Here is a 72,089-nt window from a genome sequence, read left to right as displayed (position 1 = left end):
GGCGGGAGTTGGCTTGAATATTTTTTAATTTAATCGAAAAGCAATGTTTATTTCTGAAATACACATTTTTTTCTATTTACGGGCAACTGTAAAATGTATTCTGGGTTGAATAAATTACATACATTCTTCTTTTTTGTCAAATAATTTAATTAAAAATTATTTTTGGACACCTGTACAAATAATTATATAAATTTTTATATTACTGAATAAAGAATTGAATGACCTTTCAAATGAGCTATCGCATGTCCCTATTCTCATTTAAAAAATCATCCATTACGTCATCGCGCCCAGATGGATGACGTCACTAGTATGGAATATATGCCAAAATATCGTAATTTAAAATAAAAATCGACCTCTTTCGGGATTTTTCCTTAAAGTCGCCTTTTTACGAAATAACGAATTTATTCTTTTCATTTGCATCGTACTGTATAAACAAATATATGAGTGTTCAAAATTTAAAACTTTATTGTTTATTTATGACGCATAACGAAAACAATTAACGTAAAAAGTGAAATTATGTATAGGTTATATCATTACCTACAATCCGTAAAAGTTTCAAGTTTCTACATTGTAAAAAACAAGAGAATTTAAGCCTTTTTCCATTAAAATCGTTTTTTTTATTTAAACAATTAATAAACATAAACAAAATTTTTTGTTGTCTATTCGTGTATTGTTCCCGCGAATGCATATGTCTGCAAATTTTCATTCATTTGCATGGAAGAAAAGGTAGTCAAATTAACATCCAAAGATTTGACGCAATCTATTGAACTAAATAAAAGCGTTTAATAAATTACATATATTCTTCTTTTTTGTCAAATAATTTAATTAAAAAATTGTTTTTGGACACCCTGTACAAATAATTATATAAATTTTTATATTACTGAATAAAGAATTGAATAACCTTTAAAATGAGCTATCGCATGTCCCCTATTCTCATTTAAAAAATCATCGATTACGTCATCGCGCCCAGAAGGATGACGTCACTAGTATGACATATATGCCAAAATATCGTAATTTAAAAATAAAATCGACCTCTTTCGGGATTTTTCCTTAACCCTGGATTGCTACACTTATTTTCTAAACTCAATCTGCTACATCGAGGTACAGTGGTACCCCAAATAAAATCGACCTAAAATATTTATATATGTATGTTTTAAGAACTTATGACAAAAACAATCTTAAGATAACATGCTAAGAATTTATTTTGTATACAAAAATATTTTATTATATTATTATTCACAAGTTTATTTTCATATTTTCTACACCCACTACTGCAAATTGGTGTAACTTACAAACAAGGTTGGGGTACAAGTGTACCCCAGGTAGCATTCCAGGGTTCAAGTCGCCTTTTTACGAAATAACGAATTTATTCCTTTCACTTGCATCGTACTGTATAAACAAATATATGAGTGTTCAAAATTTAAAACTTTATTGTTTATTTATGACGCATAACGTAAACAATTAACTTAAAAAGTGAAATTATGTATAGGTTATATCATTAGCTACCATCCGTAAAAGTTTCAAGTTTCTACATTGTAAAAAACAAGAGAATTTAGGCCTTTTTCCATTAAAATCGTTTTTTTTTATTTAAACAATTAATAAACATAAACAAAAATTTTTTGTTTTCTATTCGTGTATTGTCACCGCGAATGCATATGTCTGCAAATTTTCATTCATTTGCATGCAAGAAAAGGTAGTCAAATTAACATCCAAAAATTTGACGCAATCTATTGAACTAAATAAAAGCGTTTAATAAAAAAGGTTATTTTTGAAATTTGTTTAGAAAATTGTTAAAAATTTCTGCCATAAAATTTTGCCTAGCACTTATCAGGTATGTTTAAAGGAGATATTTTTGAACCATAATTAGCAATTAAAAAACAACGGTTTATATTGAAACAAGAATAAAAAGCCGCTAAGCGCCTTAAAAATGAGTGGCGTATACAATATTCCAGCTACAAAAGATCTGACATGAATATTACGTGGCGCGAAAGTGTATTTTCATTTTGATGCAAAACAAAATTATAGTTTTATTTCAAAAGATTTTTCCATAATATTTGCTAAATTTGAAGTAAAACGCGCCACAAAACAGTAACTTTGCTCCAGCTTGCGTTTTGATGCTGTTTTGTGGCGCGTTTTCCTTCAAATTTAGCAAATATTACAGAGAAAATCTTTTAAAATAAAACTAGAATTTTATTTTCCATCAAAATGAAAATACATTTTCGCGCCACGTAATATTCATATCGGCTCTTTTGTAGCTGGAATATTGTATGCACCACTCATTTTTACGGCGTTTAGCGTTTTTATTCTTGTATCAGGAGTTTTTCAAAGTTTTTTATAAATTAAATGTATGAAGTTGAATATAATGTTTCTTCATTACACGTTAAGCGTTATAAATGGTCGCCTTTTTCGCATTCTCTCCCAAATGATCTAGTAGTTACGCCACCAGACTTGTGATAAGACAATCCGAGTTCATATCTCAGTTATTCTAATAATTCTGGCCGGCAAATGAACTCGGATTGCCCGATCAAACTTGGCGTCGTAACCACTACAACCACAAAAACCATTTCGGCGATACTGGTTAAATGGATTATACTTTTGGAGCTCGATAACTTCTGAAAGACTAAACCAATTTTGATCGTTAACCTTCGGAGTACGAAGACTGGGTCAAGCGTGACCCGAAATTCAGTTATTTCTTAATATTTTATGAAATAATGTTTTTACAAATCCGATTGATCGTAAGTTCTCCTTATTTGTTTCAATCTATTTTTTCGTATATAATTCGTGAACATGCAAATTACAGTTTTTCCTCTACGTAACATCTATGATGCCGGGGTCAGTCCTGACCCGGTCTTCGGATTTCGAAGAATATTTTCAATATGTTTGTAGGTACACGTAAATCGCAGCCGTCTCTGTTTACGGGTATACGTACAGTGGAACCCCGATAAGTCGGCCTCCGATAACCGGAAGTCCGGCTAACCCGAACCGATTTTCATCAGACAAAACAAACATTTTTTCACTTTGACCAAGTTTTTTACCAAGAAATAAACAATACTGTATACAACTGTACTTAATTTAGATGTACATATTGTGCATATTTTATGTACTTCATGTTTTTGCAATTATAATGGAGTTTATCTGTAAGTATATTGTGTTTTATTAATTTTTACTATATTCTCCGGTTAACTCGGATTTTCGATTACTCGGATCGGCCGTTGTCTCGATTAATCCGACTTATCGAGGTTCCACTGTATTAAAATATATGGCCGGAGCAAATTTACCTATGCCCGTTTTCTGTAAGGTATTAAAATCTGGCCGCCGGAGCGAACTAGTATATGCCCATGAGTAACCATCTTAAAAAATTTAAATACAATAATTTAGGATTTTCTTTGTTTTTTGTTGAATTAAAGATATTGTTTAATAATACTGACTATTTAAAACATCCTTATAAATAAAATGAGAATGGGTCACGCTTGACCCATCTTCGTAATCTAAGTAAGTCAAATAATCTCCGTACTCCGAAGGTTAAACATGAGTTTGAAACGTATTGAGAGGTAGTATCTGATGCATCCAAGGTCAAGTATGATAACTGAAGGTATTACAGGAATTATTGAGCTGGAAAAACCGTTTTCTCACAAGAAATAGATTTGATCATAGTTATGAAGCCTATAACTTAAAAATTCGAATTTTGTCAGATATTAGATATACACCGTTAAACGCGCCTAGAGTCCTACTACAAATCGTCAGTTATTGGCGCAATTCGTAGGTTGAAATTTTGAGTAATTGTCGAAAAACCAAAATTCAAAGTTTTATTTTTCAGTTTTTCGGAAACTGATATACTATACTGAGCCGTGTGTAGGTATGATCTTGACCGCTTGTGAACCATTTGAAAGCTTTACTCAACGCTATTGATTCAGTGTATATACGGTTTTTCTGTCTCTCCTGGAACCTAAGATATATTTTTTTTATTTAATAAAACTCCAACAGGAATCTTATGATTATTGCTATCTGATCATTACTATGATTAATAAGCAAGTTAGTTCTATATACAAAATATTAGAAAAAACTTATCTAAGGTCATATTCAACAATATTCCTTAGGCTCTAATACATTACAGTACTACTAGCTAACGAGTATACTTTAGCCGCACTTTGCTCTGCTTTTTCACTTTCACGCACTTGAACTTATTGCACTAACTCGAATGGCTTCGTTCTCTTAAGTCTTCTTATCTGGTTGGCTTTGTCTAGGAGATTGATGGCCTCGACATTCACATGGTTGGAGAGCCTTTGTTCATGACTCTCGGCAAACTTACTTACTGTCTGGATAACCGTATCCATCTGGAGGTCTCGATGAAGATCACAGTTTCTGAAGTACCATGGAGCTTTGACGATGTTCCTTAATGCTTTATTCTGATATCGTTGTATAATTTGGATGTTACTTTCTTTTGTACAGCCCCATAGCTGTATCCCATATGTCCATATCGGTTTAAGGACTTGCTTATAAAATAAGAATTTGTTATAAGTAGACAGAGTGGATTTTTTTCCCATCAACCAGTACATCTTTCTGAACTTGATTTCTAATTCTTCCTTTTTTTTCTTAATATGCGCTTTCCAACGTAGCTTGGAATCTAATGTCATACCCAAATATTTTGCCGTATTTGCATAAGGTATTTGGTTTCTATTTATACTAACTGGGATATGTTGTTCTCTGTTGTTAGTAAAAATGACATGAACAGATTTTGTTTCATTTAATTTGATACGCCATCGCCTGGTCCAGATGTTAATTTGTTTAACAGAATTCTGTAGCATGGTTGCTGCTTCCTCGTGGTTTTGTCCGACTGCTAGAATGCATGTGTCGTCTGCAAATGTCGCAATTGTGTTAGGTTCTAATGATGGAATATCACTGGTATAGAGCAGGTATAGCACTGGCCCCAGGACACTTCCTTGTGGAACTCCAGCTTTAATTTCTCTTAATTCAGAATATGCTTCCTCATTTTTAACTCGAAAGTATCTGTCGGATATATATGATTCTAGTAGTTCAGAATATTGTTTTGGTAAATAGCATCTCATTTTATGATATAATCCGTCATGCCACACTTTGTCAAAAGCCTGCGCTACATCGAGGAAAATTGCAGAACAGACTTTTCCTTCTTCTAAAGCTTTTTCTACTATATCTATTATTCTATGCACCTGATCTATCGTTGAGTGGTTTTCTCTAAACCCAAACTGATGATTAGGAATTAGATTTTTTTCCTTTATAATCGGATTTATTCTCTTCAAGAGTAGTTTTTCATATAATTTAGACATGACAGGTAACAGTGAAATAGGCCTATACCTAAGATATATACGCCCAAAAAATGCCATTTTGTATCTACCCAGCTCTATAGCTGGCTTATGAGTGGTCAAAAGTCACAAAATACACCGGTTCTGAATCTACCCTGACAACATCTTTTGAAACACACAAAAAAAATTCAGATCAGATACTATTCTACGCACATACATACATATCCACAAACATTTTCCTCTTTTTAAATAAAAATTGAGTCATGCTTCTGAGCTCCATAACTTTTGATTGGTACAACCGATTTTCAAGCATACTAGAATACAGATTTTATTTCCAAACTACTTTTCATAATAGCAATTTTCAATATTGTGGAAAATAAAGTTACTTTCAAACTTTTTGACGTAACTCGTATATTATCCAAAAAAAATTTGATATTTGACGGTTAAACCTTAGGTTTTGGACAATGCAGACCTTTTAATGAAGAATAACTTTTTTTCGTAAAATTAATAATAAAAAAGTTTCCCATATGGATACAATAGGTCTGGATCCCGCGTATAAAAAAAAAGTTGATTAATATCAAGCTGAAAATTTGTTAATAGCTTAAGGGTGTCTAGTCGGACAAACTTTGATGTATGGGAACACCGGAATAGGAGAAGTTTTAATTGTGGAACAATTTAAAAATTTGGAACATCAGACCATGAAAACCTCCCATGTATTTTGTCGGACAGAACTTCCAATTAGTTTGTTACCCTTTCATTAAGCTCTCATGCAAAAATCAGACTGCTATTATTTGTCACCTGTCATTTGACATGTTCTACGTGTTCCACTCATTAAAGTGCCCAGTTGGTGATAAATAGCAGTCTGATTTTAGCAGGACAGTTTAATGAAAGGGTAACAAATTAATTGAAAGTTCCGTCCGACAAAAAACATAGGACGTTTTCGTAGTCTGAAGTTCCAAATTTTTAACCTGTTCCACAATTAAAACTTACCCTGTTCCTCTGTTCTCATACATCAAAGTTTGTCCGACTAGACACCCTTAAGCTATTAAAAAATTTTCAGATTGCTATTAATCAACTTTTTTTTCATACGCGGGATCCAGACCTACAACTTACAGGGACAAACTCTATAAATAATAATAAAATAATATAAATTATTTTTTCTCATTTGATATAAAACGAGAGTTAACTGAGTGCATGTAAGAAAGTAACTGGATTAAATCAAATGAAATTATTTAAATAAAATAAATTTAAATAGAATTTGATAAATTTAAATATAGTTTAAAAAAGTATAATATAATCGAATCTTTTAGAAGTACATAATATTCACTTCTGTCGGCATTCATCAATTACCGCGCTATTTTTAAAATCCTATAGTGTAGATGTTAAAATGTTTAAATTGGAGGAAGTAAACAACAATAATAGAAGTCGTTTATTAAGGACACTAAACAGTTAATAATTGGAAAAATAATTAACTCCAAAGAAAGTAATAAATAACCGTAGCCGCCTTTAGTTTACAAGCCATGAAGAGAAAAAGGCAACGTCGCAATTGATGACGTCGGTAGTCTGACTTTCGGACTACCGCTTTCGAAACCACGATTGTAAATTACAAATTCAAGTAAAATTTATAGCATTTTTTGAGTCGAACAGGAAAATATATTAACTAGAATCTTTTAAAAAATCAAATTAAAAGTAATTCCTTGTAAGTAACGTTTATTATACAAAAAAAGGAACAATGAAAAGAAAATGTGTAAAATACTTTATTTTAAATAAATAATATCTTATTTTAAATTATATGCAAAATATCGCTAGAAATAACTATAAAAACAATTGCTGACAACGTTTGATGTGCATTGTGGGGTTTTGAGTAGATAACTTTCTCTTTTGTTATCGCCCTTATCGTTATTTTTCTTTTTATACTTTTTTGAAGATTCGTTACCTACTTTGATGGCTGCTATTTTTGTATAATTATTTAAAACAATATTACACATAATTTTTATAACAGCAGAATAAACTTTGAAGGCATTTTCCCTACATTCACAATAAAATTCAAAATTTAAGTGAAATCCTTCATGCTGTTTTGAACTGTTTTGAACTTTTTATTACCAAAGATTATAATAACATCAAACGCACAATAATTGTTTTGCAAAAATAATTTTTTAAGATTGGGATTGTTAATAATAAATTTAAATGTTAAACAAAGGTGATAATAAATACATTTTACTGAATGCGTTGCTAAGCACAAACCATCCCTTTGCAAATAATCATAGTAATCTGCTCCAGTTGTCTCTCCTTTACTGCAAAAAACAAGCCGTTTGAACTAGAATCATCTTAATAACATAACTTTTAGAGCTCTTTATAATTTGTAGCACGAAACATTGTAAAATTTTTCAATTTCTCTGTAAATATGGTGAATATTGTATACAAACAAATGAGAACTGACAGACTTAACCGGTCTACCATTAGATGTTGCCAAGTTTCAACGTCATGGCTTGTTAAGTAAAGGTGCTATGAAATAACCCAAAAAATTAACATTGTTCGAAAAATTAAACAAAAGAAAAAATAAAATTTTTTGCACGATTGATCATTTTTGACTGTTTACCGTGACAGATTTTACGTCAGTAGGTGACATTTACTAGCAACTCGACGGTAAGTAATCCAACTCGACGGTAAGTACTCCAACTCGACGGTAAGTAATTCACTTACCGTCGAGTTAAAAAATCTCTTAATTTTAATTTATTTTTTGAAAGAATAAAGAAAACTAACGAATTATTTATTAATATTGAAACTTATGATACAATTTGTTAAATTATTTTGCAGAATTTCTAAATATGGAATTTTATCGTCTGGTTTATTAACGACTGTAAAAGTACGCTGGATGTTCGTTTTTGTATTGGGTACTTTTACAATCATTAAACCGTCGGTTTGTTGGATGTCATTCTTAGTAATATTATATAATTCTTCTCTTCTACAGGCACCAGATATTCCCAATATCATTGCGACCTACAAATTATGAAAAAATCTTCATTAGAGTATTTATTTTACCTAAACTAGCTTATATTACCTTGTGAACTAGAAATTCTTCATCCGGTGCTTCCATCAGAAATTTTTCAAATTGCTCCCATGTAAAAATTCTTGCTTTCTTAGGCCTATAGCCAACATTTTTTCTCTTCAAATACGCGATCAAAGTTGAAAACTTGGAAATATCAATGCCATCATAATTCTGCCCATATTCTGGGCAATATTCTGCCCAGAGGCTTCCAGGAGCTTTCAACTGCATATGTCTTTGAACGAAATATGCCAATAGAGTATTTTCTTCGATTCTTAAATTCTTGCCTTCGCACCATTTTTTAAAACTTTGGTAGGTATTTTGAAAACGGATTTTGGATTTTTCGGGAATAATTTCGGAACACCCTTCTTCCCAAGCCCGTTCAATTTCTTTAAATTCACTTTCGCTCATATTTTAATTTATAATAATCAAAATTGTAGTTAAAATTATTGACAACTAAATAAAAACTCAATTCTCCATTTTTGTTATGCACCCTAGTTACTACCTACCAACCAAAGTATCTATCTTGATAAAATGAGTGAAACTAGTCAATATGACGAAAATGTTTAATTTTATAATTTACAATGGTATCAATCGTGCAAAAAACGTTATAAGCATGTCGAACGTTAAGGGTAACCGATCTCATACAATAATTGGAATCGTCGCTCCGCTCCTCCTCCAAACAATTGTCTTTGATCGGTATAAAACCCTTACCGTTCTCCATACTTAATATACTATTAATTTCCCACAATTGGCTATTATTTAGGTTTATTATCGGGTATTGCCTCCCCTACATCTACCAAGGATTTCAGTACACCCAGGCATACTTGCAATAAGTTGTCGAATCTGTTCTTGCACTATGTTTCCATTCTTCATTCAACAGCATTTTCAACTCTTGAATCGTTTCTGGAGATGGTTGTTTGTTATTAATCGCTTTCCCTAAATGTTCCCTACAATATATGCTTGTCAAGACTACAAAAAGGGAATTCTGACTGTATGCGCATTATCCTGCATAAAAAAGAAATTATCCCCAATGAAAGGGACGTAGGGGACAACATTTTCCTCCAGTTATTGTCTATGCCGTCTGTATCTGTATGCTGATAGAGTTCCATGTCAATGAAATTAAATTCGGTGCATCAGCGTCCGGTTCGTTGAAAAAATTTCCGCCTATATACCATAACACCATCATCACCAAACGGCGATCTGGATGAAATACATATTCTTCTTCTTCTTATGCAATCCACTAATGGATGTTCGCGATCACGTTTGACCATTTTTCTTTATCCCTTGCAGTATGTATTAGGTCTCCTATGTTTTTAGTAGTCCTGTCCATTGTTTGACATTACGGAGCCATGACATTTTCTTCCTGCCCACTCCCCTTCTTCCTTCGATCTTTCCTTCAATTAAGGTTTGCAGAAACTGATATCTTTCATTTCTAATTATGTGTCCCAGGTATGCCGTTTTTCTCTGTTTAATTGTGCACATCAGTTGTCGTTCTGTACCAATTCTTCTCAGGATGTCTTCATTTGTTATTCTTGCGGTCCAGGGAACTTTAAGGATTCGTCGATAGATCCACATCTCAAATGCCTCTAGCTTATTCATTGTGTTTATTTTTAAAGTCCATCCTTCCATGCCATATAGGAGCACCGACCATATATAGCATTTTGTGAATCTTAATCTTAGGTTTAGGTCAAAGTCAGAGTTCGTAAAGACGTTTCTAAATTTCATGAATGCACTTCTGGCTCTTTCTATCCGACATTCAATTTCCATATCCGACATCCAGTCTTCACATAGCCAGGTTCCCAGGTACTTATACTTTCTTACGCGCTCTACATCTTGGTTGTTATATGCTAGTCTTGCATTTTGATGTTGATGTAATTGACGGCTGATTATAAGGAACTTCGTCTTTTTTATGTTGATGCTAAGTCCCATGTTCTCGCTATGCTCTCCAATTTTATTAAGAAGTTTTTGGAGGTCTTCTATATTGTCTGCTATTAAGACCGAATCATCCGCATATCGTATATTATTGACCCAGGTACCATTCACTTTGATGCCGCTTTCGCATTCCTCAAGAGCTTCCTGGAAGGTACTTTCTGAATATAGATTGAACAGTAGTGGGGAGAGAATGCATCCCTGTCTTACATCTCTGAGAATTTTTTGAGCTTGCGTTGTTTCATTATCCACCTTGACGACAGCTGTTTGATTTCAGTAAAGAGCCTCTATGCAACGAATATCTTTTTGATCTACGTCGAGTTGTTTTAGTATATGTACGAGTTTATGATGTTGTACTCGATCGAAGGCTTTTTCATAATCTATAAAGCACATCATTACATCTTTCCTTTGATCGTAGCAGTTCTGAGCTAGCACTTGGGTTTCAACTAGTGCTTCCCTGGTACCCAGGCCTTTTCGAAATCCAAATTGTGAGCAACCAATAACCTTATCGCATTTTGTGGAGATTCTGTAGTGAAGAACTTTGAGGAATATTTTTAAAGAATGGCTCATCAGACTTTTCAGTCGGTGCTCTTGACACTTTGTTGCGTTGTTCTTTTTTGGCAAAGGGATAAAGGTAGATACAAGCCATTGGACAGGGAATTTTTTTTTTATAAATTTGGTTGAAAAATCTTTGGAGTACACATATATACATAAATACATGTACACATACATAATCTTTATTTCTTTTACCAGCTGACGCCAGTGTCAAAAATCAAATTTTACATTTAAAAAATAAATATAGACTTTATATGTATAATAACTACTTACAGCCTAATTAAAATCTAAAAATAAATTATGACCCTTTTATCGTGGCGCTGCACTATAAGTTCTTCTCCATTCTCTTCTGTTGTTTGTCAAAGTTTTTGCTTTCTTGAAGTCTATATTTCTTTTCGTTAAAACCTTCTCAATGGTATTGTTTCATGTTAGCTGAGGTCTGCCACTTTTTCTTTTGCCTTGCGCCTTACACTCCTAGACTATTTTGGGAAGTCTCTCATTTGGCATTCGATTCAAGTGGCCAAACCATCGCAGCTGACTGTCTTCAACTCTATCCAGAACTGCTTTTGTTTTCAAGCGCTTTCTGATATCTGGGTAAAATACATAAGGTGCAAATCGTTCTCCAAGTCTTCTCCGCACACGTTAGTAACAATACATTACTCATTACAACAATACATTACTGAACAATACAGTCTCTGTGATCATTCGTAAATTTCATGCTGTTATCTCGATGAGCTGCTGTTAATCTAGGACATGCTATTGGCTTATGAGAATATAGCATTACGCTATAATTACTATTTCTGCTAATTATATTATCTTATTTCTTTTATTATTTTTTCTCAAAAACTAAACAACGTTAGTCATTCGAAATGCACATTCAAATATAAAACATGGTTTTAACCTGTCACCATCTGTTTTCTCATCCACATAAAGTGTGTCAACAACTCACTATACATTCGAGTGTTTTTTGTTGTAACTGTGAACGCATACACCAGACCTAATAAATGATTTATTAGTCAGTCATCTGGTCAAAAGGGAAGAAGGATAACAGTAATCGTTGTGGTATTTCTTTTCAGTAACAACTCGACAGGCAGCCGCTTTGGGTCGCACCAAACGCTCTCATTTTTAACAATCGACCTTTCTTCCGAGAGACCTAAACAAAACACATTTTCGTTCCAATAATAAAATTACCGTTTGTTTTATTATATTCATTTTTTAATTAAATTCCGCAACTCACCCATCGGAATAAGAATATAAACCACTTTCATGCGTGACTCTTAGCTCAAAATGCGAGTTCCTCGAACGTCTATCAAACGACTAGCAAGAATATTTGACATGAAGAGAACTGTCCATTTTATCAAATGTGGTCTCGAGGTAGCAAAGTAGGTAACAAAGTGGTACTTCTTTGAGTTTTTGTATTTTGTTAAGAACATTTGACGTTCAAGAGCGGATCCACAATACAGATATCTTAAAAAAAACCCTCATTACGCTGACATCTGAACCTTTTTTCTGTCTGATCACGGTACTTTTTGGCAATACTCATGAGATTTAATTTGCAATATAATGCATAGGTACTGCGACAATCTTCATTGTAATGACACAACTTTCGCATTGTTTTCATGAGTCGTACTAACACGATTTCTAAATAATTTTAAACTAATAACCAATGATCTGAGTTTATCGGAACAAAAGTGAAGCTTATCGTAATTGCAATAAAATATGCAAAGAATCAGTTGCTAGTAAACAAGGTAAAGTATTATTTTTGTTAAATGTCAAAATTTTGTTTCTATAGTGACGCGATCATTTAAAAGCACTAAGGGTATTTATGTAGGCTAGCGGCAGGCACCCTTAAAATGAGCAGGTACTGACCACGGAGAGGTGAATGGCCAATGTTAGACATACTGTATATTTTTGACAGTGCTGAAAACGAAAATGAGATTTATTTTGAATTTCATATTGGGAAACATTGTCAAAATAGCAATTTTACACTAAAAATAAAAAAAAAAATCGCGTTTTTTTGCGTGTATCTCGCTACAACTCTGTTTCGTTTTAATATTTTTTCTGAAATGTTTACAGTATATAGCTCTAAGCTCTAATATTTCTAAAGACAACGGTACCTGTGTCAAACTTTAATTGTTATTCTAATAAAAGTTATGAATTTTTCAAAGGAAAAGGTGCGGATTTGTGCATTGCAAAGATTATTCGCAAAAGTTGAGGGACGAAATTTAAAAGTTGGTCTTTTAATCACGTTTATGTTAAGATAGAGAGTACAAAAAAGTTTTCTGAAAAATTTTAGATAAAAATGTTTTATAGAAAAAAAAAGGTGCAACTTTTATTATCGACACTAGAAATCCCCAATATAACGGTTATTTTTCTATACTGACCATGAGTGATGAATGACTAATTTTGGTCGTAGATTATGTTTTTCGCAGTGTTGAAAACGAAAATGAAATTTATTTTAACTTTTAGGTGGAGGAATATTGTCAAAATCGCAATTTTACCCTAAAAATAAAAAAAAGTGAAATCACGTTTTTTGCGTTTAACTCAGTAGTTCACAGTGCCGGATTAAGAATCCTAAGGCCCCTAGGCAACTCAAGCTATGAGGCCCTTAAGAAACCTAGGTTTCTCCGTTTTTAATAATTTTTATTTTTGAAAATATCCGTTCGCCTGTTGTCAAATTCCCAAAAATGACTGTGAAGCAGGAATAAATTGTTTTCCCTGCAAGTTTGAAGCTGGTCTATAAAATATTTGAACTATTCTAGTTCATTTTCAAGTTCAAATTCAATATCATCAGAATAGTTTTCATGTAGTTTTGGAGCACACTCCTTTATTTGAGTATCACTCAATGTTGTAAAAACACCAAAGACCAAATACTGAGTTCATTGAGCCGTAAACTGTCAACCGACGACTCAGCTCAGTAATTAGAGTATAGTAGAGAATATTCAGAGTATTGTAGGTCGCAGGCCCTCTGCTCGTAATAAGCAAAATTATCTTTTTGTAATTTTAAGAACTCCAAAAGTGAATTTAGAAGCTGAACTGCAGTTTGAAGTTCAATCTCTTCTCTCGGCAAAGATTTACTGACAGCGTTGATGCGTTCTAAAATTGTTACCCAAAACTCATTCATTATGAATGTTTCTTTCAGCAAGAGTATGAAGAGCAGATTTGAAAGCGTTTTAACCTTTAGGCAAAGGTCTTATGGCATGTGCTGCTTGTTCTTACAAGGACTAGAACGTGGCGAATGTAAGATCGCTTAGTGGAGTTTCATTTAAGCATTTGATCATAACTTCCCAACTGTGGGTAGAGAATGAAAAAAAGTTGTACACAGACTGAACAAACCCAAAATACGATATTGCATTTGAGGGAAAATACGTCAGCTAATCTCTTTTAATTTTTGTTCCACTGATTTGTTTTCGAAAAACCATAAATTGTTTGACAATCTTCTACTGCCTTCAAAATTTCTTTTTGAAGCTGAAAAACTTCCATCTAGGTTTTTAAATTCTGAAGACCTTTCCCACTCCAAAATATCCTTACTTCTTTAGTTACTGTATTCCGTATTCCTATGCCGTTTTCAGAATTTAGGACCCAATTTATCTTTAACTTCAATTTTTAACTTAGTTTCGGTTTCTGGTTCTTTAACTTCCTGAACTAGAATAGAACTGTCGTTACATGTTTTTTCATCTTCTTCAGTTAGGAAAGCTATGTCTCCCTTAGTTATTTCTATTACATCACGTGCATTTTCATTGGTTGCTGCTTCACTAGCTATGGATTTCCGTGTGAAACTGAGTTTAAATAAGTTTTGCTTCTGTTTTGGATTTTGATTAAGGATCTTTTCTTTCTCCTGATTTTTCTTGTGTTTTTTGCTCACTTTCGATTCTTGTTTCAATCTGTAGTAGTGGTCCTTCTACCAAAGGTCATTCATTAGCGATGTATTCCCACAGCATATACTTTCTATGTGAACAAAAGTATGCATTTCAATGTAGCTTTATACGTCCACCATAACTTTTATGGTATTACGCGATATTTGAATCTTTCAACATTTTTTCGTTTTGGTCCCTGCGAGGCCCCCTGTGGGGCCGAGGCCCCTAGGTAACTGCCTACTTTGTCTATTGGTTAACCCTTAACTGGTCCGGTACTGTAGCAGTAGCGCAACTGGTCCGGCGTCGTCTGCGAAACTACTCTTTTCAAGAAAGCAAAACAACACTCGAAAATAATTTTTTTAATAAGAGTAAATGTTACAAACATACCTTGATATGTTTATATAAAAGTGAACGTATTAGATTTGGGCGTTATTTGGGCTAAGAAAAAAATATTAAAATAAAACTGAAATCCGCACAAATATTTGTGAAAAATACATAGTTTTGTAAAGTAAATAAAAAAATATATATAAAACAACATGAAAAAAAATGTATTGCTAGGATAGATGTTCAAACTGTACACTAAAGAAAAAACTAGGCAAAATAAAAATCGAACAAAAATGTTTGTTTCCAGCATCAGTCAAACTTTACCTATTTTATATGCAATTTTTACATAGGTAGTGGTTTTATACATCCCAAACAAACAGGCTTTTTGCAACTCAAGCACAGGTATTTTGTCATCCTGCGCTTTCTACAAGGACATAAACTGCAAATCTTGCGCTTTTTCTAAAATAAGAACATCCTCTTGCTCTTCTTGAACTCCAAGTATGAAGACAAAAAAGTGACACAAACGGTCCGGCGTCGTCTGAGGAACTACTCTCAACCTCAACCTAACTGTTGCGATAACTTTTTAGGAACTGAGAGAAACTTGTCTCAAATACACCCACTTGTCAAGCTCCAATAGTTTAAGGATTAGATAAAACGACTTGCCTGTGGGCGGTGCCAATTTCCAATAAAAAATAATCAAAATTATTGAATCGTCTGTCAGACGACGCCGGACCAGTTAAGGGTTAATCCGGCACTGGTAGTTCAACTCTGTTCCATTTTAATATTTTTTTCTAAGGTTTGTACTCTATATATTGCTCACTTTTTTAAAGACAATGGTATTCGTTTTAAGCTTATAGTCTTATTCTAGTAGAGGTTATGGATTTTTTAAGTACAAGGTACAGATTAGTGAATTGCAAAGTTTAATCGCAAAAGTTGAGAGGCAAAATTTTAAATTTATCTTATTGATCACGTTTATGTTAAAACATAGAGTACAAGGAAGTTTTTTGGGAAGTTTTAGTTACAAATGTATTATAGAAAAAAAAAATTGGCGCTACTTTTAATATAGACGTTATACATCTTCAAAATATCGCTAAATTTTCGAGATACTGACCATGGGCGGTGAATGTTTAATTTTGGTCTTATTTTATGTTTTCGATGGTGCTGATAATGAAAAAGAGGTTTATTTTAAATTGTATGTGAGGAAACATTGTCAAAATCGCAATTTTAACCTAAAAATGAGAAAAAAAAACAAAGTCACGAATTATTACGTGTAACTCGCTTAAATTTTGTTCCATTTTAATATTTTTTCTAAAATTTTTACAGATATATTTCTCACATTTGTGAAGACTATAAAAGCAACTGTGGTCTTTCAGTCTTTTCTTCATAAAAGTTATGAATTTTTAAAAATCAGAGTTGCAGATTCGTGAATTGCAAAGTTAAATCGCAAGAATTAAGTGACAAAAGTTAAAATTTACTTATTTAATTACTTTTATGTTAAACCATAGAGTTCAAAGAAGATTTATAGAGAGTTTTAGATCTAGATTTGTTATATAAAAAATATGGTACAACTTTTAATTTTAAGAAAAACGTGGTTTAATTTTTTTTTTGGCAAAATTGCGATTTTGACTATATTCTCCCAACTAAAATTCAAAATAAACTTGATATTCGTTTTCAGCCCCATCGAAAACATAAGGTAAGACTAGAATTAGCCATTCACCACCAATGATCAGTATCTCGAAAAATTAGCGTTATTTTGGGGATTTATAACGCCGATGTTAAAAGTTGCATCATTTGTTTTCTACAAAATATCTTGATCCAAATCTTTCCAGAAAACCTTTTTGTACTCATGTTTTAAAAATAATTTAATCTAAAATCTACATTTCAAATTTTGTCTGTCAAATTTTGCGATTAAACTTTGCAATTCACGAATCCTCACCTTGTACATTAAAAGATTCATAACTTTCACTAGAATAAGACTAAACGCTCAAAGCAGAAACCACTGTCTTCATAAAAGTGGGCGACATAATAGTGTACAAACTTTAGAAAAAAAAAAGTAAAACGGACCAGAGTTGTAGAGAGATAAACGCAAAAAACGTGATTTCATTTTATTTTTTATTTTTAGGGTACAATAATTGCAATATTTTCCCACCTAAAATTTAAAATAAATTTCATTTTCGTTTTCATCACGGTAAAAAACATAATCTAAAACCAAAATTAGCCATTCACCACCAATGGTCACTATCTCGAAAAATAAGCGTTATATTGGGGATTAAACTTGTCCAATGCACAAATCCCCACATTTTCCTTTGAAAAATTCATAACCTTTATCAGAATAAGTAATTAAAGCTTGAAATAGGTACTGTTGTCTTCAGAAATGTTAGAGCTATATTCTACTGTAAAAAATTCAGGAAAAAATATTAAAATGGAACAGAGTTGTAGCGACGTAAAAGAAAAAAACGTGATTTTCTTTTCTTTTATTTTTGGGATAAAATTGCGATTTTGACAATGATCCCCCCATGAAATTTAAAATAAACCTCATTTTCGTTTTCAGCACCATCAAGAACATACAGTATGACTGAAATTGGCCAATCACCTTTCCATGGTCAATATCTCGAGAAATAAGCGTTTTGGGAGTGTCCGCTCGTCTAATTGTTTTTATTATTATGAAAGGACGTTTTTCATTATTAACATTTACTTTGTCTCCCTCAAAACCACAAACAAAAATAAAAAAAGACGCAAAATGTAAGTGTACGAATTTTTTTGAACAGAAGTGTATAATCCCCAAACCAATTTAAATTAATTTCATTAATAGTTATTTTAGGCTATTGATTATATTCAAAATAAGATAGCTAAAAGGAACTACAACGTTAACGGGGTTTTATTATTTCATATGGTCAATGGACATCTATATATGAAAAAACCGCGGAGTGCTACCATTTAAAGGGGTGCGTTTTTGAGAAATGGGTGCATTAGTCCCTGGGCACAGGTTACATTAGGGTGAGTTCTATGCACTTTTGGTACAAACATATTTACATAAAAATTGTTCCTGGTTAAATTTCCTATCTACATATCACATTTTAAAGTCAATGATACTTTTTTTTACAAAAATATATTCAAAATAAAAAGCACAAAGAAACCCAAAAGAAAGAAATTTTGTTTTTTGTCCCATAACTTTTGTCCACGAGGATATAGGTATAGACATTGCTTTACAGAAAAAAAAAACCTACGTATTTCTTCTTTAAAATTTTGTTTTGTAGAGGTAATTAAGAATTATAGTTTTCGAAATATGATTTTTCAAATTTCGCCACTCACAGCAATTTTGGGCAATTTTCCTTGTTATTTCGCAAATATTGTTCTGTAATTTTTTTCTACGTAACTTAAGGTATATGCAATGGTACACGTAATAGGAACAGAAATGAATTACCTTTAAAATGATCTACTGCATACGTTGTACGACTTTTTCTTTTCGAAAGAGATTATGGTTTTTCAAGGTTTTATACTTTTAACGATTTATAATACAATATAAAAATAAAATAATATTATTATATAATATATTATATATTATATAATATTATATTATATATAGTATAATATATAATATAATATTATATTATATATTATATTGTATAATAAAAAAGCTTATTTTGTTTACTTTAAAACGGTGTATTACAAAAAACTCTAGGATTATTTTTGAATAAGATATTATTTTTCAAAATAAAATAAGTACTTGTAACGATTTTTGATTTTAGGATTATTTTTTAAATTTCTCATTATAACTTTTTTTCTTGTACATGAATATACTATATATTGCTCAATGAAGAGGGCTTATTTTTTGTTCTTTAAAATGGTGTATCATCTATATTTAAATAATGGAAACCGAGTGATTCTTTGATATTTTTTTACCTGTATTATTTAAAATTATTTCTTTTACAAAAATTACATAAACATTAGTCTTAGAAAACATCACTATAGTTAAAATTATTTAAACGTTGACATTTAAAAATTTTTTAAAACCAAAGTTCATCTCTTCGTTAGCATTAGCTTCAATATATTCTTCTGACACTTCAGTTATCTTAGAGTTCCCAAAATTAGTACCCATGCACATGCACCCTTTGCAGAATATGGAACAACTAATTCCTATCTTCCTACAACCGCAGTTTTTTGTACATCCTTTGGTACATTTACATGCTATTTTTTCAAGCAAAGCTTGTGGTGCAGGCGCTTTGACAATAAATATTGGAATTAATCTATATTTTGAAGTTTGCCCGGCCGAGTCAAGTGGATCCAAAGTTTTACCTATAAAAAATAAGATCCAATCATAACACAATATCACATAAAAAAGTTGTAATGAGAAATTTAAAAAATAATCCTAAAATCAAAAATCGATGCAAGTACTTATTACATTTTGAAAAACCATATCTTATTCAAAAATAATCCTAGAATTTTTTATAATACACCATTTTAAAGTAAACAGAATAAGCTTCCTTTTTTTGTTATAATATAATATATATTATATATATTATATATAATATTTATTATAATATAAATGTAGAAAAAAAAATATAATGGGAAATTAAAAAAAAATAATCGTAAAAAATATAAAAACTCGTTAAAAGTAAAAAATCTTGAAAAAGATAACCTCTTTAAAAGAAGTCGTACAACATTTTACAGTAGAACATTTTAAAGGTAATTGATTTCTATTCCTCTTACATGTAGCATTGCATATTGCATATGCCTAAAGTTGCGTAGAGAAAGTTGCAGGACAATATTTGCGAAATAACAAGGAAAATTGCCCAAAATTGCTGTGAGTGGCAAACTTTGAAAAATCATATTTCGAAAACTGTAAATCCTAATTACCTCTACTAAACATCATTTTAAAGAGAAAATATGTAAGTTTTTTTTCTCTGAAGCAATGTCTATACCTATATCTCCGTGGGACAAAAAACAAAATTTCTTTCTTTTGGGTTTCTTTCTGCCTTTTCTTTTCAATATATTTTTGTAACAAAAAGTATCCTTGACTTTAAAAAGCTATATTTAGATAGGAAATTTAACTAGGAACAATTTTTATGTAGACGTGTTTGTACCAAAAGTTCATAGAACTCACCCTAATGTAACCTGTACCCAGGGACTAATTCACCCATTTCCCAAAAACGCACCCCTTTAAATGGTAGCACTCCGCGGTTTTTTCATATATAGATGTCCATTGACCATATAAAATAATAAAACCCCGTTAACGTTGTAGTTCCTTTCTATAGTACATAATCAATAGCCTATTTATGATATAAGTGTTAAAAGTACACGTTTAAGGCACGCATGTGAAAGTTTGCAGAATAAGCGATAGCGAATTCTGCAATTCACATGAGTGTCTTAAAAATGTACATTTTAACACGCATATCATACAATATTTTTTCTACAAACGTAATTACAGGACAATATCTACAAAAACTTTTACTTGAACGTGACTGACATTGCATTTTTATATTTTTTTTTTTGACATTACATCAAAATTGTCTATACGGTCAATATGAACGGCAGTACTTTAAAAATATTTTAAAGCACTAGTGCCTTAAAGTAGCATTTTTAACGCACGTATGGAGTGCTAAAAATTGCATTTTTAACACGTAGTCGAGGAAATGAAACTGAAAAAATGGCAAAACCTCGCAATTTTTTCGTCCAGCATCGATTTGTACAAAAATTTGAGTTTAGGCTAATTACACCCTCTGGTTCATTTTCTATATTGAGCCGTTGTACGCTTTTAATTTTTTAAGGGTGAAAACTACCCCTAATTGTAAAAAATTATAAAACAACCTTTTAAACTTTAATATTGTCAACATTTGGATCTTATTAGTTGCATAATGATTGTTTTATGCTTTAAGATATACTATCATAATACTTCAACCCTTAAAACCACCCTTGTTGGAGCTATATATAAAAAATTTACTTATCCTAAAAGAATAATTTCGGCTTGAATCGATTTACATAAAAATTTGGGATTAGGATCATGTCACCCTGTACTTCATATTCTATATCATGCTTAAGGGCGTTGATTATTTTTAGGGATGTAAACTACCCCTTATTGTCAAAAATTATATAAAAACATTGTAAACTTTAATATGGCTAAAATTTGGTTTTGATTGGTTAAATAATGATTGTTTTATATTTGAGGATATAATATCATAATATTTCAACCCTTAAAAACCACCCGTAGTAACATTACAGTTTTTATAAGTAGATATTTTAAAAGATCTATACAGAAAAAAAGTAGAATTAAAGAATTACAAAAACATTTATTTACACAAAAATACGAATTTAAAAATATGTAGAAGTACAGATACAAATAGTATTTAGTCATTTTCCAGTATACGAACCGGTTCTGTGGTAATATACATACATTGAAAATTATCCATAAGGGGACTATCCGAATTTTTCGAAAAAAAAAAAAATTCGTTTTATAAACGTAGCTCCTTCACTTTTGGTGACAAAAAGTTTGTTCAAAAATGAATTTGTAGGATTTTTAAAGAGTTATAAGATTTTGTAAACTAAATTCCGTAAGATCCCTTAGTTTTTAATTAGGGTGGGTTTAAAAGGCTCGAATAAGAGGGCGTGTACTCGTAGATAGAGGTTTTAAACAGATATATCTCGCTAACTGTTCCTATAATGAAAATCTATGCCAAACAGAATTTTAATTATTAAAGAAGCTACAATTTAGTAGTCTATGATTTTTGCCATATCTCCAGTATTTTCGGAGGTATTTTGAAGTAAATGGTGAAGAATGAGAAATTCCAAAAAATTCATTTTTTTAAACTCCAATTTTTCTAAAATTAGGCCTTTTAATTAGGTCAAACTTCTTGGGTGTATTGATAATACAAATATAAAAGGAATTACAGAAAAGTGAAGAACAATTTTTAATTAGGAGGGTAGTTAGGGGGTTGTTTTCACTGATTTTTTCATAGAGAAAAGTAGGTAACGACATTTTTTTGATCATAAGTCGCTTAATTTTCAGGCTAAAAACTTTTAATTATTTTTTTAAAAATTTAGCTGTATACTTAAAAAAAGATTATTTAAGTTTTCCTCGAAAAATGCAAAGTTTTTCCGTTATTTTACTTTGAATATTTCAAATTATGCATTTGACGAAAAAAGCTAAGTTTTAACATGCCGCATCTCGGTTTGTATTGGTCTTAAAGATATTACTGAAAAAGAATTTGGTTTGTGTTACTAAAAGATACAATTTTGATATCTACAGTTTTTTTTATTAAATGTACATTTTTCGAGGTATTCTCAAAAAACCCTCTAAAAAAGTCGATTTTTTCGTTGAAAAACTCGCTTTCAAGCGCGAATAACTCGAAAAATATTAGTTTTACGAAGAAAATGTAAAAAACATTTTTTTCTTAGAATCACATTTTATATCGATTTACATGGTTAAAATGTAATAAAAAATTCCCGCCCCCGAGATGGGGTGACAACCACCCCCAAGGTTTTAGCGTACAGCGGCATGATATAGAAAATGATCCTTGGACTATTCCCTACCTTCTGTGAACATTTCAAGTAAATCCATGCTGGAACAAAAAAATTGCGAGCCAAAATACTTCATTTCCTCGACTAACGGTTGTAGAAAAAATATTTTAATGTAGAATTTTTAATAAATAAACTATTCTTAAAATTAATAGTCCTTCTTTTTGTTTTAAATCATGTTCCGGTAATATAAGCACGAACTATACAACACACGATACAACAAAATTAGGAATTTGATATTCTCTTAAAAGTAACAAAGAACCAATGTTTGCATTGTGTTTAATGTTAACAAATTAATCAATTTATAATTTATTATAAAAGAATCCGCTAAAGTTGACTATCGGCACTTGGTCGCTCCTCCGGGTAAATGTCAAAAAACCTATCCCACTCTTTTTTATTTTCACAATCCCATCTAATTTCTTCAACATACCCAGGTTTCACTTTTACGCACCAGTATCTATAGATGTCTTGAATAACAAAACCTTTTATTAAGGTGCACTTACACTGCGGTCGCTCAAGGTTTACACAGGCTGTTTTTCCATCATGTAGGATACCTTTACAGTAAAATTTATTATCTTTTGGATGTTTTTGAATAGTGTAACCGTGGTGGCATATACACGCTGACTCGTCTGGTACCGGATCATCTCTTGTGATAATTCTTGAGGCATAAATCATTGAGATGAAACATGTTATGATAAGTATCCTTAAAATCATGATTCTAAAAAAATAAAAAAAAAATTAATATCGACTTTAACAAAACCATTAACAAGTTCTTTAATTTTAAAAATTTTTGGTGTAAAACCAGAAAGATTTTACATGAAATATAATATAATACATTAAATAGTAAATTTATTCTATATAAATATTTATTTACGAATATTCTAGTCCTTGTTGTGAGACCGAGTCCTTCTGAAAGGTTTTCTGATTCGGTTTCTTTGCGGATTTTTGTTCAGAAATGTCCCCTCTAATCAAATCTGAAGGGTGGCAGGCAAAATTTTAGGAAAGAAATTATACAGGGTGTCCCGAAAAGATTGGTCATAAATTATACCACATATTCTGGGGTCAAAAATAGGTTGATTGAACCTCACTTACCTATATACAATAGTGCACAGAAAAAAAGTTACAGCCCTTTGAAATTACAAACTGAAAATCGATTTTTTTTCATATATCGAAAACTTAAAAATTTTTTATTGAAAATGGACATGTGGCATTCTTATAGTAGTAACATCTTAAAAAAATTTAAGTTAAATTTGTGCACCTCATAAAAATTTTATGGGGGTTTGGTTCCCTTAAACCCCCCCAAACTTTTGTGTACGTTCCAATTAAATTATTATTGTCGCACTATTACGTAAACACACTCTTTTTAAAACTTTTTTGCCTCCTACTACTTTTTCGATAAGCCCGTGTTTATCGAGATATTTTAAATATTTGTCGAGTCCACCACATATTTGTGTACCTATGATTAAATACGATTGTAGAGAGCTGTTAATAATCTGAAAATTCATTTATAATTTACATTTTTAGGTATTTTTGAAAAAGAAGCCACATCTCGATAAAAGGTGACTTATCAAAAAAAGACTAAGAGGCAAAAAAGTTTTAAAAACACTGTGTATACCTAATGGCACCACAATAATAGTTTAATTGGATCGTACACAAACATTTCGGGGGTTTAAAGGAACAAAACCCCCATAAAATTTTTATGTAAACATATTAAAAAAGAAGCCGCATCCCGATAAAAACTGGCTTATGTAAAAAATACTAGGAGGCAAAAAAGTTTTAGAAACGTTGTGTTTAACTAATGGTACCACAATAATGAATTAATTGAAACGTACACAAAAGTTTGGGGGGGTTTAAGGAAACAAAACCCCCATAAAATTTTTATGGAGTGGACAAATGTAACTATAATTCTGTTTTAAGATGTTCCTGCCATAGGAATGCCCCATGTCCATTTTCAATAAAAAATCTCTAATAGTTTTCGATATATTGAAAAAAAATCGATTTTCAATTTGTAACTTCAAAGGGCTGTAACTTTTTTTATGAGCACATTTGTACTAAGGTAAGTTAGGTTTAATCGAACTATTTTTGACCCCAGAATGTGTGGTATAATTTATGACCAATCTTTTCGGGACACCCTGTATAAAGATTTTTTTAAACAAATTCAAAAGATTGCCTTTTTGCCCCGGAAAATATTTTTTAGGTTTTTTTTTTATAAAAAAGGGTGTGTTTTCATTTTTCAAAAAAGTTAAAAACCCGTATGTTAATTATTATTTTTGAGGTTGCCAAGTGCTTAGATTGAAGTTTAAATATTCAATTTCAAGATTCTGATGAGTAATCGGAGCTTATGAGACTATTGTAGTCTAAGAGCTGGGAGCGGATTTTGTGCGTGATAAGTAATATGGAAAAACTCTATGGGGATATGTTGAACTAGTTGTTTACATACATTACTTTCCCCAACGGCCGGAAACCAGAGTTGGGGCAGAGGGTAGATATAAGGGGTCAAATTCCCGGTTTTTATTATTTTTTTTGTGACGCTCTTGATAGAGATAGTGCACCAAAATTTGGGAATAAATAGGCCATGACTTAACTAATTAAAATTTCCAGGGGCGAAACGCTGCGTGGCCGAAAAAGGGGTGGAGGAAGGGGTGAATATAAAAATTATAATTGGGTTTTTCGTCACGTTTCTGATCGAAATAGTGCACCAAAATTTGGGAATAACTAACCATGATATAACTTAGTAAAATCCCCAGAGCCGGAAACCAGATTGGGGGATGAGGGTAGTTATAAGAGATTAAAGTCGCGGTTTTTATTTTTTTTTATTGCGCTCATGATCGAGATAGTGCACCAAAATTTGAGAATAACTAGTTCATGACGTAACTAATTAAAATCTCCAGGGGCGGAAACCTGCGTGGCCGACAAAGGGGTGGGGGAAGGAGTGAATATAAAAATTATAATTGGGTTTTTTGTGACGTTACTGATCGAGAGTGCACCAAAATTTGGGAATAAGTAGACCATGACATAACTAAGGCAAATCCCCAGAGCCGGAAACCAGAGTGGGGGGACGAGGGTAGTTATAAGGGGTCAAAGTCGCGGTTTTTACTATTTTTTTTTTTCTGACGCTCATGATCGAGATAGTGCACCAAAATTTGGGGATAACTAGTTCATGACATAACTAAGTAAAATATCTAAGGGCGAACGCTGCGTGTCCGACAAAGGGGTGGGGGCAGGGGTGAATATATAAATTATAAGTGGTTTTTTGTGACGTTCGTGATTGAGATAGTGCCCCAAAATTTGGGAATAAGTAGATTACGGCATAAATAAGTAAAATCTCCAGGGGCGGAACGCTGTGTGGGGGACAAATGGGTGGGGGCAGAGGTGAATATAAAAATTATAAGGGTTTTTTTTTGACGTTTGTGATCGAAATGGTACACCAAAATTTGGCAATAAGTAGATCATGACATAACTAACTAAAATCTCCAGGGGCGGAACGCTGCTTGGGTATAAAGGGGTGGTGGTTAACCTCTCTAGTTTCCGGCTCTGGGGATTTTACTTAGTAATATCATGATCTACTTATTCTCAAATTTTGGTGCACTATCTCGATCAAGAACGTCACAAAAAACCCCTTATAATTTTTATATTCACCCCTGTCTCCACCCCTTTGTCGGCCACGCCGCGTTCCGCCCCTGGAGATTTTAATTAGTTAGGTCATGGTCTACTTATTCCCAAATTTTGGTGCACTATCTCGATAATGAGCGTCAGCAAAAAAATAATAAAAACCAAGATTTTGACCCCTTATAACAACCCTCTTCCCCACTCTGGTTTCCGGCTTTGGGGATTTTACTTAGTTAGGTCATGGTCTACTTATTCCCAAATTTTGGTGCACTATCTCTATCAGAAACGTCACAAAAAACCCCTCTTAATATTTATATTCACCCCTATCCTCACCCCTTTGTCAGCCACGCAGCGTTTCGCCCCTGGAGATTTTAACTCGTTACGTCATGAGCGACACAAAAAAAAATAATAAAAACCGCGACTTTAACCCCTTATAACTACCCTCGTCCCCCAATCTGGTTTCCGGCTCTGGGGATTTTACTTATTTATGTCATGGTCTAATTATTCCCAAATTTTGGTGCACTATCTCGATCAGGAACGTCACAAAAAACCCAATTATAATTTTTGTATTCACCACTTCCCCCACCCCTTTGTCGGCCAAGCAGCGTTCCTTCCCTGGAGATTTTAATTAGTTAAGTCATGACCTACTTATTCCCAAATTTTGGTGCACTATCTCTATCAAGAGCGTCACAAAAAAAATAATAAAAACCGGGAATTTGATCCCTTATATCTACCCTCGGCCCCAACTCTGGTTTCCGGCCGTTGGGGAAAGTAATGTACACAACTAGTTTAACATATCCCCATATAGTTTTTCCATATTACTTATCACGCACAAAATCCGCTTCTATCTCTCCGACTATTGGTTTTAATTGTTAATAATGTGCCTCCACTAAACTTTTAAGCCGCAGAGCATCGCACTATAATATAGCGCGATGATTTATGGTGATATGATTGGCGTATTTAATTAGAATATTGACAAAAATTAATTGAATAAATTAATAAATTATTAAAAAACAAACTACCTACGTTAATAGCAAATTATAAAATATAGTAACTACCATGTATTTGCTGCTAATTTTTCGCATAACGGGTAACTAATTTGCTCCGGGTAGTTACAAACTGCGTAGCTTTTATTCTGCTCGGGCGCCATTTGTAACGGGTAGCTCTTTTAAGACGACAGACTCAGTAAAACACAGGTTAAAAAATAAAGTAAATATATTTAAGATAATTATATACAGTTTAAAATGAATAAAATAAAATATATTTCTATCTTCTGCAAATGAAAAGCAACATTATACTTCTTACTGCCATCCGAACATAATAGTAATATTAAAATGATACGATAAACAATACAATATATACAATAACAATCTCGCTACGTTAAATCAACATATCCATATATCCCGACACGGAGACACCGCATTTCACTTCAATGCGGCACGGTTGAACAGCGACACGCAGTCATTCGTTCCTCGCTACTACCGCCTACTGCGGTAACGGTAATGGTGGACGCCACGTTACTACGGTGGCGTCACAATTTCACCTAGGCACAGTTCCACCTCAAATACGGTGCATCTCTGCCAATCGAGCTATTGCTAATTCAACAAGTTAGCAGCAACTGATTTTCTCATTCTCCTGGCTCGTCTTAAATATGCTCTCGATGCCAGTTCTCCTTCAGTTTCCAACAGCGGCGTTATGAAGAAGAAATGCTCCAACACGGACACTCCTACGGTCGTCTCTGGTAGACCAGCTCATTGCTTGCCGTGGTATTATATCGTTACAGTACTTTTAATATATCAAAGTGCGACAAAGACGCAAGACATAGTGAGACGCGCGTTGCCGCGTCGTGGCCACTTCAAAGCGGAGTAAAGCACATAATTAACAATTAAAAATTCTTCTTCTCCTTTATTTTTGCATGTAGGCTTTAAAGCCTGTTTTTTCTTCAATATTAGCCTCCTATATTGTCTAAGTTATTGCACCATCTTTTTCTTCGTCTGCCAATATTTCTTCGTCCATTTGGTGACTTATCTAGTGCTATTCGTACTATCCTATCCTCTGCCATTCTACTAATGTGTTCGTTCCACTCCTGTTTCCGCTGTGTCACCCATCCATTTATATCTTCTACATTGCATGATCTTCTTATCTTTTTGCTTCTCTTCCTATCCAACAGTCTTTTCCTTGATATTCGTCGGAGTATTTTCATCTCTGTTGTGTCGAGTATAGTCGTCTCGTTTTAGATGTGTCAGGTCTTGTCTCCGCCGTGTATGTCAATATAGGTCTAATTGCTGCTTTCAAGATTCTTGCTTTTGTGTCTTGTCTTAGGTGTTTGTTCTTCCAGATTGTGTCATTAAGAGATCCCGCCGCTTTACTTGCTTTTCAGCTTTGTTGTCGTACTTCCTCTTCACCATTCAACTTCCGTAACTGGTTATATCTATTCCCAGATATCTAAACCTTGCTTCCTGCTTTATTATTTTCCCATCAATTTCGATTTTACATCGTAGTGGGTGTTTAGATGTTGTCATACATTTGGCTTTTTCTGCTGATATCATATTGTATTTCTTGGCTGTTCTATTAAAGATGTGTGTTAATCTTTTGAAATTAAAAAAAAAATAAAAATTAGGGTCAGTAATAATCAATTGAAATAATTCCCAAATACTCATCAGAATCTTAAAACTGAAAGTTTATATTTGAAATTAGGCACTTAGCAACCTTAACAAAATATGAGTTAATAATGTGAGTGTTCAACCCTCGAAAATGCTTATTTTTTGAATAGTGTAACCGTGGTGGCATATATATGCTAACTGTTCTGACACTGGATCGTGTCTTGTGATACCTAATTGTTAAGGCAAAAATTATTGAGATGAAACATAATATGTTATCATGATTAACATCATCATCCTTAAAATCATGATTGTAAAAAATGAAAAAAATTAATATCGACTATTCATAAGAATAAAAAAAATCTTTATCTTCATGAGAGTAAAAAAATCTTTAATTTTTAATTTTTTTGTTGTAAAAACTGAGGGATTTTCCTAACTGATTATTGTTCATTATAATAAATTACATAGAAAACCTACTGTTTATAAATTTCTGTATAAATTAATTTACTTGGTCGACAAACATTGACAACGCAACTTTTTTAGTCACTTTCAATTACCACTGTAAGGATAACTTTATTTCACAGTATAAGGTTGTAGGAAAACATAATTTTTAGTAAAATTTTTTATTAAAAACATGTTATAAACATACACCTTTGAAATATTAATTATTTAATTAACTTTAATTGACTGTTAGTAATAATTATTAATAATAAAAGTAGCAATAAAATTCAATATTCAATGTATTTATAACCTATATCAAAACAAGTGATAAATCAAATGAAAAATAGGTAATTTACAACACATTACACATTATCAGACGTAAAGCTTAAAGAGAAAATTCTGTCAAATAAGGGAACGGATACAAAATGTTTATTAAATACAAAATACAAAAAAAAAACAATGGAGGAAAGTGAAAATTTTATATTTACTGAATTTACTATATTTATAATACTGAAAGATGCAAATGGGAAACTATTGTGTTTCTAAAATATTACCCAAAAATTAGATTAGAAAAAGAAATAATACCAAAATAAAAAAAAAGAAAGTAATTTCTGGAAATATTATTATCCCTTCCAAAAACAAAAGCTTTGGCTCATGTAGGATTCGAACCTACGACCTCCACGATGAAAGAATCAGTGTGGTGCTCTTACCAACTGAGCTAACGAACCATTATTTACTTCTAAATAAAATAAAAAGAACAAGTAATTTTTGTTTATTTTTAACTACAAAATATTGACGAATTTGATGCGGTCCGGAACACTAGTTCAAGTATACTTTTAAAAATAATAGAAGTCATAATAATAATAATTTTTGAATGGTAAGAAATAGCAAAATTGTGTGAATTGTGTGTATCAAACTGTAGCTGTAATTCTACAATTGACATATTATATGTTTTGGAGTATATTTTATTAAAAGCGTTGTTAAATAATATCCAATCAACTTTTTACCCAGCACGTGAACTCCTACATACCTGGCCAAAATAGATATATTTTTTCCCACGAAGTAAATATGTAGTCTTCTTTACTCAGTACATGGCGAATAAACCCGATTAGGCCAGGGTAATAAGACAAAAATATACCCTGTTCGTGACACTTCAGCAGCCAGGGTACCTACTGAAGCGTTTTTTCGACGGGTAATACCTATAGGAACAAATTGTAACTATTTCCTGCGTAGGATCTGGCAGCCATTTTTATTTATAAACAATTAACTGTCAAACAATTGCATTTTTTCTTTTTTTTTTCAAATCAATAGAAAACAGTGAAACTTATGATTTTTTTAGTACAAATATCTTTGAGATTATGAAAAAACCTTTAAAATGACATATTGCAAAGTTTGATATACTCATTTATTGTTAATATAATTGCGAAAAATGTCGAAATTGCAAAAAAAATTATTTTCACAATAACTGATGTAAAAATTAGTGAACAGATTTGAAATTTTTGTCAAATGAGGGTTCTTTGGTGCTTAATATGCAATAAAAATTTCAAAGCGATTCATTCAATTGTTTAAATTTTATTCGAATTGTTTATCCCAGAGAGCATTTTTTTGCAATAACATAAGTTAGAAAAAAATGACGTTAGAACCATTCCACAGGTGTCAAATGGAAGAGCAATAATTATGAAAAAGTAACGTAAATCTTTCCTTATAAACTTTTTGGATAACTTTTTCCAAAAAAATTAACTTTTTTACCCTGTTTTAAGTGCACAACTACCAAGTACTGTTATTTATATCATAATTGATAAAGAATTGTAATAAATATATATAATTTCTTATATAACAAAATAAAAAGTTTATAAGGAAAGATTTACGATACTTGTGCATAATTATTTATTACTAATAAATGCATTTTTTATTCGCTTTTTTTAAACCAATTTGAAAACATAGCTCATGCTTTTTCATTTGACACCTGTGGAATGGTTCTAACGTCATTTTTTTCTGACTTATGTTATTGCAAAAAAAATGCTCTCTGGGATAAACAATTTGAATAAAGTTTAAACAATTGAATAAATCGCTTTGAAATTTTTATCACATATTAAGCACCAAAGAACCCTTATATGACAAAAATTTCAAAGCTGTACACTAATTTTTACAATAGATATTGCGAAATAATTTTTTTTTGCAGTTTCGACCTTTTTTCGCAATTATATGAACAATAAATGAGTTTTTTTTAAGCTCCATTTAATTTACAATGTGTTATCACTCGTAACAATAAGTAAATTTTATGACAAAAGGGGGAAAATGCCATTTTTTGACACTTAATTGTTTATAAATAAAAATGACCGCCAGATCCTACGCAGGAAATAGTTACAATTTGCTCTTATAGGTATTACCTGTCGAAAAAACGCTTCAGTACCCTGGCCCTTTCCCTTTTCATGGGAAAAACCTTATTACCCTGGACTAGATAAGTTTGGAATTAAATTAGTGCTTGCAGGTGATGTCCAGCACAAATCTTTATTAAACGGATTTCCTTAGTTGGGAAAAGATGAGCAACGACCAGCAAATCAACTTTTAGGAAAACATGTAGTTAGCCATCTAATGAGACAATTTATAAATAAAGGAAGAAATGTCTACTTCTTCTTCTTTTTCATTTACTTCTTGGAGATTTTTTGATCTTTAATCGAATCGATTCTTTTTGATTCTTTAATTCTCAAGCTGCCTCTGGTTAATTTCCTGGGCGGTACATTTTCAAATATTCCTCTATCTGTTAGGAGGTCTTTCGGGGGTCTTGAACCGGTCTGGTTGTTTTCTAGGGCAATTTTTGGGAGTCTATTCTCATCTATTCGTCTTACATGGTTGTACCACATCCTCTTGAGCTGCCTTTCCCATCTTATAATATCTGGAATTTTGCATTGCTCTCTAATGTTTGTATTCCTCACGCTCTTTCTTCTTATTTGTCAAAAACCTGTCGCTAACGGTGTACCAAGGAAAAATGAACAAAAATGTTCTATTAGTGAGTTTTCTACACCCAAAAATAATATTGAAATAAGGCTACGGCCAAACAAGCGACAATTTACGGCGCTGTACGAGCAGTAAAATAAAGCGCGAAAATGGTCCTATCCTATGTTGGTATGTTGCTGCGATATATTTTATAGCTCAGTCTGGCCATCCACTATACTCACCGTGGGACCCATTTTTGCGCTTTATCTTTATATTATCTCTAAGGCTACGGCTCCACGGGCAACAAATTTACGCTAGCAGTAGCCATAAAACGAACTTAAGGTTCCGCGGAACGGATTAGGAATAGCCGAACTGAACCGACTACAGGACTTGTGCGTAGTCGGTTCAGTTCGGCTATTCATATTCCGTTCCGCGGAACCTTAAGTTCGTTTTACGGCTACTGCTAGCGTAAATTTGTCGCCCGTGGAGCCGTAGCTTAAGCAAAGATACAGAGAAGAGAACATTACCTACTACAATCACACAAATCACTACAGACAGTATTATTTGAGTGTCTAAAAACCTTGGTAAAAATAGATGAAGATAATTAAATTTAGGCTGCCCCTACAATAATCTATGTAGGAATTTGAACTTTCTATGAGTTCTTTAGAAACATTTGGTCTTTATTTTGTGTTGTGATATTAGTAGGGACCAGGGCTGCTTTATCCATTAGGCAATATAGGCAGTTGTAAATTGTGAGAGGGCGGCAAAAATACTGTACAAAAAAATATTTGTACATAAAAATTAAAATTGAAGAACAAGTATGTATGTTCATCCATCAATGAAATAGAAGTGAGCATTCATTTCTAAATAAAATAAAATAAATTGCACTTATAACAAAATAAAACAAACATAGAATTCTGTTATCTTAACACTATTCATTCAAAAAGTACGGAAGTCATAAATTTAGTGATTATTAGGCCTCCGGCAGCTGGACAAAGGAGGTGGGCCATTGAAAATTTCAATATTGCACATTTTGCAGAAACTAAAGATTTGACTTGTCTACAGTAGGACATCGAGTTAGAGTTGGAACTTTCAAACTGTATTATTACAAGTTGATAAGGTTCGTGTCGTCGCACAGATATACTCCAGGGAAATAAGCAACAAATAGACCATGTACGGGACACTGAAAATACCGAGGTCGCTGACTACTTTTTTAGTTATTGTTGACTGTTGACTTATAGGATGAAAACCTACATTTTACCTGTCTAGAGTTCGCGTCCATTTTTTAATTATTAACAATTTAGTGCAGTCAACGCGATTTTTCCATTTTTGCACTCAATTAAAAAGCTAAATAGTTGACATAAAATTACAAAATTTATTTTTTTAGAACATTGAAAAACCTTCAAAATGACGATTTTTTGAAAGTCAAAGAGGTAATTTGTTGCTTCGTAAACTGCAAAATAACTGAAAATCGTTATTTATTAAAAATTTTTACTAAAACTAACTTAGAACTGTAGTGTTTCACTCAAAGTTGAGTATTGGGGTACATAACAAACCCTCAAGATTTGAGACCGATCGATTAATTAGTTTAAAATTTATTCTATTTGTTTATCCCAGAGACCTTTGTTTTGCAATAACAAATGACAGAAAATAATGAAGATAGGACAATTCTGCGTATGCCAAATAAAAGTGGAAAAGTAGATACTATCAAAATATATTAGTAAAAGATAAAAAATTATCTAATATCCAAGTTAAGATACAAGTTTTTTCGTAGTGTTACGGTCTTTGCTACCGCTGCGCTGGTTAAATAAAAAAATAAAAAAAAAATTGAAAATTGAGTTTTGATCATAGGATTCTAAGAACGGTGACCTTAACAGTGGTATTCCGGCTTAGCTCAGAAGAAGGCGATATCGTGAGTCGTACCTAAGTACCTAATGCCTAAATATCTTTTATAATGTTAACCCGGTTGCGCCAATCGGTTTTCCCCAGATACCACTACGTAAAATTACTTACTTCTAACCGATAAATAGGTAAATATCAGAAGTTAAAAGAAATCCTAATCTCATGAAAAAAACATTTTATAATACATAATTATTTAAGTTAATATTATTAAATATTTAAATGTAACCAAGGTTGTTTTCATACATGTTACGGTATTAAGCTCCTTATAGATCTATATAGGCTCACATTGATATTAGAATTTATATATAAAAAAAAGAAAAGGAAAAACAAAATAGAAAATGTTATTAAAGTATGAACAACATTAAAATTAACGAAAAGTGACAATGTTTCAGTCCACTTAACCGCACGATATTAACATAATCACTGTGTAGAATTTTCTGCGTTGAAACTCCAATACTCCAAAGTAAAAAAAAAAAATCCTCCTACCTTTCGATTTCTGCTTTCCCTTACTTACATAGCCAAACTTCAGTTGTTAAGCTTGGTATCTAATCATTGTGACTTCACCTTAGGCAGAACCCTATGCCATGCGAAGACTAATATATTTGGGTAGGTATACCTAGGACCTCACACTTGCACCCTACAAATAGTTCATATTTTAAGCAAAAATTTAATTTGCCGACAACATTCTTATTCAAATTTTGATTTTTGTCTACCCGGCCTAATTAATTAAGTCAGAATTTTATTATTATTCAAAATCATCAACCACCGGTTGTTACTGTAAATTTTAAAGTTCTTAACACCAACAAAAAGTGAAAGACAGTATAGGTAAACTACACGCTCTTTTTACGTTCGAATTCTACCACAAAAACAATTAACAAGTGACAGTAAAGAAATAAAGAAGTAAGATTCAACTTTGAATTGAGGAAAATGAAAAGGGTTAAATTATAACGAGATCTATCTTAACTTACCTCAAAGAGGGCTGTGATTATCCGGGAAAATATAAAATTTCCCTAGCACACCGGCATAGAAAATACGTTTCCAACCCTTGCCTCCGCTCAGCAAAAGTCCGCTACATCGGCTGACCGACAAACAAAATTAAAACCCACCAGACATCAACTCCACAACTATCTGATTTTTCACGTTATTCTTTCAAAGCGTTCAAAGGAAAACCCCAAATTTTCCTCACACTGGCACGTGAACTTGACTTCCTGACCTCCAACCAAAAAGTAAAACCTTTCGCGTCGGTGTCAATGACAGACCCTTGTGATAGTGACTATGCCACCCAAAATACTGTTTGATAATTATGCTGTGTTATCAAGGGTACTGTTGGTTGTCTAACTAGTAGTGACCAATTCAGAGTTATTTATTTTCATATTTTCTTGTAGTACGGTAGCTGATCACAGCAAGTTTATAAATATTGACTGACATACGGCTGCAAATTGCAGTCGGCTTTTGCGTGAAAATAGACCATAACAGTAGGATGCACAGTTTTTGAGATAAACGCGGTTGAACTTTCAAAATATCGAAAAATTGCAATTTTTGTACCCGAATAACTTTTGATTAAAAAATAAAATAGCAATTCTGCTTACCGCATTTGAAAGTCATGTAAAGTTATACCGGTTTTGATTATTTGCATTGCTAAAAATTCATTTTTTTATTGTTAAATAAAGCTATAAACACATTGTGCTTGAGTAATGTTTTCAATGCAATGCATTTAAAATCGAACGAGTGGGCGCGCCTACAAACAGGCAATTTCTACGTATCATGCATTAAAACGCATGCATTGGGCACAGGTAAAAACCCTCAAACATAATTACAATAGTAGTATGTAACATTACGCCTGATGTAAAATAAAGAATATTTTTAACACATTTCCAAACATTATTTGAAGAACCTAACATTCTTATTTAAATAAAAAATTCTTCTTGCATTTTATTTTCGCAAAAATGGTACATGTTTGAAGGGCGGCTACTAGAGAATTGCCTAGGGCGTCATTTGACCTAAACGCGGCCCTGGTAGGGACGTACCCATTTTTATTCTTCCATCCATCCATCCAATGGCACTACAGCCCAAATCGAGCCTTGGCCTCCTTCAATAAGCTTCTCCAATCATTTCGATTTACCGCTGTTCTTTTCCATGAACGCGTTCCCAGAAAGTTCCTGGCATCCTCATCGACTTCGTCTTCCCATCTCTTTTTAGGTCTTCCAACAGGTCTTCTTTCCTGCATTCTTGCATTCATTTTTATTCTTGTATTCCTGTTTTTATTCGAATTTACCATTTTCATATGCAAGTTCCTCCTTTTATTTTCATATGCAAGTTATCCGTATCATACCCAACATTTTGTTTGTCGATGTTGTTAAACAGACATAAACAAGCGCACAAAGAAATAGCATGAGTGTAAATGTAGAGACATATATTTACATTCATTTTTTTTATTTCTTCTTCTTCTTCATGTGCCGTGCTCGATTATCGAACGTTGGCTATCAAATTGGCTATAGTAATTTTGTTAACGGCAGCTCGGAAAAGGGATGCAGAGGATCTGTTATACCATTCTCTCAGGTTTTTAAGCCATGACGTTCTTCTTCGACCTGGCCCTCTTCTTTCGTCTACCTTGCCTTGTATTATTAAATGGAGTATATTATATCTCTCTGGGTGTCGCATAACATGGCCAAAATATTCAAGTTTTCGATTTTTAACTGTTCTGACGACTTCTGTGACTTTTCCCATCCGGTGCAAAACAACTTCGTTACGAACTCTATCCACCCAACTTATTCGTAGGATTCTTCGGTATACCCAAATTTCAAAGGCTTCCAATTTCTTGAGAAGAGTATCTGTTAAAGTCCAACCTTCGACACCGTACAAAAGAGTAGAGAACACATAACATCTCACTAATCTAATTTTAAGATTCTAAGTAATGTTGTTTCCACATAAAAGTTTCTTTATCTTAAAGAATGCAGCTCTAGCCTTCTCTATACGTATTCTAATTTCTTTGCTCATGTCCCAGTTCTCATTTAGATTACAACCAAGGTAGGTGATACTGTTAGTTCTTTCTAATTGTTCACCATAAGCTGTTACTACTTCCGGTTGTATTGGCGTCTTACTGACAACCATCACCTTGGTCTTTGCGGTGTTTAGCTTGAGTCCATATTCATCACACGTTGTGGTAATCCTATTAATCAGATGTTGAAGTTCTTCATAATTGCTCGCAATTAACACCGTGTCATCCGCATATCTCAAATTATTAATATTGACGCCATTCATTTTGATACCACATTGAGCATTATCCACTGCTTTATTGAAAACAAACTCAGAATAGATGTTAAATATTAGTGGGGACAAAATGCAGCCCTGCCTTACTCCTCTTCGTATTTGAAGTTCTTCAGACGTGTCCCAGCCAATCCTGATGTTTGCACGTTGATGCCAGTAAAGATTTTTGATAATGCGTAGGTCTTTATCATCAATACCCACTTTCTGAAGAATAGCAATAATTTCCGTATGTTTTACCCGATCAAAGGCCTTCTCAAAGTCAATGAAAACACATATAAACCGGATGTCCGACATCTCTGCATCTTTGTACCATAACCTGAATACTAAACAGTGCTTCTCTGGTCCCAAGGTTATTGCGGAATCCAAACTGTGTATCACCAAGCTGTTCTTCTATTTTTTGGTACATCCTAGAGTGCAAAATTCGTAGAAATATCTTTAAAACATGACTCATCAAGCTAATGGTTCGGTAGTCACTACATCTTTTCGCGTTTGCTTTTTTAGGTATCGTCACAAAAGTCGACAGCAGCCAATCCGTTGGTATATAGCCAGTTTGATAAACTTTATTAAAAAGATGAAGGAGAGATCTTTTACCTGAATTTTCGAAGAGCTTTATTATTTCATTCGGTATTTCGTCTGGTCCCGTCGCTTTTCTGGTCTTTGCTAATCTTATTGCTTGTTCAATTTCGTCCATAGTTATGTCAGGTCCTGTAACTATTTCGTTAATTTCAAGCTCGGGCCTTTCATCATTAAACAGTTCCTCAATGTATTCTTTCCATCTGTCTATTTTATCCAAATCAGTGATAATCAGTTTTCCGTCTCTATCAACGATGTTATTTGCATGTTTTTTGTTCTGACCGGTGAGTTCTTTTATTTTTTTATACATATTAAATGAATCATGTTTTCTCTGCAACTCTTCAATTTCTAAACATTTTTTTTCAAAGTATGTTTCTTTTGCCGCTCGTATTTTAGTCCTTATCTTTTTATTAATGCGTTTATACATTTCGATGTTTTGATTCTTAAATTTGCGTCTTTTTTCCATCAAATTCAAAATCTCATCGTTCATCCACTGTTGCTTCTTTTGATTTTTCTCTTTGAAGTTTGGAGTTGAGTTGTTTATAATCGTTTTGATTTGGTTCCAATGATCCTCGATGGATTCTTGTTGGCCGCTATTCTCAAAATTGCTCTCTAAATTGTTTGAAATCCCCTGACTGTTGTTTCTAATAAAATCGGTATCCAGTTTGTTAGAGGATCGTGGTTGTTTTATCCGTTTAAGTTTTAATTTTATTTCGGCTAACAATAGATTGTGATCAGATGGCACATCGGCGCCAGGATAGGTTTTTACAGACTTTACTGCATTTCTGTAACGCTCACTGATGGTTATGTAGTCAATTTGGCTTCTTACGATATTATTGGGGGTATCTGCTGGAGATTTCCACGTATATAATCTCCTTTTAGGTAATTTGAAAAAGGTATTCATTATACATAGATTATGTTCTTTGCAAAAATCTGCGAAATAGTCTCCCCTTTCATTTCTATCGCCCAGTCCATAACAGCCAATAATATTACTTTGTCTGCCTTTTCCTATCTTAGCATTAAGGTCACCCATCAGAATGGTGAGATCTCTAGTCTTGAGTTGGTCGGTAACAGTTTTTACATCGGCGTAGAACTTGTCAAGTTCTTCCAGTTCACTTTCCGCTATCGGTGCATACACTTGTATTAAATTTATGTTTCTGGGTTTCGCGTTCAACTGAATCATTATGACTCGTTCAGATACCTGGCATACCGCTCTAACACATTTGCTAACCTCGTTTGAGACTATGAATCCTACACCATGACGATGGTAATTACTCTCTTCTCCTGCATAATATACTTCATGATCATCCACATGGCATTGGCCAGATCCGGGCCATCGCATTTCACTGATACCCAGAATTGATATTTGCAGCCTTTTCATCTCATTTATGGCATTGTGTGTTTTTCCTGGTTCATATAAACTCCGCACATTCCATGTGCCTATTCTACAACTTCTCTGTATATCAAATTTGGCCAAGCGGGAGATTCTTCGCACCCCTGCCCCATTTAAGAAGCGCCCGTACTCGGGGCCATCGTTTATTTCCTCAGCCATATTGATTAACCTGGGAAAAATAGTGTAGTAGTCATTCCCTTGGCTTTCTACACCGCTGTGTACACGCTGTTTAAGTGGTTGCCACCGCACCGAGTACTATTCTGTATTGACCGTTCTGGCCTAAATGACTTCCGCTCAATACAGATACTGAAAAACCAGCTGCCGATTTCCAGGTTCGATTTTATACAAGCCCTAAAACCAGGGGGCTGCCACCTACGTCCTCCAGACCGTTGTGAAGACCTTCTTCTCCGCCCTGGATGCCGTTGTGGGCTTCATCCGTGACCCTGGACAGGGGACCCTTAGCAGGTACTAGTTTCCCGGGTCAGGAAACACCTGGAATCTGCAGAAGGCAGGGATTGATTCAATTTCCCTGATAGGACTATCCAAAAGGAGTTCCTACCTGCTACCGGTAGTTTTTTTTACCTTTTTTTATTTATTACAGCTAATATACAATCTACTCAGTAGTACAGGAGTAGAAAATGTGATGAGTGGTATGTGGCTTACAATGGGTACTGTCCATTAAGGGTTCTCCAAGTCTTCACCTCTCTAATTATAGGTAACCTCTATTGGAATCAAACAGCAAAAGTGAAAGTTGAAAATGAACTGACTGAGGATATCCAGATTCGTCGTGGGGTGCATCAAGGGTGTATTTTATCACCATTGTTATTTAATTTATATAGTGAAGCCATCTCAGAATTAGCGTTGGTCGAAGTCAATGAGGGCCTAATAATAAACGGTAAGCCACTTTATAATATAAGATATGCTGACGATACCGTACTTCTAGCGGGAACACTGGAAGAATTGCAACACCTTGCTCAACAACTAAATATACATTGCAACGATTATGGACTGAAAATAAATTTGAAGAAAACCAAGTTCATGGTATTTACAAAAGCACAAAACAGCAGAGTTAGGCTAGTACTGGATAATACAGAAATTGAGCAAATATCTTCGTACAAATACCTTGGAGCATGGATCACAGAAGATACTGATCAGACAAAAGAAATAAGATGCCGCATTGAAATTGCATGATCCATTTTTAACAGAATGAGGAAACTTTTCTGTAATAGCAATATCAATATAACGCTCCGGATAAGAATGCTTCGTTGTTATATTTTCTCCACCCTTTTGTATGGGGTTGAGGCATGGACACTAAAACAATCCAACATTAAAAACCTGGAAGCATTCGAAATATGGTGTTATAGACGTATTCTGAAAATATCATGGACAGATCGTAAAACAAACGCACAAGTGCTCGGACAACTAGGAAAACAATGCGAAGTTTTAAATTCCATGAAAATCAGGAAGTTGGAATACTTGGGGCACATCATGAGAGGTGAAAAATACGAACTATTAAGGAATATAATGCAGGGCAAAATCAAAGGCAGAAGAAGCGTAGGAAAACGTAAAATCTCGTGGCTACGCAATCTCCGTGAATGGTTTGGATGCAGCTCAATTGAACTATTTCGGCGCGTAACCAACAAAATTACAATTGCCAGAATGATTTCCAATCTCCGATAGGAGCGGAACTTTAAGAAGAAGAAGAAGAAGAAGAAGTCTTCACCAATCCCCAAGGTCGTAGGGCCAGGTTCTGTTTAGGCGTCTAGTAGGTAGTGGTGGTTGGTACAATTCTGTTTTGCTTTGGCAATCACTTGTGGAATTTCTTTCTTTGGTTCTCTTTGCCCGAAGAGCAATGACTTCTCTTATGAATGGAATATCAAAGTCGTTGTGTATTATATGGTTGAAAACGTACGATGGAGCATTGGCTATTGTTCGATGGGTTTTCGACTGAGGAAAGTTTGTAGATACTTGGTGTTGGAAAGTCTTGTGAAACCTCAGAGTTCAATTTCGTAAGAACAAATAGGTTTGAGGATCATCTTGCAAATCAGTGATTTATTTTGGAGTGAGAGTAAATTTGTTTAACTTTTATGTTTAGTTGTGTCCGTTTGGCTTTAATATAGATTTTAGAAGTCAGCTTGTGATCTAGATGCAGTCCTAAATATTTCACTTCAAATTTTTGTGGAATTGGAATATTATTGATATGTAATTAGAGGCATGTTTTTATTCTTCTTGTGAAAGTAACTGCTGTCGATTTTTCGGCGTTAACTTTAATTTTCCATAGTTCAAGCCAGGTTTGTAGCACTTATAGGTTATCCTGAAATTTGTTTGCAGCACTTCAAGGATCTGTGTCTGAAGTTAGTATTGCTATATCATCAGCAAAAGTAGCTATTAGGATATGATAGGTATGTACGCTGTATAGAGGGGGTATAGGAATGGGCCACACTGCCTTGGTGGACTCCAGAATGGACAGATTGGAGGTTTGATGTTGAGGCGTTAACTTGGACTTATATCGTTCGTTGATGTAGGATTTGAAAATGAGATATATTTGGTGGCGCATGTGTGTCTACACATGTGAGAACGATATCGGCAAATTGTTATGGAAGCTACCCACGCCTCAAAATTTGGGCACGGTACTTAAAGAAGAAGAAGTGTGTCTACAATTTATATAAGTGACCGTCGAGCCAAACCTTGCCAAACGCTTGCTTTACCTCAAAAAAGAAGCAGAATTGCATTTGTTCTTCTTTTCCAAACAGTTTTTTATTTTGTTTTTGATTCGTTGGCATTGCTGAACGGTGGAATAATGCTGAGAGAAACCAAATTGATGCTGCGGTATCGCAGCATCAATCATGAAGTTCATCGACTTCAAAAAGATCCTAAATTCTATTCCGAACTAGTTTTTCACATACCTTAGACATAAGATATAGTAAGCTGATGGGAAGATATGAATTGGGTTCAGTAGGTGGTTTACCTGGTTTAGTAATCATAATAATCCGGGCAAATTTCCATTCTCTAGGAGAATAATAAATAATCGTAGCATTGAGTTTTAAATTATCGTTAGTAGACAACAGCTTTTCTAGGCAAGTGTTTTAGAAGTTCTCGCACTATAACGTCGTAACCTGGAGTTTTAAAAGGTTTCAAATTTCTAATTTTTGTACGAATTTCTATAGGTGATGTTTTGACAGGAGGAGATAGTTGACCATAAACAGTGATTTTCCAGAGATAGATTTGTAAAGTAGTATTCAATTCCGGAGATAGATTTGTAATGTAGCATTCAAAGTTTGTATTATTTAACTTTATATTCAAATTTATATTACACTAAAGCACAAAAGAAAGTCATTTATGGAAACATATTACTGCCAATAACAAAAGTTTTGGCTCATGTAGGATTGGAACCTACGACCTCCACGATGAAAGAATCAGTGTGGTGCTCTTACCAACTGAGCTAATGAGCCATAATAGTGTTCTTTTGAATAAAATACAAAGAACCAGTAATTTTAGTTTATTTTTAACTACAAAGTATTGACGAATCTTATGCGCTTCGGAACACTAATTCAAGGAGAATTTTAAAAATACGTAATAGAAGGCAAAATTGTAGAATTTCAAGAGGTGGTAAAATTCATTTTGTGTGTATCAAATATTACAATTAATTCGTAAATTTTTGTATTTTGTTAAAAGCATTGTCAGATATAGTATGGTATAGTTAGACCCAAACCCAGACATCCAAAGTGAAAGTTATCCTCCAACACCAAATTGTTCTATATGGTCCACATAATGTTTAGAAAAAAGTCACACCATTTTGAGCGTCGGGTTTGGGGGGTGAGGGGGGAGAAATGAAATCAGCAAATTTGTAGTTTTTTAGGTTTTTCGTCAATATTTCTAAAACTAAGCGGTTTAGCATGAACAACCTTCTCCACAAAATTATTCTACATTAAATTTGAAATAAAAAAGGCCCTATGCATAACCCTTCTAAAATGAACGGTTCCAAAGTTACGGAGGTAGTATAGTATAATTGGTCCAAAAAAGGGCCTAACCCAGACATCCAAAGTAAAAGATTTCCTTCATCACCAAATTGTTCTATATGGTCCACATATTCTTCAGTAAAAAGTTACACCATTTTGAGCGCCCGGTTTGGGGGGGAGATTGGGGAGAAATCGGTACATTAGTAGGTAGTTTTTTTTAAGTTTTTCGTCAGTAATTCTAAAACCTTGCTTTACCGTAAGGAATGTTCTATAGAAAAATGTTCTACATAAAATTTAAAACAAAAAAGGTTCTATACATAATTGTTATAAAATCAATGGTTCCAGAGTTACGGAGGGTGAAAAGTGGAGGTTTTCGATACTTTTTATATTCACCGATTTCTCCCCCCTCTCTACCCCAAACCCGACGTTCAAAATGGTGTGACTTTCTCCTGAACATTATGTGGACCATATAGAACAATTTGGTGTTAGAGAATAACTTTCACTTTGGATGTCTGGGTTTTTGGTATAGTTATATCATAAATATTGCCCAAAAAATATAAAAAGTATCGAAAACCTCGACTTTTCGCCCTCCGTAACTCTGGAACCGTTAATTCTATAACAATTATGTATAGAACATTTTTTGTTTTAAATTTCATGTAGAACATTTTTGTATATAACATTGTTTACGCTAAAGCATAGTTTTAGAAATATTGACGAAAAACGTAAAAAACCTACTAATTTACCTATTTCTCTCCCATCTCCCTCCCAAACCGGACGCTCAAAATGGTGTAACTTTTTACTGAACAATATGTGTACCATATAGAACATTTTGGTGTTGGAGGAAAACTTTTACTTTGGATGTTTGGGTTAGGCCTTTTTTGGGCCAGTTATACTATACTACCTCCGTAACTTTGGAACCATTCATTTTAGAAAGATTATGCATAGGGCTTTTTTTATTTCAAATTTAATGTAGAACAATTTTGTATAGAAGGTTGTTCATGCTAAACCGCATAGTTTTAGAAATATTAGCGAAAAACTTAAAAAACTACGAATTTACCGATTTCTCCCCCCTCTACCCCCCAAACCCGACGCTCAAAATGGTGTGACTTTTTTCTGGACATTGTGTGGACCATATAGAACAATTTGGTGTTGAAGGATAACTTTCACTTTGGATGTCTGGGTTATGCGATCTTTTGGATCAACTATACACTATACTAATACTATTTTCAACGTCTTACCGTAAATGTCGTAAACTGTTAACGATATTTCATTATTTTTTGCTAATGCGTTTCTTATTTATAACTTAATTGTTATTGATTTCAATGCATAACAGAAATATATATATATATATATATATATATATATATATATATATATATATATATATATATATATATATATATATATATATATATATACCTTTCTATCTAGGTGTACTCAAACATTTCTATTTTAGGGCAGTAAAGAAACAGCTGAAAATACCTTTTAACAGGTTTTTAAAGGTTCTAAAAGTTAAATGAGGGGTAACTAATGATAAATCATCGAAGACGTATGTTGCTGTATTTTCTTTAATATTTCCCGGCCGGTGCAGAATAGGTTTGTATCCCACAAAGCGAAATTTCGTTGTAATTAATTATATATCCGTGTACTTCATCTTGTTTTAATGTGTCTGTTTTTGTATCTACTACTAATAGCAACAATATATGAATTTTGCAATGCAAATTAACTAGTAATAGAAAATAAAAACCTTCTTGTGGTGGGCGTTTGTATCCAACACTGTATAGTATGTGGTTCAAGGTTCCTATTACATATTAATTTGTATTACATGTTTCGTATTACAACGTGTCGTATGCCCCAAAAAGAATGAGAAGAGGATAAGAAGGATGTACCAAAAGGATACAAAACCAGTTTGTTTAAACCATAGCTTTGCCACAAAAACAATAAGGTACTTGCACATTTCTTTTTATTACATAATATTGTTCAGTTTTGTTTAAAATTGAGACTTCCAAAATTTCACGCTTCAAAAACTCATAATAACTTAGTTCAAATTTAAAATCTTCCGCGATTTAAAATAGTTCAAACGACCCGTGACGTAACATAGTTGAACTTTATTTATGTTTTTATAGTTCTATTTACGTATATTCTTCTTCTTCTTTAGTTTATTGGCCTCCACCTACTTGGGTATTTGGCCAGCTCATCGTCGCGGAATAAGGCAAAATATTTATATTCTAATGATATTTATCGTATGTCATTGTAATGATGTATATCAGTTTGTTGAAATTGGAGTTTGATACAGTTTTTGAAGGAAAGGAAAGAAGGTTTACTATGGAAAATAAAAGAAAACACTATAAGTGTTGTTTGGTGCCATTTTGTAAAAGTATAAAATTTCTATGTATTTAAAATAGTTCAAACGATAAAAACACTTGTGGCGTCACATAGCTGTATTTTCTACTGACGTTTATAATGTCTAATTTAAAATGTATACTTTGTTTACTTTGTTGGTGCAGAATGTAAACACACAACCATATTATGACGTCACGATGCTTTTTGGGCTAGCTGCAATATTTTGAATTTAGAATCGTGTTTAGGGGCCAAACGGAACACAAAAACAACTTTTTTATCTTTGATACATGTTTTAAATTATGTTCTGTTGTCATTCATAACATTTTTTTCGAATTAAAAATTTTATGCAAGTTCCCTATTGTATGTGTTCCTTGTAGGGATGATAATACTATGTAATATTTTTCATTATTATTTTTTAATGCTTTAGTTAACCCGGCAGTGGTCGCTATATGAGATTTTTTCTCACGGTTTCAGAAAATTGCGCACAACTTTTTTTCCGATAAATTATACGCTCTGTAGTTCCTTCTAGTCTCCTAACTATCCTCCCTCGACAATCTAATAGACTCGTCCGCTCAGATAGTGACCCAGTTTACTTAGTATCACCATATTGTTGAGTCAGTGCGCTTCATGTGAGAGATTCTCTCATCAAGCGACCACCGGCGTCACCAACTGTGTATAAAAATTAATTTTATTTTCCCCCTTAAAACCTAAAATAATATCCTTTTATGATGTAATAAAAGGCGCCGTGGATGGGGTCGATGATATTAAAATCCTATATTCTGTTTCACGGGTTAGTTGTAGATGGTCACTTACCACATATTTTTTAATGTTAAATATTGGCAGCATCAATAGTCATAGGTATTTTATATAAAGATAATAATAATAAAACAGAAAAATGTCGTGTCTCTTTAACGCAAATGGTTTTATCGTTAGTGAAACCTCATCTTTTTTGTAAAATTTTGTAAACAAAGGCAAAAGTTGGATATGTGAGAGAAAATCTCACGCGCGACCACTCGCGTAGCAACCTACCTAGCGACCAATGCCGGGTTAATAACAATAATTTTTTAATCTTAAAATCTGCAAGTGATACACAACTTCACACCGTGAGACATTTGTATCCAATTCGGCTAAAGTGAAAGTTAAGACCATCGGCTGGGTAAACAATCATAATTAAAAAAAAAACATGTTTTGTCTATAAAAGGTTTCTTCTACATTTCGGAGAAAAATTGTTCCAATAAAATTTGTAGATCTTAAAAAGTTCTTTACTTTTGTCTGTTTCTAAATTAAAAATATAAACAATTGTTCGAGAACAAAAATAAAACAATTTTTACATAGTTATTGGTAATAATAGAAGAAACGGGATCTCCAGATTATAGATAGTTTCTATCATGAGATAGGGCCTAGTTTCGTGTGTTTATGTTTTATTGGCACTGGTTTAAGCAACCAACTGGCCAGTCAATGTGTTTTGAATTCTCTCTTTTACAAAATATATGCTTAGTATCTAAATTTAAAACTATTAGTACTACTGTTTTTTTTTACTCTGTTTTTTTTATTATTTTTTTTATTATATTTTTTAACATTTTTTTTATTACATTTTTTATTTTTTTTTTTATTTTTTTTTTAGTTTTTTTTTTTTAGTTTTTTTTTTTAGTTTTTTTTTTCTTCTGTGAATAAAATAGTACTCCATTCTTGTAAGTCACAATGTATGTGTTTGTTGTGCCAATTATAATATAAGACCGTCCGCACATGGAGCGACGCTAGAAATAATGGACTCGATTCCGATCACGTAGATCTCTCCCCGTCACTTAAGTTCCTTCGTTGTGGCATTGAGTTCCGTACACGAAGCGTTTAGGATTGCAAATCTCCTCGTCTTGTACGACTCTCGTACCGTACGATCTTCGAGTGAGACGCACGTTTACAGTCATTATTTTATTTGTTTGCTTCGTTTTTGGATGATTTTTGCCCTAAATTAAATTTTAGTCTTTTTAAAGATCGGTTAAATTAAAATTAAAATTAAATTAAACCTAAATTAAAATATTATGTTCGTTGATTGTAGTACTTTTAGCTTTGTGGAAATATATTGTTTGTAATGTAAAATTCTGAAAACATCGAACTTCTGTTTCTAGATATTTATTATAAAATTCGTTGAGAAAAATACCCTCAACTGTATAATGCAACTGTCTAAAAATGTAATAATACCGTACTCTTCACAGATCGAAATAGTCGTTTTGGTTACTATGTAAAAATGCGTTAATTTATAAAAACAGGGTTCGTACAAGACGAGCAAGACGCGCGATCTCGATCGACCCATGTGCGGACGGTCTAAGTCTACGATTTTCATAACGCAACATGAGAACCTTCAATGATCAATGAATGTCTGGCCTGTAGGCCACCTTGATGTAATCTATTCCTCAAAGTTTGGTCACATACTGAAATGTTTTATCTCCATGTTAGCTTTAAATATAGGAGGTTTATAAAATATACTTCAAAGTACATCTAAATTATGGTTTTTGGTACTCAGGTGAGCTGCGTTTAGTAGTAGACCTATAAAGACATATAGCTCTAGGGAATCGCCATATTTCTAGTTCTCTATCCCCAGAACTTTTTTGGCTTCTTCATTTGTTGACTTCACTATTTTTTACCCGATTTTTTCATTCACAAATAAACAAAGCGAATCAACGGGTTTATCTACACTTTGACCAGGGGCTAACGTAACTTCTAGTGGATTTTGCTTTTTATTATGTTGCAGGTTCGCATACGTCCTGTTGGTTGTGGTTGACTTTTCCAGTTAAGTCCATCCTTAATTTCAAAAACTACACAATCTTAAATCTGGGAACTTGTAGCTTTGACTACAAGGTCCAACACGGGTCCGACGGACCCGTGTTGCCACTTTAATTCTTCAACGCATTTATTTAAAAAATGGTAATAAATATTTTAAATATCTCATGACGAGTTAACTATTATGTTAACGAGTACATACTATACTTCTAAGTAAATGCATAAAATTCAATTAACACGTTTTATCAGATTGTGATAAAAAATTAAAGACGGCATATAATAAGAGTTAAAGACGGCACCAAGACACTTGCAACTTTTTACATTGTATTCAGGATGATGTCAAGAAAAAAGTCTGCTGTACAGAAATGGGTGGAAATGCATAATTAAGTTTGCATTCAAAAGTGCATAAACATGTCAAAATAACTATGGTATTGATTGGAGGCTTTTGGAGTCACTGAACACGAATGGGTCATTAGAATCGACACCCGGGGCACCTGGGTCAAAGCTAAAGCACGGCATCTTCTGAAGTTTACAGGGTTTTCGGCATTAAATAGATGCAAATAGATTACACTGGGGATTTTGGGGTTGCTGAACACGAATACGCTATCATAACCAACCCCCGGAGAGCCTGGTGCCAACGGTCAATGCTAAGGCACATCATCTACTGAAGTTTCGAAGGTTCTCAAAACTGAATGTATGCAAATAGATTACTAGGAGGTTTTTGTGGTAGCTCAATACAAATACGCCATCAGAACTGACTCCCAGACCACCTGGTGCCCAAGGTCACTGCTAAGGCATGTTATCTTCTAAATTTTGGAAGGTTTGGTGCACCAGGTGCACCGGCGGTCAGTTTTGATGTCATATTCGTGTTCAGCGATCCCAAAATCCCTCGTAATTTGTTTGCATCAATTTAGTACCCAAAACCCTCGAAACTCCAGGACAGTGGACCTGGGCATCAGGTGATCCAGTGGTCGGTTCTGATGGAGTATGTATCTTCATTGATCCCAAAAGACACTTAGTAACAAATTCTGACACAAATTATAACACTTATTTTGATATGTTTATACATTTTTGGATGCATTTTATGCACTTCAAAATGCAATTGTGCATTTTCACCGATATTTACATTGTAGACTTTTTCTTGCACCATTCCGAACACAATGGAAAAAGTTTTAAGTCTCTATACTACATTCACAATAAAGATGCACTAGAAATAAACAAACCAAGACACCTTGTATGTTACTAGGAGCACTCCCAAATCATGATTTACAAAGTTTATACATTGTAAAAATGAAGATCCGGGGGTGCACCTCGTAACATTCAACGTCCCTTGGTTTGTTTATTTCTAGTGCATCTTTATTGTAATTTTAGTATAGGTACTGTATGAAAAAATTGATTTAAAATTTTATTGGCATACCTTAATTTGTAGAGAACAGTTTTAAGTCGATATGTATGTATTAACAAAAAAGGTTTCTGTCGAAAAATGTGGAGTAATAGTGTTCATTAAGGGTGCCATTCACGTTGAGATCGGTATCGATACATGTATCGCGACAATTTGCGATACATTTATTATGAGATTTGTACAGTAAAACCAATTTGTCTGCAACCGTGAGGAGGAGAGATTACAGACGTTTGTTTATGCGGTGAAAGTGACCTTTAGGGTTTTTGTTAATTCTGTTTACCTGTACCTGTTTCGCGACAGTGATACAGACGGCGATAGAGTTGTAGACGTCGAAGATAGAGAGTTGTGACACTCATAGAGCGATACTGAAACAGCCAAATACACTATACATACACACATCCAAACTTATATGGAATCACCATGTATTTCAAAGCAATATTTATTTCTTTTGAAAAAACTTCCTATTGTTGCGAAAAATAAAGGTTTTTAATGAAAATAAACTAATCGATAAGACAATCAAATAGTAAAGCTCGGTACGGTATAGGTTATTTACTTGAGTAGCAAATTGAACGAAAATAAATAAACTAACTTTTGCGTCCAAAAACGAAAATATGCCTCATATGGGGTTATAGAACTTACAACGGGGAAAGATTATTGGTCTTGTGTAGCAAGTAATGTTCTCAGAGGGACATAGCTTGAGAGCTAGGCGTAACAGAGGGCGTTCTGTCCAAAACCTATGCTAGTTAACAGAAGCCAGGAAAGCTCAAAAATTAAGCAAGTAAAAGTCACCAAAAAGGATTAACGGCTCGCCACGATCGTTTAATCCAATCGGCTGGAAGACACCCAACCATTTCTCACCTGCAGCTCCAAAGGCAGCTTTTGGAAGCTACAGGTGAAACTGTTTCACTTGAAACGATAAGAAGAAGAGTTTCTACCAAGAGGTATACAGCAGGAGACAGTTATGGGTTCCCGAGTTATCGAGGCACCACAAGATTGATCGCCTAAATTGGTGTTTTCAGCACCAAAACTGTAACATTGGGAATTGACAAAATGTGCTATTTTCAGAAAAAGTTAGGATTTGTGTAAAATCAGATGACCCACGAACTCGTGTACTTGGAGGTCGAGGAAGACAAACAAGAACTAAAACTGTCAGATCTGTTCACAAATATACAAGGGGAAGTGTAATGTTCTGGAGAGGAATTGTGGTCCGCAAATAACTCCTTTAATTTTCATCCAATCAACTTTAACTGCTCACAGGTATGTTGATAACCTGTAGTTAGACTCTGGAGAGGTGCAAGAGGAGAAAATTTAATTTTCATGCATGATAATGGACCTCCACATACCATTAGAATGACTAGAGGTATTATTGAAGCAGAAGGTATCCCTTGTTTGGAGTGGCCTGCTTGCTCACCCGAGGTTAACCCTATAGAGTAATAATTGTGGGATATGCGTAAAAGAAAAATTAGTGCTCGCCGGGATAATCCACAGCACACTGCACGGCTAATACAAGCTGCTCTTGAAGAACTGAGCACTCCTACCACAACAAAATATTGATAATTTGATTACGAGCGTGCCCACGCAAACTGAAGCTTGCATAAGGACTAGAGGTGATAACACTGACTACAAAAAAAAAACGAAGAAAAATAAATAAAAGCAATTTAAACATTATTCGTTTTACATTGAAATTTTTTATGCTATTGGCTTTAAAACAACTAGTTTCAATTTGTTTGTTAAATACTTGATTGTTTTATTTAAGTGTTATGTATTTGTTAATAAATTGCTTTAAAATAAATATTGTTTGACTTCGTGTGTTCGTTTTTTTAAATTCGCACGAAATAATATGAAATATCAGTTGATTTCATATATATATATATATATATATATATATATATATATATATATATATATATATATATATATATATATATATATATATATAAGTTTGATTGTGTGTATACAGGGTTGCGAGAAAGTCTGGCAACACGGTAATTTCTCGGAAACAGCTAGAACCGTTTTTATGGATTTTGGTGGGTGAGGGACTTTTGTACGGTAGATATTATAGTGGTAATTACATTGTTGTCAAATCTTCCGTTTTTCTGGAAATCTAACGAACTTTCTTATTTCAAATGGAACACCCCGTATATTTTTTGCGTTTTAGAATGCTTAAGTAATACTGATTATTTTTCATATGATATTCCCTATACCTAAATGCCATAATTTCGGAGTTATTACTAAATTTATTCAAAAAAAATTTTAAGCATTTTATAAAAATACATTTTTTCGGCACGGGTAGACAATATTTTAGGTTCATTGGATCATTGTGAACAGAAAAGGTCTTTTGTAATTTTCTTCTAAGGTTAATCGTTTCCGAGTTATAAATAATTTAAAACAAATAAAATTCGAAAAATTATGATTTTCTAGGTTCAAAAACACAAGTAAAAAAAAAGAATGTGTGTGTACTTTGTACGCACGTAAGAAGTTATACTTCTATTATAATATAATTTCAACGAAATAAATATACCTACTTAACAGTTACAATACAAAAAATTAACAATAATTACCAAAAATGAACCAAAACTTAACAATGCCAAATATTAAAAAAAAAGAAAAAAATATGAATCGTCCGAGATTTGAACCCGCAATCTCGCGATTTTTTTTTATCTCTGGTCCAATGCTCTACCAACAAGGCCATCAAGCTGAATGCTAGTTACCTTTGAGATATACATAATTATACATCACGGTGACAAGTGAAATATAAAAATAGATGTTTTATTATTTTACGCCCAAGGGAGACAACTCCAAAGACACAAAATTATAATAAAAAACCTTTTAAACCACCTTTTTCAAATTGCGCAAGTTGTATTATTAATATTAATGTTAATAAATGAAATATAAATATTTTGACGTTTCACAATTTGACAATTCACTTTTAACTGCAGCAGTGCCTTAAAGTAGCATTTTTAACGCTCCTATGGAGTCCTAAAAATTGTATTTTTAACACGTTTGTAGAAAAATATATTTAAAAACACTAATATATTCTTTCCATACCTTTTCTGGACTAATACTTACATATATAAATTAAAACATTTTGAAGTATAACTTCAAAAATATAATATGAAAACTATTTAAAAAGGCAGTATAACTATTAACTAACCTTTGTTGTTTCCCTTCCCACAAATTTTAAAACGCAACAACCATGCATAACCAAACCGCCAACCGTCCAAACCACAGCTGCGCTACAGCTGCCATATTGGATAATTTTTGACATGTCATTTGAACATCCAATCAGAACAAAGTTATAATGTGCATGCGCCGGGATCGTAGGTTTTAACATATAAAAATTCACGCTCATATCGCCCGTAAAGAAGTATAACTTCAAAATATTAAAAATCCGCAAGGAACAATTTACTGTATACCGTCGTCATTCCTTTTTTTCAGTTTTAAATTGTTTATAACTCGAAAACAATTAACTTTAGAGAAAAATTACAAAAGACCTTTTTTGTTCCAATGATTTAAAGAACCTAAAATAATGTCTACCCGGGTCGAAAAAATTTATTTTTATAAATTGTTAAAAATAGTTATTTTTCTACAACCACTATTCAAAGTGCACTTTTCTGCACGGTTTTATGTTAGCAAACTTGATATTTTCTCACAGTATAAATATTTGACATTAGTGTGCAGAAAAGTGACGTTTCTGTGCCGCAAAGTGACGTTTCTGTGCCGCAAAGTTCTTTTCTGCACAGTTGACTACCTCATTCTGAGTAACGTTATATTCTGTTTACATCCGTGGACTACCGCATTCTGAGTAATGTTATATTCTGTTTACATCCGTGGTTAAACTTTAGACAAATATATAACCTATAAGACAATTATTATATTTAACTATAGCATAGAAACTAAATTATGGATGTTACAACTGTTTTATTTTACAATTTTATTCTTATTAAACATTTTATAATTATCAAATAACCAATAAGGATTTAGCAACCTGTGCAAGAGACGTCGAATGAAGTAGGTTTTGTGTAAATCCGTGACTGCATAAATATAATGTCAATAATGTGTGATAATTGTTTAAATTTAAACAAATTAAGGCAGTGCATTAATTTTTTAACTGATTTCTGTGCAATTTATTTAGGTATAAGGAATTTAAATTGATTAGTAGGTATTAATTAAATACAGTTTAAAATTTATGATATAGGTACCTATTATAATTAATCGTCGTTTGGAAATTGTGATTTTTATTTTTAGGAAAAACTGTGCTTGTAGAAAAAGTATAGTGTGAAACACGTGCAGAAAGGTAATTTCTCACTCGTTTGAATTGCGGCACTCGCTTGCGCTCGTACCGCAACTTTTCAAACTCGTGAGAAATTAGTACCTTTCTGCACTTTTTGCACAATATACTATTTCCTAACAAGTGCAGAAAGTCATTCTTTGCCGAACGACGCGAAGCGGGAGTTCGGCAAGCAGTCAAGTGCGGAAAAGAGACTTTCTGCAAGAGTTAGGAACAATATTTTTTCTAAGAGTCTTTAAAAAATTACCAAAATTAATTTAATTAATATGAAAATACATACACAAATTAATTCTTTGACAAGGTTGTCAAAACCAAAGTTTCAATATAATTAGTTAGCATGAGGACGATCTTGGTTTCCATGACGATGATTCAAAACGACGCTAATTGTCTACCGATTTGACTTTCGAATATTATGTCAAAATAATTTTATTTCATCGAATTGTCGCGTTAATTTCATTAAAACAGGAACACAATAAGATTTATTTGAACTAAATTAGTAAATAACATCTAAATATTAGTTTATTGCATGTACTATAATTACTTTAAGGCCATATTAACATATCTAAATTAACACGCGTGCGCAAAAGTAAAAACCGCGTGCGGAAAAGTAACACGCGTGCGGAAAAGTGAAATTTTCTAAACTAAAATGCGTGCGCGAAAGTAGACATTTTTGCACGCTCGTAGAAAAATGTTTTTTTAATAAATGTAGCAATCTTTAATAAATGTACCAATAACTCCGAAATTATGGCATTTAGGTATGGGGAATATCACACGAAAAATAATTAGTATCCCTTTAAGGATCCCAAAACTTAAAAAATATACAAGGTGTTCCATTTGAAATAAGAAAGTTCGGTATATTTCCAGAAAAACGGACGATTTGACAACAATGCTATTACCACTATAGTATGGGCCGCATTAAAAACCCTTACCCACCAAAATCCATAAAAATCGTTCTATCGGTTTCCGAGAAATTACCGTGTTACCAGACTTTCTCGCAACCCTTTATATCGATAGTGATCTCAACGTGAATAGGGGTCTTTAGACATTTTTGATGCGTGTAGTAACTTTTTATACTTAATTAATTCAAACAAATATTTCCTAATAGAATAATAATTAATATTTGTATAAATATTAACCTTCTTAAAATTTTATTACATACTAATGAGGTTTTAATAAGTAAATTATACAAAAACTCACCGTATACTAATGTGTTGTTTTAATAGAATTCTTGTTTTTATTGAGCATGAGGTGGCACTGTTCCAGTTTAAAATTCACACGCTTTAAACGACTAATGAATTAGTTTGTATTATGAATTTCTCGTTCATAATTGTTTTGGTAATAATAATTGATAATTATTGCGTATGCTGTGATTATTCAGAAATATCTTAATGCTTGCATATAAAAATAGTTCTTTCGAATTTTATATTTAACAAAATGTTATTATTTTTCAAGGTCACTTTATAAATACATATTTTATTGGACTACTACAAAATGGTGAAAAACGCAATTTCAAATTTACGTAAATTAGTTTTAAAATATTTATTAATTTGCAATATTGATGGCAAAGTAATATCTAAAAAGTAGTATGTACCTACATGAAAATTGGTGGAACCCGCCTAGAATAAAGAATACATTTTGTAATTAACAAAAAGAATAACAAAACTGTAGCAGACAAAAATGTCGATATTTGGACAGGATATCTAGCTCTAGGCAACCATGTATACAAGAAAAAACATAATATATTATTACATATTATAACCTCTTTAGTTTATCTCAGTGACGTTAAAATGTTTTTCTCATCAGGTATCAGCAGACATACCTGCAAAGTAGCTTAAAGATATTAGTATCGTTCGCGGTAACGATTCCGTACTTGTCCAGGACAACTTCGCATGCGCACTTTAAAAATCGCATGCGCACTTTAAAAAAGAGAACGCTCTTTTTTAAAGTGCGCGTGCGAAGTTGTCCTGGACAAGTACGGAATCGTTACCGCGAACGATACTAATATAATAGTCCTGTAAAGTTTTATTACCAGACTAGGGCATTTAGCACAAAATAAATCGATTTGTAAATACAGCACCTAAAATCTTGAAACTTTTTGAATTGTGTTCAGGATGATAACAGGAGTGCATAAAATGTTTCCAAAAGTACATCACCATGTCAAAGGAAGTGTATTAAGGGCCAGATTGTATTATCGGGAGTTTTTGGGGACACTGAACAGGCATACACCATCAGAACCAGCCCCCGGTGCACCTGGTGCCCAAAAATCTTCCAAACTCCAGAAGATACTGTGCCTCAGCAGTGAACTTGGCACAAGGTGGTCCGGGGGTCTGTTCTGATGGCGTATTCGTATTTATTAATTCCGTGTAATATTCCCCGTATTCCCCGTAATAAATCACCCCGTGTAATCTGTTTGCAATGTGCATCAATTTATTGCCGAAATCACTCGAGACGCTCCAGCAGTTGACGTAACCATATATACCAGGTGCTCCGTATGTGGGTTCTGATGGTGAATTCGTACAGAAACCCCAAAAACCTCGTAGTAATTTCTTTTTATGCATGCCAGGCCGAAAACCTTCAAAATTCCTGAAAATGACGTGCCTTAGCAGCGACCGTGGCCACTAGGTGGTCCGGGGGTCTGTTCTGATGGCGTATTCGTGTTCAGTAATTCTTAAAATCACTTCGTCTAATCTGTTTGCAATTTATCAATCATCAATTTAGTGCCGAAATCGCTCGAGACGCCAGAAGATGACGTAACCCTGTACACCAGCCAGGTGCTCCGTGTGTGGGTTCTGATGGCTTATTTATTTTCAGAAACCCCGATAACCACTCGTGTAAACTATTTGCATTAATTTAATGCTGAAAACCCTCAAAAATACAGAAGATGACGTGCCTTAGCAGTGACTCTGGGCACCAGGTGCTCCGGAGGTCTGTTCTGCTGGAGTAGTCATGGTCAGCGATCCCAAAAACCCCCCGTGTAACAAAATCTGACCCTTAATATGTTTATTTTGATATGTGTATGCATTTTGGATGCATTGTCATGCACATTAAAATTCAATTTTTCATTTCCACTAATTTTTTTATAGTAGATTTTTTCCTGACATCATCCTGAACACAATGCAAAAAGTTATGTCTCTAAGTGCTGTATTTTGAAAACCGATTTGTTTCGGTGTTTTTAGTGCTATATGCCCTTGTCTATATACCGTTCTAAAAATGGTATTACAATTTTCGCAACGTCGTATTTACAGTTTTGTGATTTAGAGACAAATAAAAACAAATGGAATCCTTAGCGGAAGAACTTCTTATACGCCTAGTGAGATACAGATTTTGAAAAGTTGAGATCTGATAGCAGTTACGCACAGAGCTGTAATTACTTATATCTGCTGCAGTGTAAAATTTGACAGGAAAGGTCAATGATACACTTATATCTTCTCATCGTCCCAGACGCTAGGGACAGACAGCATTTAGCAACATATCGTAGTACCAGTAAGTAGTGTAGGCGTTCAAGAGCTCGTCTTGAAACCATCTCCAGACCATAACGTCAAACTTTTATTCCCTTTTTTGGAACGCAGAAGTTACGTGGTAGGATGGAGATACGGTAGAGCTACCATTAGATATTCGTGTGTGCCTAAAAAGACAGAACACCCACATCAATAATGCCATATCATGCAATTTTTGGGCTAAAGTGTGTGAAAATATATACTTCTTGTGTGTTTGCCTAGAACGCAGTTGTCGTAAGAAAGTCCACTCAAAGGTGCTATTGCTAGCTGTCACCTAGCGAGTAGGTCATCAGCACTATATCTAGAGAATTCAAATCAACGTCACTTTTTTCATTAATCAACACCAAAGCATCCATACCTGATTGGAGAGCTGGAGTCCATCAAAATGTTATCCGGTCAGACAGACTGCCTTAAAACTTATCCCCATATCAACCACGCTGGGCTCCAAAAGACAATTAGAAACACTATAGGCAATAACTTAAGCGACACATAAAGACTATTCTATTGTATGTGAGAAGCCACGTATACATTGATGAGCTCCGTCTAGAAGTGAAACACATTCTCAACTACAACCTTACATTCCTCAAATTCACAAGTATTACGGTAAATGCTACTAGAATGAGCATATTATCTTAAAGACCTTAGAAAAACAATACAGATGCTTCATTCGTGAAATTAAACACTAAAAAAATCCCGAAGAGTAGTGTAAAACTACCGCTCAGCTGAGTAAAAGTCATATTTTGACGAAACTATACAATGCTTTAAACATGTTCTCCGCCTGAGATCTAGTGACTCGCAGTCAAGAAAGATATAATATATCAAGAAAGAGTCAGATATTATCTGACTCTTTTCGGTTTTCTGCTATACATTTGTTAAGTCATAATAAAACACTAGCACTGTATGCAGGTGTCCCTTTATTGACACATGCTCATTAGGATGGAGCGAAAAAATCGATTTTCAAATAATAATTTGCCTATATGCGGAAAAGTGGTCTAGGATTGAATCCTTACTTGTGTTAAAATCTTTGTTCAATCGGATCTTATTTAATGGTGCCCCCACCCACATTTGTGAATATACGCTTTCTCTTGCTTAGTAAAAATGTATGCTATAATTTATTAAACCTGACTCATTTATATCGGTAATTCAAATGTTCGAAACTCTCACAAAATATTCACAAAATTCAAAGAAGTACGTTCCTTATTTATATTATTGTACATATGCGGCATTTCCCATCTCTAGTGACGTCAAAAATATGATTCTGTCACGTAAAGGAAAAACCCAAAAACGTCAAAGTGACAATATAAGAAAAAATTCATCTCCCGTAATTAGCAGATCATCTCGTTCAAGAAAGAAATTAGAAAAATAACCCCAAAAGAGACAAATATTTGTGTTTCTCTCCACATTTATAATATAGAGGATAATTAAATAGAAGATACAAATACCCAGAGTCTCTCCCGTTAAGTATTTAGTAATCGTAAATTTGGTCATCTGATTCGTAGCAAAATTTGAGTGGAAATTCTCATCATACCTAGGCAAGTGGTATTAAGTTGGAGGTAAGGACATTATTTATATTTATGAGCTCATAATATAAAAACATATCGGTCAACGGACTATTTTAGTGCGCGGAACATTTATGTAAGTTTAGATACAATACCGTAGTTTTTCTCGTAGTTTTCGTTCGGACATTTTCATTAGATTTAGTTTATAAAATCTGTCATTTTTGTTTACTGTTCATAATTATTTATATTTAGGTACATATTATTTTATTTATACGTATTGATGTGATCTTGATTATTGATATGAGATAATATTCTTATATGTCACTTAATTTAATCAATGTATTAATACTAATCTAATTAATTAACCAGATCACATATCAATATGTTTTCAATCTCAGGGCGAATTATAAATTAATTACTTACTTTCGTGGATTCTAAATATTTCTTAATGGTTCCTAATCGGGATAGAAAAGAAAAGAGTAAAAAAATTACACATATGGGTTACAATTATAATCAAAATATTTTTTATTTTATTTAAAAAGCAATCACTGCTTAATATTTGCTATTTCTTATTATTCTTAAACATAACATTTACAAATGGGAATATTATTTCCTTTTGGTTTTCAATTGAAAGTTTTTATTAACATTTAACTATTAGGAGTTATTAGCAACAACTCTATTTAAGTTTGATGAAGCTTTTCTGATATTATTGATTATGTTATTCAATTTTTATGTGGAATTTAATACGAAAAACCCATACATTCATGTCCAAACAAATGAGACTGACCTTTTCCTGGTGAACTGAAAATGTCCTCACACAAAACCCGTTCCTGCTATCCTTGGCTGCGATCAAACCTCGTCCTGGCTTCCAGTAATGTACTCCTTTGAAAAACTAGCTCGAATAGCTCTCGTTCCTGCTTCGGTCGTGATGCTGTGTTCTACCTTTTTCGAAACTGCTATCAGCTACCGGGACACTCTTGGCTCAAAGAGGTTCTTTTACTCTCGACCTGGCCTACTTCTCGTTCCACGATAGATACTCCACACTCACGGAACTACCGGCTTTCTCACTCTCCGTACACTACCGTCTACTACTCGACTTCACTTCTCGACAGCTCAAAACATTCTGCTCTCACTTTGTCATCCATTCCCCTACTTTCTAAATATCCCTTCCAGATTCACAAATCAATCTTCCACCACCAACTCTCATTCGTAATATTCCTCAAAACCAATTTTTAATCTTTCTAAATATGCTTAATGGATTTCAAAAGAAAATATTTAATTCCCATTCTAAAATACTTTCTAACTATTTACAAATTTTAATGACCTATTCTCTCTTTCAAATGAGTCTTATTTAGCATAGGCTAATGATCGAAACCTTCCGCGAAAAACGATAATGAACTATCATCTATTTCACTGAGTTTTATTTAGCATAGGCTAATGATCGACCTTCCGAGAAGAACGATAATGGTACGCGTCATTCACTTTGTTTATCTAAGCACATTGTTCCGAGTTTCGTACGCTTATTCTAATCACTTCTTAAAATTAAATATAACAATTTGTTGTATACAGGTTGTTCTAAATTTATATGCCCGAGGTTGAGAAAATTAAAAATATTTTATATTAAAGTGAATTTTGTTTATAATTATCAAATTTTAATTTTTATATCAAATAGAAATATAACAGTATATATCTTCTTCTTCTTTTTCATACAGAGGAAGAATTATTTATATATGTATATATTTTTCACTTCTCTTTAATTTCATTGTTTGATTTAGAATAAATGTGTTAAATTCTTATCTTATCAAATTCATTTCTCTAAATTTATCCCTTTTGGAAGCAGTCTCGCTGGTACTTTTAGTGGTATCAGCTAATTACCTTTCTCAGCGAACCAGCACCTATAGAACCTGAGATTGGAACAATTTCATTAAAGTGGGGTCTATTTACCAGTCTCATAACATGGTCCTTCGAGCCGGATCTGAATATATATTTTGGTAATTGCTTATTTTGCTCTTAATTTAACTCATTGAAGATCATATTAATTTTTCTCTTCCATTTTATTAAGTTTCCTTGTTTCTCTTAATATAAATTAACACATTTATTCTAAACCAGGTACTTCTCTGAACTTTAAGAATGGATATTAAATCGGCCAAGGAAAATTGCAAATCCGCGAAAGCGTCTATGACCAGAATTCAGAAATGGGTTAATAGTAAATTAAACTCGGAAACTAATTTATTCATTGTAGAAAATAAAATGTCACTGTTAAAAGATGCCTTTGATAAATTCTCGGCAAATCAAGATATAATAGATTTAGCTACACCTGACACACAAGAACCTGTGGACAGGTCCCTTCAGGAGGATTTGTTTTCTGAGTTATCAGCTCGTCTAGCTGAGAAGATGAATACTCAGAAGCACAGAGTCGTAATAAATTCAACTCAAGTATTAGTCAATAATAAGACAAGTACGGCACCTAGTGTAAAGTTACCCAATATTTCTATTCAATATTTCTCTGGTGACCCTAGTCAATGGTCAAATTTTTTCGATTTATTTTCTGCACTTATTATAAATAATAATGAAGTTACCGATGTACAACGTTTTATTTATTTAAAGTCATATCTTAAAGGTGAAGCTCTCAAAATGATTAATAATACAACAGTTTCGAATGATAACTTTCATATAGCTTTAAAAACTCTGAAAGATAGATATTCAAACAAGTATAATATCATAAAAGCATTGTTAAACGAATTACTCGATATTAAGTCTCTTAATAGTAATGCAAGCCATATTCAAGTACGCGAATTTTATATTCAAGTAAAAAATACATTGCAAGCTATAAACAATTTAACTCTCTCTGACTCAGAATTATTGCAATTGATTTTGATTAATTTTATTGATAGACATTTAGACTTTGGTACACGTAGGTTTATAGAATTTGAAAGAAAAGGCGAAAAAATAGACTCTCTGGATGAATACCTTAACTTTATAGATGAAAGATGTTCTCACCTAGAGAATCTAAACATTAAAGAAAGGAATAAATCTCATTATAGAAAGGAGGAAACACACGCCTCATTTCATACAACGGTGGTAAATCGTAAAGCTAGTCCATTTTCGGGATATGTCAATAAATGCTCATTTTGCAATAACACGGGTCACAAAATTTACGCTTGTCACGCATATCAAGCACTCTCAATTCAAGATAGGTTGTCTTTTGTGAAACGATCGAAGCTTTGTATAAATTGTCTAGGACATTCTCATCTAATTGCTAATTGTACTTCGTCTCAGTTATGTGCTTTATGTCATAAAAAACACCACTCGTCCCTGCACCATTCGTCCAACAGTGAAGGCAGCAGGAATATGGGAAGTAGAAGAGGCTTCGCTGATGCATCCAGAGGACAATCTCCTACAGTTTCAGCCGACAGTCAGGTACAACGGAGTGCTACTATTTTAAATGACAATAGAGAAAATGATATTTCTCGAGCAGCGCTAGCTGTTAGCAGACCTCTAGTACAAAAGGGCTCTATTCTATTGGCCACATGTAAAGTAAAAATAGCAGATGCATTTGGCAATTATATCTCGTGTAAAATGCTGATCGATACGGCTAGTCAGCTATCCTTGATAAAGAGTAGCTTAGTGGAAAGACTAGGTTTTCAAACGTACTCAAACACAACTAGTGTTCTAGGAGTAGGGTCTCGGGTAGCTAAATCAACAGAAATGGTTGATCTCGTAGTTTATTCAAGTAATACAAAGAATAGTTTAAATATTAATTGTGCAGTATTAGAAAATATCATTTGTGAGTTACCTCAGGTAGAGATTGATATATCCAAGCTCAATATTCCTCTCGACTATAGATTAGCTGATGACGAGTTTCACGTTAGGTCAGAAATTTCTATTCTCCTCGGCGCAGATTTCTGTTATAAACTTTTCTCGGATGGCATACTTCACCTAGGTAAAGGACTCCCGACTCTTCAAAATACCTTGTTCGGTTGGATTGTTAGTGGTTCTGTTGATAGAAAATATCATCGCCACAAGGATTCTACTAATCCTTCTCGAAATTTGGGTCTAGTGAGTTATGCATCTTGTGAAGAACAGGACCGACATGTATCGTTGCTAGTGTCAGAGGGAAATGATGAAAGCCTTAACACTCTCGTGGAAAGATTTTGGAAGGTTGAAGAGATACCGATAATCCATACAACCGGGTCTGAAGCTGAAATGGCTGAGCGTATATTTGAAGAAACAACCAAGATATTGCCGGATGGCAGGTATCAAATCTCTATACCCTTTAGTTCTCAAAATGCGACGTCTAAACTAGGCGACTCTTATAGAATTGCGCAGAAAAGGTTTTTAAATGTTGAAAAAAGGCTGATTGCTAATCCCGAAGTATTTGCCCAATACCATTCTATTATAAATGATCATTTGAAGGTAGGAATTTCACAGATAGTCAAAGATCCTCATCCCGTGGTAGGTAAAGATCAACACTTCATTCCTCATTTTAATGTTTCGAAACAGAAAGCGGACGGTAGTCTAGGTATTCGTGTGGTTTACGATTGTTCTTGTCCTACTTCTAACGGCATTGCTTTAAATGAAGTAATGTTAAATGGTGGCAATTTGCAGCCGTCATTGTTTTCAATTATATGTCGTTTCAGGATGTTTAAGTACGTTCTTACTGCCGATTTAAATAACATGTATATGAACATTGCCATTGATCCCACACAACACGCATTATTGCGCATAATATGGCGCAATGATACCTCGGACCCATTGCAGATAATTGAGTATAAAAGGTTGTTATATGGGTTAAAATGCAGTTCATACATTAGTCAAAGAGTTTTAAAAGATATAGCGGACAATGCCCATGAAATGCCCTTGGCCACCAATGCGATTCAAAATCAGACATACATAGACGATATTTTAGCCGGTACCCAAACGTTAAATGACATGCAAGTGTTGTATGAACAATTGTCTACTGTTCTGAATGCAGCTTGTTTTTCTCTTCATAAGTTTAACTCAAATTCATCAGAGTTCTTGATGTCTAACAATCTGGTAGCTCGCGATAATGTAGAAATTCACACTAACGAATCTCAAAATAGTAAAGTGTTAGGACTGCATTGGAATCCGCAAGAAGATAGTTTTTATTTTTCTAGTCCTCGTCATCTAATTGAAGGTAAGCTTACTAAACGTCGCATATTGTCAATAGTAAGTCAGTGTTTTGATCCAATAGGCATCATTAACCCATTCGTTTTAAAGGGAAAGCTGTTAATGCAAAAATTGTGGAAACTGAAAATTGGATGGGATGACGTCATCACGGACGATTCCATCATTAAGGAGTGGTTAAGGTTGGTCAATGGCTTTGAATCATTGAATATGTGTAAAATTCCGAGATGGTATTTTCATAACAAGTTAATACGAGAACAGGAGCTTCATATTTTCTCAGACGCCAGCAAGGATGCTTATAGTACATGTGCTTACATAAGGTCCCTTTATCTAGATGGATCAGTCTCGTCAAGTTTGGTCGCAGCAAAATCTCGGGTAGCTCCTTTAAAGGAAATTACAATTCCTCGATTGGAATTAGCAGGACTAGTGTTAGCTGCTAGGTTATTTGCAACTCTAAAACAGGTTTTTGAGAATGGTTTATCCTTTAGCTCATATCACATATATTCAGACAGCATGATAGTATTAAGTTGGTTAGCCAGTGATTCGTCTAAATGGAAACAGTATGTTGCGAATAGGGTAGCAGTAATTAAGGAATTGACTCCAGAGGTACATTTTCATCATGTACCAGGCTCAGGCAATCCTGCGGATATAAATTCTCGAGGTTCCTTTCCTCAGGAACTCTCAAATAATTCTCTGTGGTTTTATGGTCCTTCTTTCTTACAAGAAAGAATTATTGACTATTCAAATTTAAAGTTAATCCTACTAGACTCGTTACCGGAAGAAAAAACGGAAAATTCTCGTTCACATCACGTCGCAATAGACGATGTGCTAGACTGGGTTGAATTTTTCTCGCGATTTTCTGAATATGAAAGACTAGTTAAGGCCGTTAGCTATGTATTTCGGTTCGTTCATAATGCTCGTTTCAAGGGAAGTAATAGTCGCTTGCAGTCAGGCAAGATAGTAACCGCGGATGAACGACTAAATGCAGAAAATTTTATCGTTAAAAGTCTCCAAAGAAAATATTTCAAAGCTGAATACAAGGTTCTTTTAGACAATAGCACAAGAAGCTTGTCACGTATTTGGTCTCTATCTCCCTTCATCGATAATTCACGTGGACTTATATTGGTAGGTGGTCGGTTAAGCTCGTCTGAGCTGTCCTTTAACCATAAACATCCAGTTTTGTTGCCAAAGGACGACCACACAGTCTCGCTTTTAATAAAGTCTGTGCATATATCACTCGGACACGCTGGAGTTCAAGCTACTCTAGCTAATATTCGGCAACGGTTTTGGGTAATAAACGGTTTAAATGAGGTCAAGAAGGTTATTCACCGATGTATTCTTTGTCACACATTTCGAGCAAAATTTGCTACTCAAATGATGGCCGGTATGCACAAGGACCGAGTTCAAATTTGTAGACCATTTTCTAAAGTTAGTGTCGACTATGCCGGTTAATTTTTGTTAAAAACCTCTAAATTACGAAAGGCTGCTACTGAAAAGTGCTATATCGCCGTATTTGTTTGTATGGTGACAAAGGCTACACATCTCGAGGTTGTGACCAGCTTGTCAACCGATGCCTATCTAATGGCATTGAAAAGGTTTATAGCACGTAGAGGCAATCCTGCCCTTATGTGGAGTGATAATGGTACAAATTTTTCTGGTGCAAGTAACAGATTCGTTGAATTGCACCACTTTTTTGCAAATAATGCAAACTCTAATTGCATCTTGGATTTCTGTGCAACAAATAGAATAGAATTTAAATTTATAGTACCTAAGGCACCACATTGGGCAGGTCTTCAAGAAGCCGCCGTAAAAAGCACGAAACGGCATTTATACCGAATAATGAAAAATCTCACAGTTACATATGAAGTTTTCTCTACAATCGTGACCCAAATAGAAGGAATTTTAAATTCGCGTCCTCTCTCCCCACTTTCTGAGGACCCAAATGATTATGGCTGCCTTACCCCTGGGCATTTTCTTATCGGAACTGCATTAACTGCTCATCCGGAAAAAGATCTCTCGCAACATAATTCGAATAGGTTGAATATATATCAGAAAATTTGTCAAGCTCGACAACTCTTTTGGAAAAGGTGGAAGTTAGAGTATCTTCATCAACTGCAACATCGACCTAAATGGTGTAAACCTGTTAAAAATATACAGATTAAGGATCTAGTTATCTTACGCGACGACGATTCGCCTCCCCTTTGTTGGCCACTTGGACGTGTGATTGAGACATATCCCGGTAAGGATGGATTAGTCCGATCTATTAAAGTTAAAACTTCATCCGGGGAGTATGTTAGGCCCATTACACGTGTTTCACTTCTCCCGATTGATGATTCCAAACTCATGGAAGTTGGAATGCCATAGCCCAGGACATGATAGTCCAGTCATATTAGTGATAGAGGTAATAAGATTCAATTTTAGATTTTAGCATTGTTACACAGTAGTATAAGATTTAGTTTACGGTTACATTCTGATCCATCTGGGATCTGGTCCTTCGAGATTTTTTTTGTTCTTGTTTTTTAGCTTATTAATTTATTTAGACATTTTGACAAGACATCGCCTTGTCAAGGCCGGCCAATATGTTCGAAACTCTCACAAAATATTCAAAAAATTCAAAGAAGTACGTTCCTTATTTATATTATTGTACATATGCGGCATTTCCCATTTCTAGTGACGTCAAAAATATGATTCTGTCACGTAAAGGAAAAACCCAAAAACGTCAAAGTGACAATATAAGAAAAAATTCATCTCCCGTAATTAGCAGATCATCTCGTTCAAGAAAGAAATTAGAAAAATAACCCCAAAAGAGACAAATATTTGTGTTTCTCTCCACATTTATAATATAGAGGATAATTAAATAGAAGATACAAATACCCAGAGTCTCTCCCGTTAAGTATTTAGTAATCGTAAATTTGGTCATCTGATTCGTAGCAAAATTTGAGTGGAAATTCTCATCATACCTAGGCAAGTGGTATTAAGTTGGAGGTAAGGACATTATTTATATTTATGAGCTCATAATATAAAAACATATCGGTCAACGGACTATTTTAGTGCGCGGAACATTTATGTAAGTTTAGATACAATACCGTAGTTTTTCTCGTAGTTTTCGTTCGGACATTTTCATTAGATTTAGTTTATAAAATCTGTCATTTTTGTTTACTGTTCATAATTATTTATATTTAGGTACATATTATTTTATTTATACATATATATCTTCTTCTTCTTTTTCATACAGAGGAAGAATTATTTATATATGTATATATTTTTCACTTCTCTTTAATTTCATTGTTTGATTTAGAATAAATGTGTTAAATTCTTATCTTATCAAATTCATTTCTCTAAATTTATCCCTTTTGGAAGCAGTCTCGCTGGTACTTTTAGTGGTATCAGCTAATTACCTTTCTCAGCGAACCAGCACCTATAGAACCTGAGATTGGAACAATTTCATTAAAGTGGGGTCTATTTACCAGCCTCATAACATCAAACATATATTTTACATTTTAAAGTAGAAGACTTTAAAATTATATTGCCAATATTTATGAGTTGCGTTCCTGGGACGACTTTACTGAAAGTTAGTTCATTCGATTACATGAAATCAACCCCAACTCAAGAATATCCGTCGCAAAAAAACATAGCATGTGATCTGTCTTTAAAAAGACAACCAAATGCAACGGTGACAGTAAAATTCTCATGAATTAAAATTAAAATCGTTATTTTAGTTAAACTGTGGCTTATTTCCCATTTAGAATAGTTGATTACCGAAGAACATATTGTGTTAGTTTCAGAACCAAACTCTGAGTATTTTGGACATCTTACTTTACAATCTGGTTCAGCAAAAAATATTGCAGACAATATATTCAATTTCTTAAAATCGAAATGTGACTTTTCTACTTGGGTTGCAATTAGATGCGATGAAACAGCGGTAAATACTGGCGTTCACAATGGTTTAATTCGCAAATTATAACTTCAAATTAAGAAACCATTACAGTGGTTATGTTTGTCTTTTACATGGAAACGAGCTACCATTACGACATTAGATTAAGTATAGATGGAGAAACCGCAGGACCTACCGGATTTTCGGGTGAAATAAGAAAGCTTTTAGAAACTTGTGAAACCCTACCTGATTTTGAATTTCGAAAAATTCAAAGTGAACTTCCTGAAGTAGATATTAATACAGTAAGTACAAACCAAAAATATTTGTACGAAATAAGCAAAGATGTAAGTAATGGTACCGTATCAGAGAGCTTAAAATATCGACAACCGGGAAAGATGGCACATTCGAGATGGATTACAACAGCAAACAGACTTTATGTAGGAACTTTAAATCCGACTTCCGATTTAAATATTTTTTCAACTTATCTGCAAAATGTGTATGTTCTCACTAGGTTTGCAGTCAAAGTAAAGCCAGAAGTTAAATGTGGGCCAATTCATTTATTTAATAAGATTCAATGCTCGCAATATTTATCAGTAATACCAAAGAAAATAGTGAACAAAGTCTTTCAAGGTAATGGATATTTTGCACATCCAGAGAATATTCCCGTAGCCATGTTGGGTGATAAACGACCCCATATACGAGAGCTAGGTTTGAGGCGCATATTAAAGTCTAATAATGGGCAAGAGACCAAGGAAATTCGCCAGTTTAAAATTCCAGCTATAAATTTTGGAGCCAAAGAGTATTTTGATCTAATTAATTGGAAAACTGGTGTAATATCAGAACCACCAATAACAAATCAATTGTCAACAGATGAACTTAAATAAATGATTGATGACACGACTTCAAATAAATATGAAATTCCTAAATTCCCCTTTTTCCGATTTTTTTCAAACTTTACAGTAAATAATTAAATAAACTATATTGTAATAAGTTCCGAGTTGTAAGCAAGCAAAAACAACATTAATAAAAAATAAAAAAATTATGTTTTTGTTTCAATATTTTTTTTTTTAGTTTGTCAATTTTTAAAGTTCTGGGGGCACCGGAAGATATTGTTCTATTAATCCCAAATTTTGGATAACGTTTTGCAATAATATCTAACCACTTTTCCGCATATAGGACATATATCAATTTGTAAAAGAAAATTTTTTTCTTTGTTTTCGCCCCATCCTAATGCTCATTGCTCAGGAAGGAAACCTTTTATGAACTCTGAACTGATTTGTTTCGCTTGTTTTTCGTAGTACTGTGCCTTTATGAGGACATGCCCACACAATAGATATGTTTCCATGTGCATATTATACACATAGTGTACATTTTCCCAGTAAGAGCTAGGATACCTTCAGACTTTAGTTTTATTTCTTTTGTATAAGGGATTTAGTTATAATAAATATTGAATATCTTTTACGTTTATCGTGAGACATGGCAATGACGACAATTCTATTCCATTCATTCCCCATCAAGTGATGATCCGCGGGGTTAGTTTATTGAATGTCGAGAGACATTTCGTCATTTAATCCGTTTTTAGAGTCTAGCAAACTATCTAAGGCTGTGGTCTCCAATATATGCTGTACGCAGCCTAGGGCGTCTATTGGAGACCATCGGCCAAGTCAGTGGTCACTTCGATTCACCCCGTAATTTGAATATATTTTAGAATTACTCTTTTTTTTAACTATTTTCGGTTTTACGGTAGTTTTTGTCCTTCAAAATTTAATAAAAGCGCCTTTAAGGCGCGTTTACATGTATCCAGTAACTGGCGCCAGTCGCACTGGAACGACAGTGCTGGCATCATGTAAACGCTTTTTTGTTCCAGTCCAGCGCTGTCTGCCAGCGCTGTCTCGAATAGAAGGCTGGTCTATTCTTCGTGCCAGTGGCACTCGTCCGCGTCCCCTCTAACCCCGTGCCAGTGGTTGTAGACACGTGTAAACACAGCGTTCCAGTCGCTGGCGCTGTCGTACCTGTGGTTTCAGTGGCCGTACTAGGATTTTTAATAGGAGTGCCAGTGAGATTGGCGCCAGTTACTGGATACGTGTAAACGAACCTATCCAGCGCTGTCTTAGTCAAGCACTCGCATTCCAGTGAGACTGGCGCGAGTTACGGGATACGTGTAAACGTTACTTATCGAAAATGAACAATTTTCCTACGGCTGGCTTGATGCTGTACCCAGCCTACAGCGTCTATTGGAGATCACTGCCTAAGATAGTCACTAATGTTCAGCTGAGCGGGGTGCTATTGTCCGAGTTGTGAAACTCCATAAACAAGGGACAAAACCTACAGTTTTATGAAAGTAACACTTATTTATATAAAAAAAACTCATACAGAAGTAAAAACTTCAACTTGTATTCTGGTATAAAATCGTTTATTAAAAAACTATCAAAAAAGTCATCCAAATGGATTGCAAAACGTTTTCGTTGTAATTCAGGACATCTTCAGTGCATTCTGCTGAGTAGTTTGAAACTAGCACACTATTTAAAGTGGTAACCCCATAATATATGGTTTAAATATCTTATTTTAATAGAATATGGTGACTGCAAGTCGATGTTGTTAGATATAATAGAATACATGCTCAAAGGCCAACATGGTTCCCTGATCGAGCATGCTAGGTACTTGCCAGTTCAATGGGTACAGACCAACTGAGACCAACTCAGTTTGTTTAAATATCTTATTTTAATAGAATATGGTGACTACAAGTCGATGTTGTTAGATATAATAAAATACATGCTCAAAGGGCAACATGGTTCCCTGCTCGAGAATGCTAGGAACTTGCCAGTTCAATGGGCACAGACCAACTGAGACCAATTTAGTTGGTCTGTGCCCATTAAACTGACAAGTACCTAGCATTTTCGAGCAGGGAACCATGTTGCCCTTTGAGTATGTATTTTATTATATCTAACAACATCGACTTGTAGTCACCATATTCTATTAAAATAAGATATTTGAACCATATATTATGGGGTTACCACTTTAAATAGTGTGCTAGTTTCAAACTACTTAGCAGAATGCACTGAAGATGTTCTGAATTAGAACGAAAACGTCTTGCAATCCATTTGGATGACTTTTTAGATAGTTTTTTGGTAAACGATTTTATGCCAGAATGTAAGTTGAATATTTTAGTTCTGTATGAGTTTTTTAAACTATGGTATACAGCCAACTATTGGGATTTTCCCATTGATTTCCTTATTTATATAATTTCAAAACTTAGACAGTAGTACCCCGCTCAGCTGAATATTGAAGACTCTTATGTTAGACTCTCTTATGTTAGACTCTAAGTTTATTATATTATGTAGTTTTATACAACACATACAAGTTCTAGTTTTGAGACTACCAATACTAAATTAACAAGCCTTAATATACATATTTTCACCATTATTACGACAGATTAGAAAAGCTAAAAGGTAAGTTAAGATGAAGCGGTTATAAAATTATTAAATAAGATTGAACTACTTATCAAATAAGCTTAACACATTGACGGACATGAGTGCATATGAAGTCAGTTACTCCATAAGAAGACGTGTATACATGTGAAGCGTGTCCGTGAATGTGTTAATTAGAAAAGCCATAGAACATCCTCAAAATAAGCCAGCAGACAGGATACAAACCAAAGTCAGATCTTTTCTGAATTTGAGAAATACAGACATAATTGGATAGTTTCTACGCAAAACTCTACGCAGCATACTAGTGTAGGAAACAAAGGTTGAACCTTGCAAAATGGACACAAGTCCGGTTTTATTTTTTTTCTGGTATATCAAGGGGTGCTTATTATAAGACTAACTTTTTCTGAAAAAAATTCGCCCCGGAACCTCCCTTTTCACCCCTTTAAAGGGGGTAATTTGTGGTTTTTGCGGAACGTAGCCCTTCCTGTAACTTTTACAAAAAAATTCTTTTATAGAAATATGAAGAGGACTATATTTTCTACGATTTATTTCCAACAACATCTCTCTATCGTCCACCGTTTAGCGGGGGTGGCGCCTTAAAGTTGACAAGTTTTTAAAAAAGATGTTTTTAAAAAAAATATAT

At 33.6% G+C, this 72,089-nt stretch overlaps 1 protein-coding gene and 2 non-coding genes across 3 annotated transcripts; all 3 read right to left on the bottom strand.

Moving 5' to 3' along the window:
- Window positions 1-22,768: 22,768 nt before the first annotated feature.
- LOC114335001 (uncharacterized) lies at window positions 22,769-55,356 on the bottom strand. The gene is made up of 2 exons (XM_028285151.2): window positions 55,198-55,356; window positions 22,769-23,223 (listed from the first exon to the last, which is right to left on the bottom strand). Exon 2 carries the CDS (start codon window positions 23,217-23,219, stop codon window positions 22,833-22,835), a length of 387 nt encoding a protein of 128 aa, XP_028140952.1. The 5' UTR covers window positions 23,220-23,223; window positions 55,198-55,356; the 3' UTR covers window positions 22,769-22,832.
- On the bottom strand, window positions 29,804-29,883 carry Trnai-gau (transfer RNA isoleucine (anticodon GAU)). The gene is given in 2 exon segments: window positions 29,804-29,840; window positions 29,846-29,883. It is a non-coding gene; the product is annotated as a tRNA-Ile (tRNA).
- On the bottom strand, window positions 42,600-42,679 carry Trnai-gau (transfer RNA isoleucine (anticodon GAU)). Its single transcript is given in 2 exon segments — window positions 42,600-42,636; window positions 42,642-42,679. It is a non-coding gene; the product is annotated as a tRNA-Ile (tRNA).
- Window positions 55,357-72,089: the final 16,733 nt, after the last annotated feature.

The sequence above is a fragment of the Diabrotica virgifera genome, chromosome 7 (assembly GCF_917563875.1).
Source record: "Diabrotica virgifera virgifera chromosome 7, PGI_DIABVI_V3a".
Classification (NCBI taxonomy): domain Eukaryota; kingdom Metazoa; phylum Arthropoda; class Insecta; order Coleoptera; family Chrysomelidae; genus Diabrotica; species Diabrotica virgifera.
This window is presented reverse-complemented; position numbering and strand designations above follow the sequence as displayed.

Excerpts from the sequence above, each read along its gene's own strand:
- LOC114335001 (XM_028285151.2), bottom strand. The coding sequence starts at position 23,219 with ATGATTTTAAGGATACTTATCATAACATGTTTCATCTCAATGATTTAT.